Source organism: Varanus komodoensis, unplaced genomic scaffold (assembly GCF_004798865.1).
Source record: "Varanus komodoensis strain SLA01 unplaced genomic scaffold, ASM479886v1 scaffold40, whole genome shotgun sequence".
Taxonomy (NCBI): Eukaryota; Metazoa; Chordata; class Lepidosauria; order Squamata; family Varanidae; genus Varanus; species Varanus komodoensis.
Window position 1 is genome coordinate 13,831 of NW_025335942.1, and position 71,912 is coordinate 85,742.

Here is a 71,912-nt window from a genome sequence, read left to right on the forward strand (position 1 = left end):
ATGACATTCTAAGGGTTGGAGCTTCACAGGAAGGTCTTATCACTTTTCATAGTGAGTAGTTCAGAAAATGCAGTAGTCATAAGGCATATGTTATTTTTCTGTTGCATTCATTTTATTGGTATACAAATTTTAAAGATGCTCAGTGTAAAGGACTTTGGAAAATCGGAGCTGAGCATATTAAATGTCCTATATTCACTGATGTGCAACAATGTGCTGCTGGGAAAATGACCTTTAGAGAGTGATTCTCTTTGATAATAGATCTAGAAACTACAGCAATCATCTATCTTATAGTTGTTCAACAGGTTCCGTAGCCAAAACCTACTTGTGGTGATCATCTTTCAGTGGTAAGGAGCCAGCACTTTGTCTAGTTTTTTTCTAGTTGGAAAAACCAATGAAGCATGGTTTGTGCATGAATCCTTTAATGTCATTTCAAGTTTTGTGATGGTGTCAGTCCTGAATATCTGAAGCCGCCTTGTATTGAGTCAGACCACAAGCCCCAGTAGTCTCTGTCCTGGGTGATATGAGCTATGTAGAGTCTTGGACAGAAAAGCCTTTCCCAATCCTGCTACCTGTGATCTTTTTAAGCTTGAGATGTTGGAGATTAAGCTAAAACCTTCTGCATGCAAAGCATGTCTTTTCCCACTGATTTTTTTCTAACCTTATTAAATCAAATAATCACTAGACAGAGTTTACTACAGTAATATCTGTATGGTCAAGAGATTTAGCTAGATTTTTATCAAAGTAATCTGATTGCAGTGGAAAAGTTCTCTATGCATATGCATGCAATTCTAATGTTCATGACTTAGCAATTGGTCATATTTGCTTTTCCCATCCCTAAGCTTGAGCATAAATCCTCTAAAAACTTATTTCCTGTAGTGCTTCATGGAAGAGTTACTTGCTTGAATTTCTCCATTAAAATATAATGTCCTTAAAAGTTCTCAACTTTGGCTGGATAGTGCTCAATGTGTATAGTTTTCTGTGTCTTACTCTGAAGTCTTAAGTTCAAATATTAGCTCATGTAGTAGTGCTATTGTATGGATTTCACTTTTTAAAATTATTGATCCGAAACTTAAAAGTATGTAACTACTAAGATTATGTCCCCAAGAAAGCCAGTTTCTGGTGTAATTTCAAAGCTCCTGTACAGTAAGCCCCTCGAGAACCCTTCGAACATCAACTGCCTCATTCAACAGAACACTGAATGGCTTTGCTTGTATATCCATTGTGCATGCCGAACGGCTCGCAACATTGCTGTGAATAAGGAATACAAACTCAAGAGGAGCTTAATGTGTGCAGTGGAATGCCATCAAAGAGTCCATCATTATTACTGGCCCTCAAGCAGTTCTTAAAGACTTACCTGATTACTTTTTCCTATTACAGAGTCAGTATTAATTGCCATAGTGTTTATGATGTTGTCTGGTTTTAATTATTTTTCATTTTATTGTTATTTTACCATTGTTTTATGTTTTGTGATTTTAGTTTTTCATGTACATCATCTGTAAAAGATTGATTATAAATCTTTTCAAGAAATTGACTGTGGCATTCTTCCACAGTGCATGTAGAAGTCAAGCATGCTATTAAAATATCTCAGGTTGTAGGGCCCTGGGCAGATGAAAGTTGGACAAAGCTGAGCCAAAGCATAGCACAACTGTGGGAAAAATCTGCTCCTAAACACTGCAGCTCCAGGCATGGAAAAGGGAGGTGTAACTTAACTTCTCAGAGGTGTAACATAAGATCCAGGCACAAGGTCAGCTTAAGGTCAAAGTACAGTGTGAGGTGTGGGGATTATGCTTGACCTTTCACAAAGGTCCAGTAGGAAGGACACGTTTTGGCTTGGCTACCAAGGCCTGCCAAAATATGCAAACACCTGCTTACATTTTACGGTATGTCATTCTTCCTATGAGAATGCTGTGTTTTAAGAAGACTTTCAGCAAGTACCTTTCCTATGATATAGCTGATACAGAAGAAGTAAACATTCACTCTCTTACTCATTTACCAATACACACACATACATTGCTACAATATGATACCCTAATCGTTTATTTTATTAATTAAATATTTGAGCTCATTATTGTTCAGCAGCCAAAGTTATATGGGTGATTTACCACAGTTCATAAAGCAAGACCATAACACAATAAAAACATGCAAATTTTCCAAAAGAAATGTATTTGTGCAACCCCCCCCCCCCCCCCCGGTCAGCAGTGTCACATCTTTGTTTTGAACCAATTGAACTCTGGGCCGTTTTCAAAGGCAAATTGATTCACTGTCCCTGCAGTACGACATGTATCATTACTTGGCTTTCTGGTACTGCCATTCAGCAGTATGTCTCATGCTTGCTCAGCATTATTGGATAGGGGCGACTATATTGAGAGATAGATTGGACTTTCTTGTTAAATCTGAATCACACAAGATCAGTAAACCATGTATGGTTGTAGTAAGAGAAGGAATTTGTAAACATTCTTGCTGCATGAAGAATTAGCATGGTTGCATATTAATACCTGTTACTTTTATACGGAAATTGCTTCTGACTTTGAGTTGTATTGGCAACTTTTGAATTGGCAGCTGCTGTGTCATAGGGAAATGAACAACATACATTTGAATATATAAATAAGTTGTAGTCTTGTTCCATTTTTATATGTGAAATATTTTCAGATCACTCAAATTGGTCAACATCAAACAATAAACCACTTCAGACAAGAGCAAAATCAAACTTCAGTGAACACTACAAGTCAAATTCATATTGACTGTTCAGAAGAGAACTTTTGCATGTGCTCTTACCAAAATGTTCTGTCATGTGTTGCAATAAAAAGTTGTTTGATGATGACGTTCTTGTTTTAATCTGTCTGATGGCGATGCTGTTTTCTCCTGGTTACAAGAAGGCAGATGTGATTACCAACAACCCTTAAAATTCTTCAGAAAACAGTACAAAAATATTTACAATCCAATAGAGGCTCCCAGGGGGATAACTCAGGGCACTTTTCACTTTGACTTCCATGTAGTAGCAAAACTGCCCATGTTAGTAGTATGCTGCCTGCAATAATTAAGACTTCAGTATTTCACATACAGGTACTCGGCCTACCAGCTAACTACTGATACTATGTCTCTTTTATGGCTCCCTTACTTGCCAGTAGTCCTGCTTGTCCTGGACTCTTTTTTAAAAACTTTAGAATAATTGGAAATCGAAGATCATAGAGGTCCCCCACCTTTTGGAATCTAGTACGCACAACTAGAATTTTGAAAGCATGTCATAGACCCTCTCACAAAATGGCTCTCATGGACAGGATACCTGCCCATTTGTAGAATGGTGTGCATGGTGAATATGGCCAGTCACAAAGTACTAATTTCCCAAAAGTCAAACTCATGAGCCTAAAAGAAAAGTAACTTGCCCAAGGTGGACTACATGGAATAAGCCCAAAGCAAAGGTGAGCCAAAACTACTCTTTTGAAGCCAAATAAGGGTGTTTGTGGAGGCTAGTTCTCTTGCACAGCAACATGCCTCCTCCGCCCACAGTTAAAAATGATTTTTAATTGCTTTAAAACTAAAATAACAGGAACCTAGAGACTGCCAGGGAAAATGTCCAGGGGTACATTGGTTCCCAGGCACACCACACTTTAAGATGCCCATAAAGTGTTCCACACTTAAGTAATTGAGGCAAGAGCTAGGAAGGGCTCATTTCAGTGAACGTAGAGCCAGCAGCTGTGGCTGTTTGGATGTGAGAGTGCTCTGGCTGCAGCTGCGATTATGCCATGGATCTCCAGGGTTGATCTGGCTGGCTAGGTGGGTCCATGTGTGTCAGTCCCAAAACTGTACACTAAGTGGAAGAGGATAGCCATCCCAGCTAGGAGTGTGCCACTCTGCAGTCGGAGGCATTTGATGTTTCCAAAGTGCAGCCTGCGTCATGAGCGGAGCCGGCTGGAGCCGGGAGTCAGGCTAGATGGCGCAGGAGGCCCTTTCTGACTCACTCTGTTTCTATGTGTACATGTTTATTTCAGGCCTTGTTTGATGGGTTTTGTTTGTTTTTGCAAATTGACATATTTTCTACTTTAATCTCATAACTGACTTGCCTCTGACCATCGCCTTCCTTTGGCTAATCCTTTAGCTGGCTTTCTCTTGGAAAATATATCGATAGAGTTTGATAAAAGCTGAAATTTTGCAGAGGGGATCTTTAAGTGGCGGAGCATGCCATCCCCTGCTGCATGATGAGTACGGCTCAGTGGCTGCCCCATGCTACTCTGTTAGTAGCTGTTGGGTCACAGAGATACCACTAGGAGTCAGTGCTGACGGCAACCAAAAGTTTTAAAATACGAGACTATGATGTGTGATGCTGCTCTTCCTCCAGTCTCAGCTGAACTAATTTGGAAAGCTGGACGGATTTTTCCCACCTTCCAAGCATCCAGTTATGTACATGTGCTACACAGAAATGTTACACCCGTCTTTTTGGTGGGGGGAGTGGCCGCATCGTGGCTGCAGTGGCAGTGGCAGCTTTGGCCATCTGTCGTTGAGCACAAATCTTGGGCTACTCTGCCTGTCAGTGGAAGGAAATAACCATGTTAGGAAATGGCTTTCCTCATTTAGCAGACCCTGTCAAGTAAAATCTCCATGTGCTGCTGTTGCAGGCAAGAAAACATTCTGACCTGGAAAGAATGTAGACTCTCTAACTCATTTTTCCTAGCACACGACTAGCTTTTTACAGCCTTACTGGATCATAAGAGACTTGCAGTAAGGAAAACAAGTGTTTATCAGGACTGTAACTAAGAGTTACAATCAGCACAATCTTAGGTATCCATAAACTGATTTTTGGGTTGGCTCACATATTCTACCAAAAAAATTAAATGATAAATATAACTCATTGGTTTCTTCCTGGGACTAATGAATCAGAAGCCATAGTCTGCAAGGAGAAAAAGGGAAGACTTTCAACTGGTCTGGCGAACAATGGTTAATATTGGGTAGTGGCTTCTTCTCATGTGACCATAAAAGTGTTGACTTCTGGACAGTGCTTGCTGCCTAACAGCCAGTCACAGTATTTGGAATAAGGTGTGACCTGTTTATTCATAGTTAGCCAATCAAAATAGTACTCTGTGAACTTCATTCAAGACAAGCAGGCTCATAGGATGTGTGTAAATATACCCTGTTCAAGAGAGACTTAACAGGGACTTGCAAAGGAGACTCATAGGCTGGATTTCTTCAAACTCAGAGGAAAATTGACAGAATTTTCTTTGGATTAACTGTTTAAAAACCACTTAGGTATGTCAGAAGGGGAAGACCTTGGACAGAGTCAAAGGTACTGTGATTTTATTTCCTGGATTTTGTTGCTGTTTTTATTAATTTGTATTCTTTGCATAGGAATATTAGCTGATTTTTAGCCTTGAGTTGCCTATAAATAAGTTGCTTGGACTGTTTCACATTTGTGGAAGTAAGCCTAAAGTTTCTTGCATGACAATAGCAATGTAAAGTTTAGTTATTTTTGAGCCAGATGAAATTGGAAACTAGAATCACTTAAGATAATAGTGACATTACATTCTGTGACTTTTAAAAAGTCACTGTCCCACCCTTGCCCTCTATTGATGCTGCCAACGTAAGAGACTTGAAATGTCAGAGACACAAATAACTCTAATGTAGTCTCTTATTGACAGATAACTTATTACTACTAGAAAGGGCACAATGTTCCTATGAGATATGCCTGGGAGAGAATGCTTTCTCCCAGTTACAACTTAAGTCACCATCAGGCTGCAAAACAAAATGTGAAGGGTTGCTGTAAGCCCTTCCCCAACACAGTGTCCTCCAGGTGCATTGGTCTACACCTTGCATTGTGTTGTAGGCCAAAACATTTGGACAACACTAAGTTGAGGAAGCCTGATCTAAAATACATTAAAAGAACTCCTTTTTCTCTTGGGTTATAATTTGCTACTTGTTTGGAACCATTAGCCATCTAGATCAAAGGGCAATATGACAAAGTTAAAGAATACAATTTAAAAATAACAGATTCTTTATCCAGATCTTATTGTCCCATTACGTCTCTCCCACACACACTTAGTTACAAAACTCTGTTCTTCAGTTGAGAGACTAGAAAAATAAACATGTTGCCGTTCCTATCCTAGTTGGTGACTGAAATAAAAACTGAAATACTAGAAGAAAAACTGGGGGAACAAACTTGACATTATAAAGGTAAACCCGTAGCGAACTATGGTTAAGTTCAATAGAAAAGAGATAAATCTTACTTCTAAATTTGAGGCATTTACCCCAAAAAACTTTTTAAAAACCCAAGGTAATATTTTAATATTTTTAAAAAGAAAACATGTCTGTTCAGATTATGATGCAGATTATATTAGAAGTTGAGTGTGATTACAGACAATTGGTTTAAAGGGAGGCAAAGAGCAAGAAGCATATGCTGTTGCTAGATTTGATTGCAACAGCAGCTTGATTGTTGATTGTTAAGGCTCTCTGTTTCTTTCAGATGTTCAGTGCTTTTCTCAAAATTGTAAAAAAAAGTTATCCACAGTGGTAAGGAAGATGAAAATTCCATGTGTTTCTGTCTTTAGTGTGGTTGCATGTTATTCATACATTAAATGGAGAAGTGTTTATTATTTTAATGTGCTTCAGATTAGGAGGGGGTGTTTATAAAGGGCTATATTGATTTTATCAGTATTTATGGTGCACAGACATGGGATAAGATTTTATTGTCACTAGAACTATTAACATTTCAGACAAATGTGTTACTCTCAAGAAAATCTCCAGTTTGTTCCTGTGATTGTAATCCTAAATTCAGACTTGGGAAAACGTGTCCGGTGTGGGAACAAAGAATAGGTAATAGTTTGATAGATCAGACGATAGGCTCTTGATGCTTTTGTGGAGAAGCAGCACTTATTTCTGCAAAGAATATCATGGGGTGGCAATGTGTGACCTGCCTAACTCCGTCCTGACCTTTTTCTGTGGAGTCCAGTAGACTTCCAGTCCTTCTTTCCTTCACTATTTAGATGAAAGTATTAGGGAAAACTATGCAGAAGTTTGGAATTAAGTGGCAGTATGTGGATGCCATCCAGGTCTACCTCCACATTTCCATCCCACCCCAGCATCCTGTCTGCCTCCACTGGCTCAGATTACATGGCATGACAGCAGGCCCATTTGTTTCAACTTGGGTCTGCCCATGCTTGCATATCAAGCAGGTGCACAGGTGAGGGGTACTGAACCCCCATTCTGTGGCTCTACCCTGCAGGCAATTTTCTTTGATCTTGGCTTGCTTGGAGGGGCTTTGGGCGGGGGGGGGGGGCAGAAACAGGAAGAGGTTTGAATAAGAGACTACACAGAGGCAAACTGTAGGAAGAGTCAGTGCTCCTTATGTGTCTTTCTCCTTGGCTCTTAAAATTGGATTCTGCACTTTATGTGATTAGAGCTGAGTCAGCTTTTAAAAAATAGGTTTGCTTCTTTCATGTATAGTTTGTTTATTACATTTAGATTGAATTTCATTGTTTGGCACAGTGGGTTCTGCAGTACAGGTGACTAAGTTGAACCCTGCAAGTATGAATGAAAGAGGGTCATGAGTTTTGTGACCTGAGTTCTGATGGCTGGAAAGTCAGTAATAAGTAGTTTCAACTTCTGCAGCTGTGCTTTCAAATCTAGGTTATGGCAGTGACTAAATCCTGCATGTGTGCGGATGTGTTCATAGATACCATCTTGTGAAAGAGCCATTGTTCTTTCTGGACTTGTATAACTTTATATTGACGGCAACTACCTTAACTTTTCCAGCAAGTCTGAATATATGCTGGAAAGATTACCGAATGCAACCTTCTAATAAAAAAGATCAACTGCTGGTTACAAGGATAACTCTAACCATAGCTTAAATAATGAACAAGACAGGGAGCTTTTAATGAAATCTACACATTTCATTCAATGACTCCCTTCAGTTTTAAGAAAACCCTGCCTTTCTGGGAGCCTTCAAAGGACAGGTAGCTAAGAGGTGGTAGGTAAGGGGCTTGTCAGTAGGTGGGATGAGTCTGCTGTAGCCTTTTAATTTGAGCACTAACTCCAGCCATCCCTTAAAAAGTCAGTTTAGTATTATTCACTAAGAGGGGCCTGGAAGCTCTGTGTATGAGTATGACTGCCCTAGTTTTAAGAATTAATCTTGGCAAAAGCAGTTTCACAGAGAAGCTCTTTTATGCTAATTCCCGTCTTCAGAGTAGTGGTGCCTCATGGTTTGAACGACTCGAGATAAAATGCTTCTATGTTCAAACTGCAAGCGAAGTGAAAAAATTGTAGTTGCAGCAAAAACTTCATCTGTTGTGCATTTTCAGTGCTTTTTTTCCTTTCTTTTTGGTTATATAGGAGGTGTGATCAAAAAATAGGGTGAATGTTTAAATTAAAAAACTTTTACAGTAAAAGACACTGCCAGAAATCCCCCTCAAAATACCTCCCCTCGCTTCAAACACAGTTATCCTATCATTCTTGCCACTTGCTGAAGCTGTTCTGGAAGTCCTCTTTTGTGAGTGTCTTTAGTTGCACTGCCATGGCTGCCTTGATGTCCTGAAGGGGGGACCGTGTGCTGGCATGGGATCCCAGATGGGTTGCAGTGGCAGCTGTAGGCAGCTCCTCATCCTACCACACATGAAGGACCACCATTTCCCCCTCCATTAGAAGGGGGAGAGGAGGAGCCGCTCCTCCATGCTCTGCCTCTGCTCAGTGGGTCACCAGAGCCTCTTTGCCGCCTTCATGAACAATGAGCAAGGCTAGCGTGCAGCCGCGCTCTCAGCACACTCCCTGCATGCTCACAGGCCTGCTCCTTCGCTCCTGCTCATTGTTCATGAAGGCGGCAAAGATTATGCTTGGCTAAAGTGAAAGGCTGTAGCTCAGTGGTATGACAGAACATATATGTGTGAGAGAGTGGGAGAGGGGCATGTAAAGGTCCCAGGTGCAATTTCTACCATCTCAGGTAAGATTGAGAAAGCCTTTTCTCTGAAGCCCTGGGGAGTGACTGGCAGTCACTGTAGACAAATACTGGACTAGATAGGCAGGGGACTGGCTCAGTGTAAGTCAATAGCCTAGGTTGGTATCATACACTAGTATAGCCCCCAAGAAAGCAAAATTTCACCATTCCTAAACCTGTACATTAAAATGGCAATTTAAATTTATAAATAATGGTATGGATCCATTTTTAAATAAATATGCTAAAATAGCAATCAAATAGTATACAAACAGTTAAATAAAAAAGCAATTGTAAAACAAACTAATACATAAATATGTGCTATTACTACCAACTATACTAGGAGCATGAAAGTTATTTTCCAAAAGGAAAGATCTCACAGTGAAGAGGTCTCAAAAAAAAATCTTACTGTCCAAATCTCCTAATCCTCTCCTAAACTTCTTCATATTTTGCCATGTGTTACCAGGGCAGAATCCATCTCCTCCTTGATCAGTAAAGTTGATTACATTTGAATGTAAATCTCTAGATGGTCTTTTAGATACCTAATGTGCTGCGTCAATTTCTCCAAATTCCACACTTTCCCATATCAATCACTCAAATTGGGAATTCTTTCACTTCTCCAGTTTGGGGCAAAAACTTGCCTAGCAAGCTACAAATGAATGGTTCTGCAAATAATAGAAAATCCATTAGTCAGCTTAAAGTAAGGCTTAACATGGATTAAGAATAATTGATTAGTGGTTTTTAAATTTCATTTTCAGTCTCTTCCCAGAAGCATCAAATAAATGGGTATGTCCACCAACTATGAAAGTACAAACCTAAGGTTCCACCCACCCCACCCCACCCCACCCCACTCCTCCCCTCCACCAATGTAATGGACAGTAATTTTGGTTATTCTTGCAAGCATCGCTCAAGTAAAATAACATCTATAAATTAACTTGAACTTTCTCTAATGTAAGCTGAGATTTTATTTATTTTTTATGTTTTATTTTATTTTTCAATTTATATCCTGCCTTTTTCCTACAAAGGGCTCAAGGCAGCTTACATCATTTTCCTCCTCCATCTTATCCCCACAACAACAACCCTGTGAGGTAGGTTGGGCTGCGAGTCTGTGACTGGGCCAAAGTCACCCAGTTGGCTCCCTGGCTGAGCGGGGACTAGAACCCAGATCGTCTGAGTCCCAGTCCCATGCTCTTAACCACTACAGCAAACTGGCTCTCCAGTTTGAATCCAGTGGATGGGTAGACCAAATTTATTTCATACTGAGACTATTTTTAAAACCCTTAAGTTATAATTAGCAGTATCAAGAAGGTATTTATAGTTTTTTTGAAACAATTCCTCTAGATGATGATGATGATGATGATGATGATGATGATGATGATTATTATAACATTTCTATGCCGCCCCCAGGGTATACTTAAGTAGGTAATTTTCAGATTTTGTGAACTCCCTTATAACTTGCTGCTCAACAAATGGAGCTTTTTAGAAGTGACTTACTGAGTGAAGTTACGTATTGGAGATAATAGAATTGCTGTATTTAATTTGTGGCCTAGTTAATCATACATCCTTTGGAAAGAATTATAGCAACTTATGTAAACCAGTGTTTCCAAGCAGCAAATTGAGCTGTTTTGTCTGGATGAAAAAAATGGGATGGATAAAAAAAAAGGTGTAAGTGGTAACATTTGGAGGCATTAAATATTTGCACTATTCCAGATTTTCTAAAGCGTTTTCTAATATATTTATATTAGTAATTGCCAAATAGAAGTTCTTTAAAAATATCCTCAGGATATTCTATTTCTGCTCATTCTGAGTCAAAATCTTTATACAATATTGGAAAAGATGCATTTGCAGTGCATCTTGGTATTAAATGGTATCTGCTACACCTGTTGTAGGAGGGTGATATATAATACTTTCAGTGATTCTTGGCTTTTTTCCTTTAAAATGTAAGAAATTAACATTTTTGTCATTTAAGAAAATATATCTGTGGTACTTTAATTGGTGAGTTTGAAATAGAAATGCAGTTTTAGGAAGAACAGACCTTTTCATGCCTAGGCAAGTTGAGTTCAGACTACTACTGTAATACTTGCCTTATTTTATGCATCATAATTCAGCCCAAGTTATATAAGTTTCTGAGAATAAAACTCTCAAATATTTAGATATATGGCTTTGTGTTAAGATTGTGTCATTATAAAGATATTCTTACAGAAAGCCTCAATTTTACTGAAATTATTTTTTAATTTAAAAGTGCTTATATGCATACTTTTTAGCTTCATAGTTCTTTCATAATTACTGGGGCAACTCTTGATGACTTAACTATAAATAGGGCAATACCATCTGTGAACAAACTAGTTTTATTACCTATATTTTGAATTAGAGCACCACTGATAGTCATGACTAAGTCTATTAACTCAACTAACTTAAGTTCAGTTGATTTTAGCAGGTCTGCATTAAGTATGACTAAGCCTGGATCCATCCCATTAAATTTTATTTCAAACTGATGTTTCAGAGTATGTTTTCTTGATATTTTTGTGGTATTACACAATGAAGCCGAATAGAGCAAGCTTTGCAAATGCCCATCTTAAGAGAAGTCTTAATTTTAAACCCTGTGCACATTTATGTAGCCTTGTGCCTAGGTTTATATACACAAAACATTGTGAAAGTTGTGATGCAAAATGTTACGGTCTTGGGAGACTGAGTGTTGCCCATTAGACTAACATAGCATGACATCATATCCTTTGTGATTTAAAGCCCATTAAAAATGCCTGCTCATTCAGTAACTTTAGATGCCAAAAGTATTCGTAAAATAAGTCATATGTACAAATGGCAGAATGGCGGAAAGCAAGGAAAAAATGGAACGTTAAGCCTGATTACATGGCTGTAATGTTGAATGAATATGCTGTGTGGCATCTCCATTTTGCAGCATGCAAATGTGTGCTTGAATTGAATGACCAAATGGAAGAGGCACATCCTCAAGCAAAGCACTTTGGGCAGTGGTTAGCAATTGCTTTCTTTTGATGGCTCATCTTTATGCCTGTGGACATGGTAGCTCCCTGCCTGTGGAGCTCATTTCTGCCTCATCACTGAATGCTAGGGGGAAATTGGTACTGTTTGGAAACCTAGATTGCTGTTAAGGGATAAGTATTCTCCTGATGGATGGATGGATGGATGGATGGATGGATTGATGGATCTTTTTTAAGGGAAGTCCCTGCTTTAAAGTGAACAGTTTTTCTTTGTGATCTTCCTCTCCCTTTTCAGTTCCATTCAGTGCCTTGGCAAAGTTCTTCATTTCCATAAACTTGCGGTGTTGAGGAGCTTACCAGTGGGAGTAGGAAATAACGAGAGGCAGCACCCTGAAAGTGTACTTTCAGACAGAGAGGCTCTAATGCTAACAAGTATCAGATAGCATTGTGCAGCTATGCTGTCTTTTCCACAGCAAGAAAAAAGATGGAAGAACTGGTGTGAAAACAACTAAGGATTACAAGTGCTGGCAGCAGCTGTACCTGCCATAACATTCTGTGAATGAAGCAGGGCAGTTACGTGGCCAAAGCTCCATCTGGAACATTTACAATCAAAACACAAAGGAGTACTGGGATTTGTAAATTGAAGTCATCTATGTAGTCTTCTGATCCAAGGATCACAGTTCAAATTGTGAAGACCCAACATTTGCAGAAATGGCAAGTGAAGCACAAAAAGAAAAGGTGCCACTTTGTTTCTGGCCGTATTTTAAATTGAGGGCAAGTTGCTATCTAGTGCAAAAGTGATAATGCATTATGAACCTGAACAGTGAACATAGCTTGCATACCGTCTCGATCATGGAGGAGCAGTGCAGTAAATAAGCTTCAGTCTGGTTCTACAGTCAGTAACTGACAGGGCCATTAGAACTGAGTCCATGGTCTATGATTATCTAATTTCACTTATTTCCATGAACAAACATCTGATGCATTGAAAAAAGATGTGACAGTTTCAACTCCTTCCAACTACATTCAAGTTGCAAGGTGGTGGTCAAGTTTTGAAGCATCCCAGTGTGTTTTCAAAAGGATGATGGGAGAAGCTGAGAGTAGGAGGTGCAGACATAACCATCAAACATTACCTAATAACCTTCAGTCTTACATGTAGGAATATTGACATCTCTCTAAATCTCCTGAAAAGAAAGGTCAGGAGTGTTCAAAAAGTGTAGTAGTTTGTGAGAAATAACTGGCATCCCTGGATTGAATAAAACATGACAAGTTATTTCACTAAAGAGTCAGGGTACACTTGTCCCATATAATGCTGGGTGTCTAGCTGCCATCAAGGAATTTTTAAAAACCCCAAAGCTAATTCAGCACTTTTTGTTAAAAAGTGTTCTTTCTTGTATAAGCATTTATAAGCATTCTTATAAATGAATGCTTTTAAAATATTTGTCTGTTATTGGTACATTGAAAAGATTGTATTTTCAGTTCCAGTGAGATCTCAGTTAATGTTTCTTTACTGAATAGGAAATTGCAAATTAAGCATCTTCATTGCTCGGCAAAATGTTCCATATATTTCCTTGACTGTTTTTAATTTGCAGTTACTGTAATTGGCATTGGAGCAGGCATAGTAATATTTTTTCAAGGAATGAAGCAGTCATTTATTTGTAAAGAGGTTTCTAGTCTTCTTTTTGCTGTTTTGCCGTCTCCCATTGCAGGCTCCATTAAAACAAAGGCTGGTCAGTACTGCTAACCTTGGAATGGAAGTAAATCTGACCAATATTTCTTCCAGAAGATTCTAGGGTGTGTCTTTTTGTATGCAAGAAAATACAGCTCATTTTTCTCTTTCATATTTTTGCAACAAATACTCTTCACTGCTTGGTATTTAGTCAAAATAAAGAGGCACTGTCTGAAACACCAGCTACTTTTGGCACTGCTACTCAGAGTAATCATAGTACTTCATGGATTCCATGCAAGGAACCATAGCAACTGATTTTGATCGCCACACAGTATATCTTAGTTTTTTGGTTCAGTTGTTTGAATGTCCTTTGATCTGATTTTTGTAGGTTTACACAGCTACATCTCGCTACTTTTTCCCTTGCTCAAGCAAAGGAACATACAGAGGTAAGATAGTAAGGGGGGCAGTTTCACTACTTCCTCCTATGTGTTCCATTCAGTGTAAAAAGTGAATTCTGCCCACACCCTTATTTTCTAATCAAATGGGCAACCATATGCTTGATAAATACATTCATGTCAGATTTGGCCCATGTACCATGTCCAAGTTAGGGAGGTATATCAATATAAGGACATTAATTAGTTGACAAAAGTATTCCAAATGTAATTGCATGAAACCATTTTCTTAATGGTACAAGAAAACAACTGTAGCAGGATCATAGTCCCTCTTCTGGCCCAACATAGAATCATAGAACCATAGAATAGGAGAGTTGGAAGTGGTCATGAAGGCCATCAGGTCCAACCCCCTGCTGTTGTAGGACATCAGTGTGCTTCCAGTGGAATATGGAGTAAAGATGGTTTCTTTCTGTTCTCAGTATCTGTTATATCTTTGTTTTCACATATTACATGGTTGCCATTGTATTAGTTAAAAATTGATCTTCATTGATCTTCAAGACTCCAAATTTAATCTTTGCTGGTGAGTTGTATAGGTTTGTGTTTGTTCTTTTTCTGGTTGCTTGGTCAGTTTTCTGATAATGTCTTTGTAGTATTTACTTTTGGTTAAAAATGCTTTTTTAAAAATTTGAATCCATTCTATTCAGTCAGTCTACGGAATAATCAATTCAAGTTGTGACAACCCAGATTCAGGCTGGACATCAGGAAAGGCTTCCTCGCTCACTGTCAGAGCAATAGGACAGTGGAACCAGCTGCCTGGAGAGGTGGTGGGCTCTCCCACACTCGAGACATTCAAAAAGAAACCGGTCAGCCATCTGAGTGGGATGGTGTAAAATGGTCTCCTGTAACAGCAGGGGGTTAGACTCAGTGACCTTCGTGGCCCCTTCCAACTCTGCTATTCTATGATTCTATTATAGTTGCAAAGGAAGATAAGTAGGAAGGTTGAAGTTCTTTGATGTTCGTTCAGTAGTTGCTCTAGTCATAACATTGGCATTCTTTGAATGCATGCAGGTCTTTCAGATAAAGTGGGACAGCCCTAAGTCTTGCTTTATTCACAACTTTTTTTTAGCATACTCGCTTTCCACACACTGTTGTTAAGAAATCAGTCATATTTTTTCAGTGTGTAATCTTAAAAATAAAGATTATTAAGGGGCATTTTCTTTCTTTGTTAACCTGCTGCCACCTTAGTAGCAGCTTCTTCCATCCAACCCAAAGAAGCACATCATCTGGCTGAACTTTTGTTATCAGATTTGGTTTTAAAATATCTACCAAGCCATGAGAAAGAACAGCCCCCCTAACAATAAAATGTGTCATGGCAATAAATAAAGGCGTTGGGGATAGGGAGCATGGCCAGGGTGGGAATATCACTGAAGGATTAAACACAGTTTAATTAAATTAAATTAAATTAAATTAAATGGAGTGAGGTGCTGATCATTCACCTCCCAGACCCAAGGGTATTACTTAGAATTGTCAGGAATACGGAAGTGGCATAATAGCTAGCGTCCTGTTTGTGCTTTTATAATCCATAATTTACCACATCGTGCCACTACTTCATCCTAATTAGGATTCAAGCTAGCGCATCCGTACGTATGCTACCGTTTCCACATGATTAGAACATTCTAGCACAGCTTGGGGAGGGGGTTGTTTTGTTTGTTTTTTATATCAGTAACATGAGATGTTACTGACCTTTCTGAGAAAAACACAGTGGTTTATTTTGCCTGGAGCAGATGTCTGGTTACAAACCAACAGCATGAGACCATTAGTCATTTTCGGAGAACCTGATGGAACTGAATCTCCTGGCCGGCGTTTGAGGTTGTGATGGGCTGTGGCATCTGTTTGTCATAACTGCTAGGAGACAGCTTGAGTGTGTGCCTGCTCCTCTCTCCATTAGGCAGCCCAGTGAACAAAGCCAAAAGCTTAAAGTAAAACATCCTTGTTTGGCTCCATTTGCTAAATATTTTCATCAGTTACGGGCAAGTATATCCTCTAAAGCTGGGCAGGATTAGCCTAGAATAGGCATGTAGGAATGTGACTGCAAGTTACCAAAATTGCTGTTTGCAAGAAGGGTAAACTGGACACAGCCAATGTGAGGCAGGACTCCACCTACTTTTGATGCATAAAGCAAAAGGCAGTGTCTAACTTAGGCTGGGATCCAAAGGGTAGTGCATAGCATGCACTGAGGCCATTCAGTTCCATCTCTCCCACCTCAGCCTTCATAAGCTAGGGGAAATCAGCACCTATTTGTGCACCCTTGTTGTTGTTTAGCAAAGTCACGTCCGACCTATCGCTACCCCATGGACAACATTCCTCCATGCTCTCCTGTCCTTCACCATACCCTGGAGTCCACCTAAGCTCACACCAACTGCTTCAGTGACTCCATCTAGCCACCTCATCCTCTGCCATCCCCTTTTTCTTTTGCCATCTATTGTTCCCAGCATTAGGCTCTTCTCCAGGGACTCCTTCCTTCTCATTAGGTGGCCAAAGTATTTGAGTTTCATCTTCAGTATCTGGCCTTCTAAAGAGCAGTCAGGGTTGATCTCCTCTAAGACTGACTGATTTGATCTCCTTGCAGCCCAAGGGACTCGCAGGAGTCTCCTCCAGCACCACAATTCAAAGGCCTCAATTCTTTGGCGCTCAGCCTTCCTTACGGTCCAGCTTTCACAGCCATACAATGCAACTGGGAAAACCGTAGCCTTGACTATATGCACTTTTGTTGGCAGGGAGATGTCTCTGCTTTTTAGTATGCTGTCTAGATTTTCCATATCTTTCCTCCCCAGGAGCAAGCGTCTTTTAATTTCTTGGCTGCAGTCCCCATCTGCGGTGATCTTGGAGCCCAGGAAAATAAAATCTATGACTACCTCCATTTCTTCCCATCTGTTTGCCAGGAAGTGAGAGGACTGGATGTCATGATCTTAGTTTTCTTGATGTTGAGTTTCAAGCCAACTTTTGTGCTCTCCTCCTTCACCTGTATCAAGAGGCTCTTTAGTTCCTCTTCACTTTCTGCCATTAGAGTGATATCATCTGCATATCTGAGGCTGTTGATCTTAATTCCAATTTGTGATTCATCTAGCCCAGCCTTTTGCACAATGTACTCTGCATATAAGTTAAATAGGCAGGGCGACAGTATACAGCCTTGCTGTACTCCTTTCCTAATTTTGAACCAATCAGTAGTTCCATGTCCAGTTCTCACTGTTGCTTCTTGACCCACATACAGGTTTCTCAAGAGACAAATAAGATGGTCTGGTATTCCCATCTCTTTAAGAACTTGCCACAATTTGTTGTGATCCACACAATCAAAGGCTTTAACATAGTCAGTGAAGCAGAAGTAGATGTTTTTCTGGAACTCCTTAGCTTTCTCCATGAACCAGTGTATGTTGGCAATTGATCTCTATTTCCTCCATCTCTTCGAAATCCTGCCTGTAGTTCTGGTAGTTCTCTTGACAAAATTCTACCAGCCTGTGCCCTGCTTCATTTTGTACTCCACGGCCAAACTTGCCTGTTATTCTGGTTATCTTTTGGCTTCCTGCTTTAGCATTCCAGTCCCCCATGATAATATTGACACCATTTTTTGGTGTTAATTCTAGAAGGTGTTAGGCCTTCATAGAACCAGTTAACTTCAGCCTCTTCAGCATCAGTGGTTGGGGCATAGACTTGGACTACTGTGATGTTGAATGGTTTGCTTTGGATTCAAACTGAAATCGTTTTGTCATTTTGGAGATAGTATCTCAGTACTGCTTTTCCTACTCTTTTATTGAGTATGAAGGGTACTCCATTTCTTCTGAGGGATGCTTGCCCACAGTAGTATACCTGATGGTCATCTGAATTAAATTCACCCATTCCTGTCCATTTTAGTTTGCTGATCCCCAAGATGTCAATGTTAAGTCTTATCATCTCATGTTTGACCACGTCCAGCTTACCTTAATTCATAGTTCTTACATTCCAGGTTCCTATGGAGTATAGATCTTTACAGCATCAGACTCTCCTTTCATCACCAGATACATCCACAACTGAGTGCACTTTTGGCTTTGACCCAGCCACTTCATTCTTTCTGGCGCTACTCCTCTGCTCTTCCCCAGTAGCACATTGGACACATTCCAGCCTGAGGGGCTCATCTTCTGGTGTCATCTCTTTGCCTGTTGATACTGTCCATGGGGTTTTCATGGCGAGGATACTGGAGTGGGTTGCCATTTCCTTCTCCAGTGGATCACCTTTTGTCGGAGCTCTCTGCTATGACCTGTCCGTCTTGGGTGCCCCTGCACGGCATAGCTCATAGCTTCATGATCCATGAAGGGGTTATGTACCTTTAAGTACATGAAAAAACATCCTTGACTCCTGACCTTAGAACTGAATACATAGAAACTTTGTGACCTTTCCGGGGGGGGGGGGGGCAGTGGGATGATAAACATCATGTGCTGTGAGGCTTTCATGCACAGTCACCAGTTATGTGACTTAGATGCAGGACAGGCGCCAGGGCAGGGCAGGCAGGTGCAGTGTCACTGCCCAACTCTGCTTGCCATCCAGATATACTCAGAGTGACAAATGTTAGCCAGCATGTTTGAGGAGAGGAAGAGGGTGGGATATCTTAATGCAACGTTTTTAAGCAGGTGGTGCTCTTTACTTTGTATCTCAAGGTCTGCCAGGGAGGGCCTGGGTAAGCAAGAGAGAGAGAGAGAAGGACCCAGTTTTGTTTGGCATTTCATTATAACTGGAGAGAAAGGGGTAAGAAAGTGGGTGGGCCTTTCTAAACCCTATGTTTTATTGCACGTGGTAAGCTGCTGTTGTTTTTAGGGCTAAAAATCTTTGTCAGAATAATGTATGAGCTGGGAAGAAGTGGTGCAGAAAACTTTTCTGATCTTGATTTGCCAAGCGGCAGTGAAAGAATTCAGAACCATCCGTGCTTTTTGACCACTGATTTTGTTCACCTGTTGCCTCTTGTTATCATGAGCTTCCAGGCGTTTCTGCCACACACATAAGAATAGAAGCTGTAAATCTGGGTGGCAAAGTTCTTGTCCTTCCCAGCGCTGACAGACTTATGGAGGAGTTTGGAAAAAAAAAAGGATTGAGTTCAGTTGGAGAGCAAGAAAAACTCTTGTGGAGAAATGTCAAGTACAATTTAAGATGTAGCAGTTGTGTTTGTGGTCTTTAATGATGTTGGCTTTGGGGGCAATTTGTCACTTTGTGTATTTGAGGCAGGGGACTGTGGCCATGGCCTGGTATCCTGATGAAAATGCATGTTTTACATCTTTAGGTGTATGTGCACAAGTGTTTAATCACAGATGAACCCATGAGAATAACAAGGTCAGTGAAGGCTTGGTCTTGCTCAGAGTCTACAGAAACCCTGGGACTCATTTATAGATGGAAGAAGAACAATGCTGTTGAAACACACCAGTCTTGAAGCAAAAAGGTGCTCACTGCCCTGAGACACTGTAAAGGGCAGGATAAATATTGTTTTAAATAAATAAGTGTTGTTAAAAAGTGGGATATTAATCTGAAAGACTTAACAAACAAGACTGCCTGTTGGCAAAAAAGAATCCTTTTTTTTAATTAAAGACTTGAGCAAGGCAGTGAAGTAAAGAAGCTGGTAGCAAATGAAATAGTCAGAGACTGATAGTTAAAACTTTATTCCAAGCAGGAAAAAGCTCAGTTGATCAGGCAGTTTTCATGGGATCTTATTAGAAGTAGTGATAAGAAACAGTCCAAGTTTGCTGGAATGGTGTAAAACTTTATTACTAAACTGAAGCTGTGGGGAGAATTGACTAACTCAATGAAAGCTTACCACTAGGGAGTCCCACCACCCCCAGAGCTGCACACAGAGTGACAAGAGCCCATATACATAGACAACAGACAGCTGACATGACCTTTCCCATACAAAGTGCTTCTACTGTAACTATGCACAGAGCACAAACCAAAAACATTCTCAGAAGTTCTCAACAACAGCAGATTCCTCAACTGCCAAACGTAGCATGTAAAAATTCAGTTGGCTCAGCAGAGCTCTAGACCAAGAGTTCTCGACCTTTTATCTTCATGCCCCCCTCATTTACCTCTGTGACCCTCCTTGTAATCGCTGTTAGATGGAAAAAGGTACTTTACCATCTATACTGTGGCTCCCTAGGAATCTGGCATTTACTATGCCCCTCCCAAGATATGGTATAGCTCCCTGGGGGGCTGTATGGCCCACGTTGAAAGCCACTGCTATAGACAAGAGACAATACAAGGAACGTGTCACTGAGCCACAGGGTTCCACTAAGCTCATTTGTAATTGAGGCACTGCTAGTCACTGAGCTTTCCCATGATGCACCCAGGGCATCATGGCTTAGCTTAAGTCCCAGACCTGATCAGCAGCTCCTGAAAGACAAACATTAAACAAACAACCAAGATGTTCTTGGTTAGCAGATGTATAATTTGGTATACATTGCACAGTTAACACTCACTAAAGCTTCAGAAACCCAGTAGAAATTATGTGTTTCCCTTATTACCCTGATCTAAGGGTAATTTTAGAGAACTATTTCTCTAAGCTTGGTGCGCCAGATACCCCATGAGACATTAGCTCCCATGGTTTCTCAAGCAAAAGATATAGACCTGGGGAAAAGGCCCCTAAGCTTATCCTCCGTGTTTCTCAAACCAGCTCCTAGGAAGGGAGAACAAGCCCATTCGTACTTACATATGCAGCTTAGACTGGCCAGGTAAAAGCATAATGTGAATGTGGATCAGGAAGGAGATATTTGCTGATCTACGCAATCCTCTCCTGGTGCCTTCAAAAAGCCTCTTTGGATGGCACAGGATTTATGCTTTCTTGGTGGGAGAGAGCCCAAGATCTTTAGAATTCCTTAGAGTTGATGGTTGCAAATGGCAGAAATGGTCCCATGCAGAACCTACTTCCTGGGAGGATGTTCTTTACAGCAGGAATGTGACACCTTACCCATAATTTCCAATGTCTCTATCATTAGGCTTGTAAGTCTTCTAATAACTTGCAACATCTGTTCTTCTGCCCTGCCTGTGATAGCCAACCTCTCCTTTTAAGAAATTGTCCATTATTTTCTTTATCGAGCCCATTTGCCTTTTCTTCAACATATTTTCTCCTTCCACTGGCCTTGCCTGTAATACAAAAGCCATTCTTTCTCTCTTCTCGTCTTCCTCTGCATATATAATTCCTGAGGGAACAGACACAACTGATAACATAACTTTGTTAATTGCAACAATTACATAAACTTAAAAAAGATCTCTTCCTAGGGCTTTACAAGTGCATGAGCCAAAGAAAAAGCTTCAAGGGCATTTTGAAAACATCTAGACTTAAAAACATTTAATCAAACTGTCATATAGCAAGAAGCAAAGTATTGTGGGGAATGGTATATTCTTACTCTTATTTTCAAATATATATTAATTCCCAACCTGTAGGTCTAACTTACATTGTACTAATTAAATATGCATTTAATCACATAAGTAGGAAATGAGCAAAGATGATTAAAAGAAATCTAAAACCCTATTTTATATGTAAAATCCAAGTTTCCCCCATGTCAAGAGGACAGAGTAATTTAAGGTACATAACAAATTTCAGATAACAAAATACAGCCATATTTTATTATTCGAGGAGGGAAATCAGCAAGTGAACCGGAAGAAAACGTATTAGGGTGCAGTCCAGTGTCAGTTTTAGACAAGTAAAAAGGCCTACAGCTCTTTAAATAGTCATACAGTTGTACCTTTAGATTGTTGGGCAAGCAGTTGTAGATATATGTAACATTTCTGCATTTTGTTCAATCTGCATTTTGATACTTCAGACTCCAAGGCTATAGATTATATGTTGGGGGGAAATCCAGTGAATTTTGTTCCTGTCTTTCATTTTTCTTCTGATAAACCAACGGTGATAAATACTCGGCGAATAGCATGTCTCAGAAGAATAAAGCATAGGAATATTCTAGTGCATTACCAGTCCTAGGACAAAATGATATCTATAATCTTTTAATGATTATAATACCTCAGATTTGCCAGAAAACCAACAACTAGAATTTTGAGCACAGGATATTTTGGTGACCATTTAATGTTCATTCATATTTTTCAGGTGGGAGGTTACTGATTCCAAATCTGAATACAGAATTAGACTGAACCAGTGTATTGAAGATGCAGTGATGAGTTTCTTCCTATTTCTCCAAGAAATGTCTCACTTTAAAGATCAGAATCCTGGCAAGGTAAAATGAGGCTTGCAATTTATCTGATTTCAATTAATACACTTACTGGTGGTTTCTGTCAGTAGAAGGGGCTTTAATCCAGTGTTGCTCTGACAAAGGCTATGAGCATAACAGAACTTTCTCCCCGTCTTCTGTCCCAACCCTCTGAACTGCCTGAAACTTCAAGTTTTCCAAACCTCCCAGAGCAGATTTTAAGACGCATCGATGGTTGCAAGGTGGGGAGGGGGAGATAGCCCCTTCCTAGTTCTGCTGGCAGAACTGCTTCTGTTTATGGAATGCCATAATTAGATACAACCAGATGTCAGTAAATAAAGATATTAACCTGCAGTCCTGTACCTGCCTACATAAAACTAATTTCCACTGAGTTCAGTGTGCCTTACTTCCAGATAACTGGGTCTCAGTTTTTATTCCTCTAGAAATTACTGGAACAGTTTAGGGCTGCAGGGAAGTGTAAATGGTTTGTGAATTGTTAAGAAATTTAATGGAAGGAAATCTTACAATTTCTTGCCATTTTTATGAGTACCCCTGGTTTGATAGCATGAAGTGCAGTGCAGTTTAGTTGCTGCAGGTGGCCATGTGTGTTCCCTCAGAGATGCCATGTGTTGTCCAAGAAGGATGCTCTAGGGTCCCTTACCATATTTGGAGAGGATGTTGGAGCACGTGGATTGTCCTTGGCTGCACCTTTCCTGAAAGCCATGTGGCAACATTCTCTCCAGCCCGACAAGCACCTTTCCCAGTGTACTTTTCATAATGCAGCTGGGGATGGCAAAATACGGTACAACCAGATCTCACTATGAACTTGCAGTTAGGTCTCCAGTAGGATTGGACAATTACAGAGCCTTAAAATTAATAATGTGGGAAAACCAGCTAAGTATTTGTTTGTTTGGGGAGGGTTGCAACTAGCAGCAGGAATGACCTGACTTCTACTATTGAGCTGCCTTCTACATAATAAATAGGGAAATACCAGTTTCTAGAAGAAGTTGCCTACATGTGGATATGGGATCTAAAATTAGATGACCCTGTTAGCTTTGTCAGAGGTCAAACCTGTCTTGCTTAAGAGTTACACACGCACAGATCTCTCTTGCAGCTAAGGAGTGTCTGAAGTAGGAGTGGCGAGTCAGATACTCTGGACACAGGGGCCACAGAACACAAGCCCCCTACCTCCCAAAACTCTTCAAAAGCTCCTACTACATCTCTGGTATCCCACTTTGCCAGAGTCTTCACAATGTCCAGTACCCTGGCAATGTGAGGCAGGGGTTTTGAGTGGCAGGCGCTGTCCCTATCCCCATGGCCGTATCTTACTGCTGTTATCCTTCTCCACAATTTCATTTAGAGCGGAAGGGAGGGCTCAGCCCCCTCGTTAAGCACCATAGTGATGAAGGATGAGTGCAACTGAGTTACAGAAAAAACTTGGTGCAAGTACACCACCACACAGACAAATCTCTTTTTGTGGAGCAAATAATAAAGAAGAGACAAAGAAACAGAACCACTTTTTTCCCTCCGCATGAGCATCTGCTTATCCAGTTTATACACATTCTGCCGTCTGACATGATGAGCATTTTCCTGTCTCTTCTAATTCTTTTACGGATAATAGTGGCTGATCACTTTAGAACTATTTTATGAATATGGCAACAATGATCTAATTACTACTCATTGCCCTTTTTTTTAACAGTTTTGCCTTCTGGTCTGCAGTGTGTGTACATTCTTCACGATCTTGGGAAGTTACATTCCTGGAGTTGTACTCTCCTACCTTCTATGTAAGTTCCTTCTGATTCTCAAGAAGTGGTTTTCAATGAAGATGCCCAACAAGAGAGCAAAATTATATTTTCCCAGCAGCAAAAAATTGTGATGCAAATGTGCAATTGACAAAGCTGAAGTTGTTTCTGAAGCATAGAAATCTGGCTCACTTGTGTAAAAGAAGCAAGAAGTTAGCATTTATTTCCATTAAAAGCATGCTAATATACTTCCATGGAGCTTTTGGATACAGTAAATGCAGGCTTCTCTGTAATTAAGTCCAATGGGACTTACATCTGAGTAATGCATATGATTGCAGTGCTAGACTGTTTAGGATGGTTCGTGTAATTATACAAAAAAATTCAGCAATCCTTTAAATGGTAATATCCTCAATATGACTGTTTTTATCTTGGAAGATTATTATTATATTGCATTTACATCTTTCCTTTTGTACTTTTGTGCAAAACCCAACACAGCTTACAAAGTTCTCCACTCCATTTTTATCCTCACAACAACCCTTTCGGGTAGGAGGCTGAGGAGCAGCGATTGGCCCAAAGTCACCCAGTGAGCTTCATGGTCAAGTGGGAACTAGAACCTGGCTCTCCCAGGTCCACCACTCTTAGCACCACACCAGCTTTCCAGTGGGAGCTTGAGACTGAAAGGCAAGCTTTCCTAGGGAAATCTAGTGAGCTTTATGGCAGAGGAAGTATTTGAAACGCAGATTTCCTAGTTTGAAGCTCAGTCCCCTAGTCACAGTGCTCTACTACCGCTTTATCCCAGATTCCATAGCAAGGTACTTCAATGCTACCATTTCCACTCGGAAATACTCCCGGTGCTTCATGTAATGGTTAACTTGCATGTACTTTGACTATAAATTCTTTTACATAGAAATCATTTTACATCTTTTAAGAAGTCTTTCTGTTGACTCAAACATATACTACTCGTACCTAGTCATTGTAAAATTATGTAATATGCCTGTTGTTCTCCTTTTCCTTATAGTACTATGTGCCTTCTTATGTCCACTCTTCAAATGCAATGAATTTGGACAGAAGGTGTATAGCAACATGAAGTCATTTTTCCTGAAACTGGACTTCGGTGTTAGGGACTATGTCAACCAAAAACTGAAAGAGAGAGCTGGTAAGCAAGCTGCTGGAAGATATGTTCCCCCATGTAATTACAGTTTCCTTTGTGAATATTAATAGGAAAAATAGGTGCGCTTCTTTTGTCAATCTATTCTTCAATATAAATAGGTATGAAGAAGTATAAGGTAGAAGGGTAAGCTTTCAAAATGAAATAATATTCTGTCTCATAGAAAGTTTACTACTTTTGAGCTGTTAACCACAGTGTACATGAAATTTGATATATAAATAGCATATTATGCACATGTCTTTAATGCAAATTATAAATGGGTCTTTTGCATTGGATTGTTTTTATTCTGCTCTGTTTTAAATTCTTTTAATTGTGGTTTAATGGTTTTTTCTCAGTATTGTTATGAAGTTTTATTAGTGGCTCTAAGTTGCCTTAAGTGCCATTTTTGGTAGAAAGGTGCAGTACAAATCAAATCAAATACTGTGACATTATATTTATATCCAAACTGTTTTGCTCTTACAAGCAACCCAAGGCAGCTTACTAGGTTCTCTTTCTCCCAGTTTAATCCTCACAACAACCCTGTGATGTAGGTTAGTCTGAGAATGAGTTGCTGACCCAAAGTCACTCCATGGTCAAATGGGGACTAGGACCCAGATCTCCAGAGTCCCAGTCCAGCATTCAAACCACCATGCCACACCGACCCTTTTTAAAGAATCAATATGGCAGAAAAAAAAAAGACTAGAAATGCTTGACTGGCTCAGTAGGTGGGGAAGGTTAATTAACTATAATCTTCTTTTGCAGAAATGATAAAAACAAAGCAAACAGAAGATGACAGTGAACTAGACATATCAGCTCTGTGTCCTAAGGTTGGCTGGCTCATATACTAAGTTCTCTGGACTACAAATAAATATTCTGATTGTTCTCTTGCTGTCTGAGAAAAGCTTATTTCCCTAATAATTCCTCACATCACTAAGCATGTGTGCTAAACAGTTCTAAATTCTAAATAGTTTCTGATGACCTGAGCCCATGTATATTTACTCAGAGGCTTGTTTCATTGAGACCAAAGGGAACTTACTCCCAAGTAATTATGCATAAGATTGCAGCCTTGAGTAATTTGAGAAGCATTCTTTCTCTAAACCATTTTTTGGCATGAGATGCTTTTCCTGTTAAAGCTACAGGCCTTGCCATAAAACAGGTCTGGCCTTCAATCTCCCCACCCAGGTAGAAACAGGCCCTTGAATACAGTCTCTAACAGTATGTTCAGGTGGCCATAGGATTTTTCAGATTTCCAGCCACAGGTGGGAAAGTTCCTCAGCACTCCTAGCTGAGGATCCATGCTTGGATTCCCCCACCCCCTTTTGCAGGTAGCATAGAAAGAACCATGCAGTCCGTGCTCCTCCCCTTCTGTATGAGATACCTGCAGTCTTCCCAGTTTGGAGGACTGGGGGGGACCCCATAGGATTGCACAGTCCCTGTTGCTCTTCAGCATCCTGAGTTTTCAGGTGTGAGTGTCAAAAGGCCTGCACAGCCATTAAGGTGCATGCCAGAGTGACTCTAGGATCCCTTTAGCCCTTTCCCTGTGACACGGGGTCCCACCTGCTCTTTACACTTTCTGTTTAAGATCTAAATAAGGGCCAATGTTCGTAATCTTGAACTGTGCTGGGGTAGTTTTGCAGCCCTCCAAATGTTTTGGTCTATACCAGCATTCATCTCTCACCATTAAATATGGTTGATGGAAGTTGTAAGCTAAAACACTGAGAATCATTTCAAATTATCCCTGATGTGTGCAGATGTGTACACCTCAATTGTGTGCTGTACAAATTGTACCAAAAGGGCATGTGCACAGGGGTTCTGACGCAAGTAAACAATAAATGAAATATGTAAATATTGTGCGGTAGCTCAGTGAAGATACGGCAAACCTGATCCCCTGAACATCTACTTTGGGCACCTAAAATTCTAAGGATACTTAATTGGACCTATTTTTACCTATTTACTCATACTTCATTATAGCATGAGAAATATTATTGAAGATCTGTTGCAACACATGTTTAGATTAGGTGCAAGTATAGAGGGCTGAGTTACCCTCAAAGTTCTTGCATTCCTTTTTTGTCATTACTGCTTGTAGATGAACTATTAATTGTAGAAAGTGTTGTGTTCCTAGCTTGTCTAGCAAATGATGAGAATATACACATATCTTCACCATTCTCACAAGTTTTGCTTTTTTAGTTCAAGCAAACGCACATTTAATATGTACTGAAGCAGCTGTATAACTGAGTTTTGAATTGCTGCTGGGATTCCTTTGTTCCTTGTATCTATAGTTAAAAGTTTTACGTTTCCTGAGGATGTAAAGGGATAGCTTCCCAGGTTTTAAACGTGTAGTTACTCAATTTAGTCCACAGTTAAGGAGTGCTGCAATTGATACTTTGGTTTTTCAAAATACAGGTTAGCCCTGCAGTTGTAGCCAAAGAGATGTCTGTATCGGATACTGACATATCAGAGGTATCTTGGACTGACAATGGGACTTTCAATCTATCAGAGGGAAACACTCCGCAGACAGATACATCCGATGGCATGTATTTTTTCAAGTCTTCCAGCATTCTAGCAGTCTAACTGTTCTCATTCTCAAATACATTTAGTTTAGTTTGGATTACATCCCATGTTGGTCCTATTTAGAAAAGACTTATTGAAATAAATGATTTTGCAGTATTTATTTATTTATTTAAAACATTTCTATGCCGCCCCCATCGCAACAAAGCCTCGGGGCAGCTCACAACATACATAAAATACAATCAATAATTTAAAAACTGGTACCATCTCGGCTATATATTAAAATCTATAAATACAATAATAATAAATTAACAGTTAAAATAACTTTTAAATAAAAAGGTCTTCGCCTAGCTCCGAAAAGCAAATGACGGCGCCTGGCGGACCTCTCTGGGGACCGCATTCCATAGGTGGGGTGCCACCGCAGAAAAGGCCCTGCTCTGGGTACTCACCCTCCTAATATCCTTCACAGGGGGTTCCCGGAGAAGGGCATCCGCTGCCGAACGTAGGGGGTGGGCGGGCATATATGGACGCAGACGTTCCTTTAGATAACCAGGACCCAAGCTGTTAAGGGCTTTATAGGTCATAACCAACACCTTGAATTGGGGCCGGGCTTCAATCGGGAGCCAGTGAAGCTGACGGAGAACTGGGGTTATATGAGAACAACACCCAGTCCCCGTCAGCAACCTGGCAGCTCTATTTTGCACCAACTGAAGTATCCAGATCGTCTTCAAGGGCAGCCCCACGTAGAGTGCGTTACAGAAATCTAGTCGGGAAGTTACCAACGTATGGGTCACTGTCGCCAGGCAGTCGTTCTCCAGATAGGGACGCAGCTGATGGATCAGCCGGAGCTGAAGGAAGGCGCTCCTCACCACCGCCATCACCTGAGCTTCTAACAACAGCTCAGGGTTGAGGAGCACTCCCAAGCTGCGAACCCTGTCCCTCAGAGGGAGTGCAACCCTATTTAGGGCAAGGCCTGAGTCCCCCACCCCGAAGCCCGAACCACCCACCAACAGAACCTCCGTCTTATCTGGATTGAGCTTCAGTTTATTGGCCCTTGTCCAGCCCATTACCTCAGCCAGGCATCGGTTCAGCACAGCCACTGCCTCACCTGGATTGGTGAAGAATGAGAGGCAGAGCTGGGTATCGTCAGCGTACTGATGACTCCGCAGCCCACACCTCCTGATGACCTCTCCCAGCGGTTTCATGTAGATGTTTAATAGCAAGGGGGACAAAATGGACCCCTGCGGAACTCCATGGCATAACTGCCATGGTGCAGAGCCATAGTCCCCCAGCACCACCTTCTGGAATCGGCCGTTGAGATAGGAGCGGAACCACTGCAAAGCGGTGCCTCTGACCCCCAATCCCACTAGCCCATCCAGAAGGATACCATGGTCGATCGTATCAAAAGCCGCTGAGAGGTCCAGGAGAACCAACAGGGACGCACTCCCCCTGTCCTTCTCCCTGCACAGGTCATCGTACAGGGCTACCAAGGCAGGTTCAGTACCGTACCCGGGTCTGAAGCCGGACTGAAATGGGTCCAGATAATCAGTTTCATCCAAGAGTGCCTGGATTTGTCCTGCCACCACCCACTCTAGCACCTTGCCCAGGAATGGAATGTTGGCCACCGGTCTATAATTGGCAACCACCCCTGGATCCAGGGATGCCTTCTTTAGACAACATTGGATACAACCTATGTGATGCAAGCCTGGAGCTTCTCCTAAACAGATGTTTTTGTGTTAATGCAAAAGCAAAAAAGCAAAAGCACCCCACCACACCCCTATACTAGGTGTATTCAGAATGAATTTTTCAAAATTACTTTAAATTATTTCCCTTTTCTCAAAATATCTGTTCTGTTTTGTTATATACATCTTCTAACTATACAATAGCAGTGTCCCCTTTTCAGTTTCTCATAAAGATGAAAATAGAATGCAAAACAGGGGAGGGGGGAAGTTTAGGTGTGCTTGATGTTTTGGAGTCACTTAAGATATTAACATGAGTATTTAAAGCCCTAAATAGCTTGTGGCCAGGTATATAAAAGAATGCCTTTTCCCATATGTACCTATCCGGCCCCTTAGATCTGTATCTGAGGGAGCCCCCTCCTCAGGATATAAGGGTGGCAACAAGAAGAACCTTTTTGGGAGTGGCACCACAACTCTGGAATGAGCTTCCGAGAGAGGTTCACCTGATGCCCTCTTTATATTCCTTTCAGTCAAAGATTTTTTTGGTGTTAATCTGTTTTTAAGGGTATTTTAATAGAATGTGATATGCCTTTTATAAAATTATTGGTTCTGCAGAGGTAGGATGTACTTACTTGTTTATTTTTATTTGATTATTATGTTTTATATTGTTTTACATGGTTTTATTATTGTGACCCACCCAGGGAGCCATGCAGCTAATGGGGTGTGCTAGCAATCAAATAATAAATAATAAAATAAGTAGGCATAAACCTAGATGGGGGGTGTCCAGGAAGCTCATGTAAGAAAGGAATAAAATACGTCAAAAGAAATTGAACTACATTGAAATAAGTTGCAGCGTATTGGTTGCCTGTGTATAAACCTTTCCAGATAAAAACCACCTTTAATCCTAACTTGCAACATGGAATCCAGCTGCTTTTTTTTTAAACACTTCTCTAGATCTGTCAATTTTCCTTTTCCTCCCAACTTCAGTCATGGCACTGCTAGTATAACCTGTATTACATAGGTGAATCGCATAATTTCATCAGTTACAATGTGTAACGATTTTCACATTATTCAGTCCTTCTAATTTGACTTATAGACCAACATTTGAGAGTTTGATTACAACTTGAGCAGAAGTGGCTTTTATTGATGGTGCTAAATAAGCCACCTTGAGTTCTTCGTAAGAATAAAGATGATGAGACATTTCTCAAGGAAATTTAGTATTTCTTTAGGAAACTGCAGCAGCTGGTCACAGAAACAAAATTGCAGATGGTTGTTGTGGGGCCTTCTCATTTATAACAGCTTCTTCTGTTAATCATTTAATAGATTTTGATCGACCAAGTGATCACGAGGAAGCTTTTGCAAAAGATCTTGCAGAATTTCCATCTGTAGAAAACGGTGCAGGAACAAATGATGAGGATGATTCGAGCCTTGGCTTGCCTGTCCAGCAAGACAGAAAAAAGGACCATCGCCCTGCAGCAGCAGATCAGGGTACCAGGGAAGCCAAGGAGGGGCACTCTGCAGCAGGCCTCTCCTTGCCTCTGATCAATGACCAGGCCTTCAACTTAGTAAGAGCCATTGCCAGCGATGTTGTTACATCCGTGGTGTCAGCAGCTGTCAGAGACCAGTTGCAGTCTATCCAAGCAGAGCCAAATTTAAATGAAGAGACAGACACAGAGGAAGGAGATGATTTTGAACTTCTTGACCAGTCGGAGCTGGAGCAGATGGAAAGTGAACTGGGGCTTACCAAAAGCCAAGAGGCAGAACCGCAAAAAAAGAAGAAGTCCTCAGGCTTCCTCTCAAACCTGCTTGGGGGCCATTAATGTGGAAACTGGAGGTGCTTAATCATATAGCAAAAACAAAATATAGACAACATGAAATGCAAAAAAAAAAGAAAAAAGATGAGCTGTAGGCTTTATTATTTTAGATGTGCTGTAATGTCCTTCATGCAGAGTGAACTAACTTGTTATAGCTGACTTGATGGTGGTAGTTTTGTTTTTGATAGTGATGACATAGAAGTGAAAAACCTGTCCCATTATTTTGTCTCAAAGGAATTTAAGAGGCAAGAATTTTAAATATACAGATATGTTAAAATTGCCAAATGTAGCTCTCCTTTTGGCTGTAACCAAATCCTCTTCACCTCCAGCCTGTTTACTCTTACTTTTCAAACATTTAGGCAGCAGTGCTTCAGGGAGAGGAAATATCAAGAGGAATCAAGAAGCCATCATATCCTAGTTGCCTACTATGTAGCAGAATATTTCAACCTCAAGAGTAAACAAGTGTCTGGACCCTTTTTTCAAATATCTCTGATGGGCTAATCCAGACACCATCAGAATCAATTGTCATATTTCGTGTTGCCTGTTCTAAGCCCCAGATATTCTTGTGGCTAGGCAGTGTGAGGCATTTTCAATTATGTCCATTCTTACAGGCTTTGGAGCCGGACAAAATGGTGAGATTTCATGCTTCCACATACTGTCTCGTATTAGACCCACAGAGGAAAACAAAAACATTATGTCTGAGATATATATGCCATCTACATGTAGCATTTGTATATGTGGAGTGGGGCTGGATTTAGGGGTGGGGGAACAGGGAAAAATTCACTTTTGAATGGAGTCAGCAGTCTGTTTGCTTCCAGTTCCATCAATGTTATGTTCTTTTGTCCTAGAAAGTAAGTATTTGATTACCTTTAAAATCAGACTTGCTGTATTCAATTCTGCAAGAACTACAGCTGCAGAATATTCCTGGAATATAAGTAGAGGGTCTTGCCATAAAACCCTCCTAACTTTAACACCCCAAATATTCTGTGGCTGACCTTGGGTCACCTTTAACATAACTCTTCTAAGTTTTGTGGTTTGGGTTTACCTTTAAAATTGGTGGTAACAGGCAGTGCCTTATCAAGGTAGACCAAAGTTAAAAGAATTACTAGTTCTAATAGTATGGTATAAAAAGCCATCAGAACTGAGGGACCAGATATGCTATTTTGACTAATCTCAAGCTGTTTAACATTTTAACTGGCATTCTAACAGGTAGAAATTACTGTTCTGTGACCTGTCAAAAGGACAGCCCCAGTGTATAGGGTGGTTCTCCTCTTCTGGCATAGCTGCTGCATTCGCTAGGCAACATGTATAGCAAATACCACTGCACAATACACTGACTTGGGAAGAATGTGATGCTAGTAGTTCAGTGTCAGTTCTTCTCATCCTTCCTTCCCTATCCAAAGTGTTTAATAAGACCCTGTACAGAGAAGACCAAGCAACCCGGTGTCTGCTCTCACTCCAAAGTAGCTGGGTCAGTTGTCCCTATACCTTTTGGCAGGATGAAAATGTCACCACACTCCAGCTGCACCAACTAAAACAGTTGTCCTCAATCACAAAGAGTGCAAAAAGGATCTGGAAATTTGCAAAATACTACAGACTCAGATAGACACTTGCTTACCACGGATTGTGCTTGTGGCTCTATGAGGCATAGAAACCATGTTTTCCTTTGATCAAGCTGGTGCCTCGATACTTTAGCCTAGAGTCACATTGGGTGGAAGTGGATTCAAGATCCCGCAAATCAGAGGGACTTCAGCATGATCCTAAACGCATCAGTACTCTGGAGTAAGACCTGCTGAGGTCAGGAGGACTTGCTGCATAGCAAGTGTGATTAGCATTGCAACCTCTTCCAGGAAAAAACAGGACTTAATACAGGATTCTGAGTTATCACTACTTAAACATGCTTCCACAAATATACTAGTTTTCTCAGATTTTTTAAAGGGATATGGGAAAACACTTCCACCTTACAGTGTACAATTCTTCTTAAACAGAGGTACACTAAGGAGAAGCTCATACCTGTTACTAAGCACATGCTTCCTTTTCATGAAGGTACAGCTAATACAACTTTATCCATCATAAGGACAAGGCCATAATCCTAAATACACCCACTTGAGAGTAAATTCCATTAAATTCAATGGATTTATATCCAAGCAAGGATGGACTCGTTTGCACTGTTAAAGGGTTGAGGCTACTTGAAGGGAGAGCAGAAAGGAGCTAAAAGAAGATACGTGAGTAAACTGGTAGAGCATCTTCCCAGCTCATACCAGTTGTGTTGTAAATTGTAACTCTGTGCACTTTATTGTTTTGTTTAAGAAATGCTTCAGGGATTTCCAAATAATCAGATATAGTGGGACTCTTCTAAGGAATGAAGTTCCATTCATTACCAAAAGCAGCTGAAATGTCTGCTTGAGACTTCTTGTAAACAATTCTCTTTCTGGTATCAAGATAAGGTACAATCCTAAGAGTATAACATAAAAACCTCGGTTCTGAAAATATTTGTGTAGCTGCACTGATTTCCCACCTCCCCCTACCTCCAGAATTTTACACAGAAAAAAAGATGTGTTAGATTTGGAGGTTGGCTTTTAATGGTTCTAACATACAGGCTGGGATCCAAAGAATTACACAAAGAACATCCAAGGATTTGGCACATGGTTTAAACATGTGCTTACTCATGAGAAATAGTAAATATAAGGATGTCCAAATTCTATAAAATGACAGTTTACTTAATTCTCTCCAGGGTCTTTTTGCAACTCAGAATTGTAATATAAGAATTACCCCTTGGAACCTCACAGCTGAACTGATAAACAGTTAAGGCTGAATTGCTAAGTGTACTGTTTAGGAAGCATCTATGTTTACATGCAGTGAAACATCCTCCTGAGGGAACAAGAGGCTGAATCCTAAGCATACATACTTGAAAGTAAATTGCATTGAAAGCAGGAGGAGTTGTTTGCAAATCAACATGGACAGAATTGGCTTTAAATGCTTAGCTTGCAGTGCCTGCTTTTAGAAACAACAGACTGGAATTTACTTTTAACAAATGAAAGGTTAAGAATGACAGTGTTCAAATTATCTCTGGATGGCCCATCCTGGTGTTTAACCTATTTAATATCTCTATCTATCCTTCAAACTTTTCCATATATCTCCTTCATGGAAGCACGGGCATATCATCTCTCATAAGAACTGAACAAAGGAACTTCTTGAAGAACTATAATAGTGTGGATTTGGGGCTAGTGTTTGTTACATAACCACTTGCAAGATGACTTACAAGGGTGGTGGTCTTCTGGTGGTATATCACCAACATTAAATGTAACAGCGCTTAAAATCCCTGCTAATAATTCTAGTATTTAGTGATGTCTATACTGCAGACAGAAGTTAATATCGAACTACTTCTGGCAGTCCCTTTAACCTCTCCTATACTTTCCACCTAGAGCATAAATTCAGCCAACATATACTGAAGTCTACATGTTACAGAATTTGGTATCTTCCCCCCACCCCAACTCCAAGCCCCCCCCCAAAATCTGTAAAAATCAGCTGCTTCTGTATAACAAAGTTCAAATGTAAAGTACGTTACAGATCAACATTTCCTTAGAATAAGTACTTGCAGAGATGTTGAGGATGGTCATGAAAGACTGAGTATTTCATTTGAGTCTCCGTTCGGTCTAAATGGGTGTTGCATTGTTGTGGGGTACAGCTTAATAGTTGTGTCTAGCAGAACCATTAAATAAAAAGAGCATGTGAAAGCACTTTTGCCCATTGAACTCAATAGACAAGAGTTAGGTATGTGTTTGGCTTTGATTGGAATCCTTTAATTAATTAATTATACAAATTGAATATCAACTTTTATATAGAAATCTTTTTGGAACACACAGTTAAAGATTAAATAGTGGAGGTAGATTCTAATGAGTAAAATGTACATTTTGTTCTTTATGTGTGTGGTTTGATTCTCATGACTATTTAAGCCACACATATTTACAGGTATGTCTTTACAAATTTACTTTTATTAAAGAAGCAGTGCAGCATTTTGGGCACCATCTATCCACATAACCAGAAACTGGAATTTTACAAAAGTCTTAAATAATTTTAAGTATTTTGCAGCACTTTACCTAGCATGATTACTGTTTTACAAACATGGAACTATTATTATTATTTTCATTATTATTATAAAAGTGGTTTGAACCATTTAATGTCTGTGTTTTTTCTTTCTGTGTTAGTTGTCTACATGTTAATAGTAAATTCATTGTCAACTTTATTTTGATTTTCTAATCTATATGAACCACTGTAACAGCCTGGAGGATCATATTAAATAAAACATTTAATCTTAAATTATCCTCCCTGATACTTTCAAAGGTTTGATAGATAAGTGCTTTTGGATTTAATCTGCAATGCTTTCTGTTGTATAGAATGGGGAGTACAACTGGGAGATTAAGGGATGAGTGGACGGACAGAAGGTAGTCTGGGAACTACCAATAGATATCTGGGTAATTTCTAGCAGAACAGCAAGCATTTCAAACCCCCAATTGCCTGGCACTGGGTACAATAAAATTACCTTTTCCACCTAAATCAGACTGCTGACCTGAAGAAAGTTGAAGTAACCAGGAATGGTCCCCTGTATGAAAGGACTGTGGACTCAGTTCATTTCTAGCACTGAATACAAATTTCCAAGTTCTGAATGTGCTCAGAGGCACCTCCTTCTTTCATTCTAAGTGTGCGCTTTTCAACCTGGCACTTGCTGTGCAGATTGTGGGGTTCCTGTTAAAAACAGCTTTGAACTTTGCCCATCCTTTGGACAGTCAATTTAAATAACAGTAAAACACAAGTGCTGAAAAATCTGGCCTTGGTTACAGTAAGAAAATAAATCCTTATGTTTTAAAGAATCAGAAATAAGCATGTGAAGTATATAAAAAGTCACTTTCTAACTGTTCACTCAAAATCTGATCTGCAGTTAAAAGGTAGCTGAAAAACAGCCAATCTATATATGTAAACTTGCATTCTATTTGCACCATGGCTGAGGAATCTCAAATTGGCACCTCCAGTGGCACCCATAAAGGGACTCCTTTTAGTATATATACATGGATTTTTATATAGCCATAGTAATAAATACTTAAGAAATCCACACAACTTTTAGCAGTTTCTGCAACAAATATTTGGTCTGCTTCATCCTTTTCTCTGTTTCCTTTTCTCTGTTTCAAAATCACAGTGCATTCAAAGCCCCTCTTCATCAGATATAAGTTTAACTGCAGAATTAGATGACTCTTATTTAAATGCATGTTGGAATAGTGATAAGAATAAGTACCAGGTAACTTAGAAATAGGACAGGAACACCTTCCTCCTTGTGACTTCACAGACTCACTGCAGTGCATGATCTTCACTAGATTATTTAGTAGGACGGTGGGGAGGGGACCCGCCTGCCTCTCAAAATTCATTAATTTGCTTGGAAAACAGGTTACATCAACTCCCAAGGTTTGGACTGGCATCATGTTTTGGTTCATATCTGCCAACACTTCAGATGACTTTCCTGTTAACTATAATGGGAAATCAACAGATGTGAGTAACTGCAAAACTGCATGGGCAGAGCAGACCACTACAGAGGAGATGCCTAATTTCAGAAAAATAGCTGTAGAGATCAGGCAGTAGCATTAAAGATCAGTAATAGTGCTGCTCCTGAAAGAGCCTGGATCCCGCCAGAAACTAACCTGAAGTCCCCATTAAATGGAATCCCAAAGTAAGGTTTCGGCAAATCTCGAGAACCTGGAAGGATCATACAAGAGAATATTCCCTGAAATAATTGGGCCCCACATGATTTGATAAAGCAGCATCTTGAATGAGGCTGAATAACACGTTGGCCATCAGTGCCGTGCCTCAAACTTGGTGATATATGTGAACAGTCCATTCCTGCCAATAGATGAGGGCTACCACCCTACTCTGGCATCTTCAAGCTGCCTACCAGGCCAGTTGTTCATGGCATAGATCATCCATTACAGTATGTTGTAATGAAATTTGTTGACAAATTTCTTCGTGGTCTCTGTGCATCACACACGGGCTTCTGTACCTGTGCCAGGGCTGGATTGGGAAAACCTCCAACAGCTCAGCATGCCGGAGTAGGTGGGAGACCCTCCCCTTCCGATTCCCAGGTATAGGATATAAGGGAGGGGTTCCCACCCACTCCCTCAGTTCCTTTCTGACTACACATCACACAGATTGGGAATTCTTCACTCCTTGTGCCTTTGCATCTGTTAAGCCCCTTCATGGTTATTTCTGCTTCTCCTTGTGTCTTCTCTTAGCTGTTCCTTTGTTCACTCTTTCTAAAGAATAAGAGAAACTCTTCTCACCAAAAATATATACTTTCCTACCAGCTTTCCTATCACCCTTCCTCTCTTCTCTCTTGTTGCCTCCCTGACTGTGCAATGGCGTCCAGGGCATTTCACGGCTGCTCCTTGTGTGAGGTCTGTCTGCCGTCGAGACGAACAGCCTCAGTGCCTCCTCTGCCTCGGCGAGGGGCAGTCAAGACTTGACCCCACTGCCAGGCTTTTAAAAAGCAAACATGCTGGCAGCAGGCAGACTGGCTTAAACCCTGCTGCTGGAAGAGGGCCCTCCACATGGCTGATTTGTCTAGGCAGGACATGGAGGAGCCTTCTGCTTCTGAAGATGCCAAGACCACGAGGCCAGGAAGGAGGACCAAGAAGATGACTGCCATGACCACGAAAATGGCCACCACCGCAACCAAGACTAGGGCCACCACCCCTCCCAAAAAGAGGTGCCACACTTTGGCCACCATTTCTCAAGCCCACAGCAGTCAGCCACCAACCCTGCAACCAGGCGACCCGCTGACCGAAGCCACTACCAATCACTGGGCCACCACCCTCGCCCTTGGTCCAGGGAGACCTCCCCTGCATACAGTTGACCTCCTGGCAGAGCACCCCAACTCCACCTCCTGTCCAAGCACCCCATAACCCCACTCTCACTGCACGATGCAGGCCCCAGGGGCCACAGGAACTTTCCCACTCTCCCTGCTTGACTGGGACCATGACATCCCATGGTCTCTGGCCTCCACCTACCTAGACAAGCTGTCGGAGCACTCCGGCTGCTCAGTTGAGCCCCTCTCTGCTATCATCACCCGCCATGAGAACCACCGAGAGGGCAAGTGAGACTCAACACCACCAGAAACCCTGACACCAACCAGTGCTGGGCCAAGCCAAGCACCCAGCAGCGCCACTACTGTGACGACAACCAACCCTGAGACTGCTGACTCCACTCAACACCAAACAAGCGCTGACGCCATGGTTTGATGCTGGCCAACCATCGACTTCACTGCCCACCACTGAGACTCTGACACCAAGTCCCCCTGTAGCGCAGGGTCTGGGCAGGATCAATACCTCTCTCTTGTTCTCTTTCCTTTGGCTTCCAGGGACTCATGATGGTCTTCAAGGCAACTGAGGGACTGGGCAGGAACCCCTCACTTATATACCCAGGAACCGGAAGGGGAGGGTCTCCCACCCACTCTGGCAAGCTCCGCTGTTAAGTTTTTCCTCATCTAAGCCTTGCGCAGGTGCAGAAGCCCATATGTGAGTGCACAGATGACCGTTCAAAGAACAACAGTTACAGGTAAGCAATCTGCCAATCACCACATATTATAAAGATGGAATTACGGAACCAAATTTACGGACTCCTGAGCTTGAAAGGTGAGATGGAAATCCATTTCATGGAACTTGCAATGCCGGAGTCCCATGCCTAATTTGACCTTTCTTTGCAATTTCTTTATTTATTTTTGGATTTGTTGGAAAGCCACCCATTAGCATTGTGCTCGCTGGGTGGCCAAATTATGAAGAGGAGGGAGCTGTAATGGTCACGCTAACCACACTTACTGTTTTTGTTTACCTAACAACTCCAATACTGCTTGCTTGTATCGGAGCGAGCAATAGAAGGATCAAGACCCGTTTCTTAAGTGTCCTACTTGCCCGAGCGACATCTTGAGCTGGTTGTTTCCCCACACATGAAAGCTGAGGATTCAGTCTCACATTCAGCCTGCTTCAACAGGCACGAGAACTTTCTTTCCAGACTAGGTGCAAAGGAGGTATTGCAAGGGCAGAAGGTCATCCAAGTCTTAATCGGTCATTGTGGACCTACAGTAGTGCTTTTTTTTGGCACCTTTTTTCGACAGATTTTCCAAGTTTTAAAAATAACTTTTGAAATTTGCTGTTTGGTCCACGTGGATTTGAATCGCTGTCGAGCATAGCAGGTCGGCGACAAAATCATTAAAATGGCGGGGCTGCTTGTGTGTCGAATCCGATGCATGCACACTTCGTCCGCACTGGTTGTGATGGCGCTGCTCGGCTTGTGGCGCTGCTCGGCTTGTGATTGGTCTTGTGATCGTGCGCCGAATGCTTACTGCGGGCGGCGACCATTATGTTTCGTTACACAACTGACGAGTGTGGGTGTACAGTGATTGACTACATGCGAAAGGTAAATAATTTTATGAGTTCCGGCACCATTTTTCTTACAAAAAAAGCACTGGTACCACTGCATCCTAACAGCGCCTTGGTTAGAGGGCAGTACCCAGCTGAACACAATTAGCAGGAGTGCCCAGGGGAGACTTAGGCTGCCAAAGGGTGGTCTAGATTTGGAATCCTGCAAAATCCCAGCTGTCCTAACACGATGCCTATCTACTCTTTGCCTGCCAAAGTGTTCTGAGTCTTAAATAATTCTAGACTTGGAAATTTAGCTTAATATTTGGATTATTGTATCATACTTAATGCGTTTTTCTTTCAGTGTTGCATATCTGAAATGCCTGTGAGATTTATGCCCTGCTGCACCATGGCTTGCTCCCTCTGGCGTTTTTTAAAAGACTGATCCACACGTGTTCTGCATTCACACAAACGCGCAAGACGCGAATACGATGAACCTGTATTTGGAAAGGAGTATGTTTGTGTGGGCCCACGAGCTACCACTCGCTTCACCTGCTACGACAGGTGGACTCTCCGCTGAAAACCCGGGTTTGCTCCCACGTCATACGCGAAACCCTTTGATCTGGAAGAGGCGCAGGATCGCCTGCAGGATCTTGGGCACGTGGCTTCTCCGTATTCTCCTTCGATCTCCCCCAAGCGGCAGGAAAGAAGATTCCGCCTGCTCGCGAGCGATCCTGGGCGGGCTCGCCAGGGGAACGTCTCACCGGGACAGCACGGTGACCTCGCACGGAAGACTCGAGAGGTGAGGACGCAGAACGCCGAGCGCTCGGTAACGGCCGCCGCCGGCGCGCCGCGTCTCCGGGGCCGCAGAGGGCGCGCCGCGCCGCGCGAGGGCGGAGAGGAAACCGGAACAGCGGAGGGACGCGCCGCCTGCGTCTCCTTCGCGGAAGGGCGGCTGCCGGCGCCGCTCTGAGGGGCGGCCTTCTCGCGGGGCGGGCGAGGCGGGCCTGGCGCGGAGAGACCGGCGCTGCGTGGAGCGTTCGCGTTTCGCGGCCGTCCCGCCGCCGCGTTCGAGGGCCGATTCCCCGGGCTGTCCTCTTCCCCGCCGGCGTCTCCCCTGCCGGGTCATGAGCGGCGAGTCGCCCTCCGCTGCGGCTCCGGGTAGGTTTTGCAGGCTGAAAAGGGGGAAAGGAAAGACAAAAGCGGGTGGAAAGGACCGGGAGGGGGACGAGCAGTTTCCTGGGTTCCGCCATAGGCTCTGTCTGTGTGCTGACGGCAAGAAATTGACACGTGTTCGTTTTGAACCATACATAGGCATTTCGGACATAGCCCCGGAGGAATAAAACCAGTAATGGGCTGCTTCAGAACATTCGGCTAAAACAAAGTCCTGCCAGCGCATTTCTGGAACACTTCCTGATCTTCTCCCCCACCCCGACCTAATATTTGAACAAAACTCCCCCTAACTGTGGGCCAAGCTACACAGAGTGCTCATTGCGTAGGCCTAGCCTGGTAGTTTTCTTTACTCCAGTGTCACTGCGTACTGTCTCGAGTCGGATCCAGGCCAGCACTTCAACCCATTTTGCCCTGAAATGCGTCCCCCAACATGCACGCACGTGTGGCCGAAACCGCACCATTTTGTTTTTTCTTTAGTGGTGTGGCTTTTTCTTTGATTTTTGTATTGCACAGTAAGAATTACACAGTAAGGATTAATTAAGAATGCACAGATATGTATGCATGGGTATGTAAAAGGAAAAAAAGGGAAAAGGTCTCCATTGAAAACTGCAGGTGAGAGCAACACAAAAATCCATGCAATACAAAAAATAATCTTGCACGTAAAAATCTGTCACACTGGGGCAGCGTTTCCAGGGTAGCCTTCTTACTAGACTGCCTTGGAAAATCATGATTTTGTGTGGGAAGAGCATCTAATCACGTGAGGCCTCACTTTCAGTCTAAAATGTGTGGGGGGTTTAAGTATTGTCTTGTTAGGTATGTATTAATATATGCCATAATGGCTGTATTCAAGTGTTTCTTTGCAGCTTGTTACTGATACTATAGGAAATGTGGACTCGATTTTATTGTGCTAGTTCATGGACAAGCAGCCTGTTTGGGCCACAGGCACTTTGAGCAATTTGAGAACTGTTCTGGGTGCAACCTTTAATTGCAGCTTGTTAAATGATTCTTTTAAACCCACAGTTCTCAGCAACAGAAACCAATTTCAGAGCAATTTCAGCTATTGATTAGAAAATGGGGGGGGGGCTTGGAAGTGGGTGGGGTGGAACAACTTGGCAGGCATAAAGGAAGGAGTCTGGCATGAATTGGTGCTCAATTCCACATCAGTGTTAGCTAATGTGTGGCAGTAATTCCTGAGTTGATTTACTACTTTTTCTACCTCTTCTGTGTTCATGGTGACTAGAGGAAATATAGGCATTTGTTGGTTCACAATTTGATCCACCGATCAGACCAAAGGTCTGTCTAGTCCAGGACTCGGTGGCAAACCAGCTGCCCTCATGATCCCTCAAGCTGGATGGGTGCAAAACCTCCAGTCACTAGCTTTGTATTATGGCCAGCCACAAGTCTGACAAAACTGCTTCTTTTGTGTTCCTATTTTGTGGTCCTGGGTAAGCAGCAGAGCAAGATGTTTATGAAACCACTAGGCTGAAAACAACAGAATGAAAATTAATGGGGACAAATGCTGAGTTTTGCACCTAGAAAGGAAACTAAATGCATCATTACCAGACAGAAGATACTTAGCTCAATAGAAGGTTTTTAGAATTATTGTAGGTCACAAGCTAAATATGAGTCAACAGTGTGATACTGAGGCAAAATAGGCAAATGCATTTTTATCTATCTATCTATTTATTTATTTATTACAGGCTTTTATTTCCCATCCTATTGCCACGCGCTCAGGATGGCTTACAAAACGGTTTTGAGCTGCATTAATAGAAATATTACATCCAAATCAAGCAAGAAGAGATCTTGACCTTCCTCTTTGTGGCAGCCTTAGATGTGCTTCTAGAGGGAGATCATGTCCCCCCTCAGTCTTCTCTTCTCAAGGCTGAACATGCGCAGTTCTCTCAGTGTCTCCTCATAGAGCAGTGTTTCTCTGTTTTTTGTTTATTTAGTTTTATTTTATTTTATTTTAGCTTTTCTACCCCGTCCCCCACTAGTGTCTTGGGATGGCTTATGATAAAGGAGTAGAATAAAACAAAACACTACAGCATCCAACAATTGAAATACTAAAAACCCCTAACCCTAAAAGCATTAAAATGATGAGAAAATAAAAAGGGTTTCACCTGACACCGAAAAGAATATAATGTTAGCACCAGGCAAACCTCTCTGGGGGGCATATTCCATAGTCAGGGCTCCTCCACAGAGAAGGCCCTCTTCTGGGTAGCCGCCCTCCTAATCTCCTTCAAGGAGGGCTCCCGGAGCAGGACCTCCACCTCAGATCTCAAGGGGCAGGGGGGCACATAGGGAAGAAAGCGTTCTTTCAGGTATTCCAGACCCAAGCCGTTTAGGGCTTTATAGGTCATCACCAGCACCTTAAATTGGGCTCAATTGGCAACCAGTGTAACCAATAGAGGACCGGAGTGATATGTGAATACCTGCCTTCCTCTGGACCCTTGCTAATTTTTCTGCATCTTTATTAAATCTTGGTGCCCAGAACAGGACACAATGTTCCAGATGGGGTCTGACTAGTGAGGAGTATAGAGGAACTACTACTTCTTGTGATTTGGAAGTAATACTTCTATTAATGCATCCCAAAATAGCATTTGCCGTTGTGGCAACTACATTGCATTGTTGGCTCATATTTAGCCTGTTGTCCACAATTACTTCAAGGTCCTTTTCACTTTTCTTGAGCCATCATGTATCGATGCATTTCTTTTACCTAGGTGAAGGACTTGGCACTTGTCCTTGCAGAATCTCATTCTGTTGCTTTCAGCTCAGCATTTAAGTTTATCAAGATCACCCTGGATCTTCATTCTGTCTTTTAGGGTGTTCGCTATTCCACCAGTTTTGTATCATCTGCAAATATTGTTCTTTGCACTTTCTCATCTAAATAACAAAGATGTTGAAGAGCACTGGCCTAGGACTGAACCCTGGGGCACCCCACTAGTTACCTTCCTCCAGTTTGAGAAGGTGCCATTGATGAGCACTCTGTGTGTCCACTTTAGCAGCCAATTTCCACCTAATGGTTTTTCTATCTAGTCCAGTTTTTGCTAGTAATTTGAAGTACTAGATGTTCTCTACTCAGCACGGGTTAGACCTCATCTTGAGTGCTGCATCCAGTTCTGGGCACCCCAGTTTACGAAAGATGCAGACAAGCTGGAAAGGGTTCAGAGGAAGGTAAACAGGAAGATTCAGGGACTGGAAACAAAGCCCTACAAGGAGACATTGAACAAATCAGGCATGATAAGCCTTGAGAAGGAAAGGTTGCAGGGAGATCATGATAGCACCGTGCAAATACTTGACAGATTGTCACATAGAGGAGGACCAGGATCTCTTTTTGGTCATCGCAAAGTGCAGGGCATGAAAACATAGACTCAAGTTACAGGAAGCCTGATTCCAGCTGAACAGCAGGAAAACCTTCCTGACTGTTAGCATAATACAAAGAAACAATGGGCCATGGAACCAATGACCTAGGGAGGTCCTGGTCTCTCCCATACTGGAGGTATTCAAGATGTGCCTGGACAGCCATTTGACTGGGATGCTTTAACTTGTAGTCCTGCACTGAACGGGGTTGGACCCGATAGCTTTTTTCGCACCTTCCAACTCAACTATTCTATAATTCTTCAAAACCCTTGATAGACTGCCTGTAACTGGATGGCACTCAGCTTGAAAGTCATAGTGTGCAGAACTTGCTGCTTTCGCCAGATGATGGGACCTGGAAGTTCTTGCCTGTATTCTGCCATATGCATTCCCTTTTTGTATTAATTGGAAACGTAAAGTCTGCAGCAGCAGAGATCCATAAGATATAAGTGCCTTTGGGGGAAGAGTGCTTCTTTCTGTCAGCTGTTTCTTCAATGAAATAAGGGATCTCTAGGGTGCTTAGCTGAGCATTACTTTTTGCTCTTGGGAAGCTCCTGTTACTGTTTTGGCTTGTTCTTCCTTTGCAGCCATGGCCTCATACACCTGCATCACTTGCCGAGTGGCTTTCAAAGATGCTGATGTTCAGCGTGCGCACTACAAGACTGATTGGCACAGGTACAACCTGAAGCGGAAAGTTGCAGAGATGCCACCAGTGACTGCCGAGAACTTCCAGGAGCGAGTTCTGGCTCATAGAGCAGGGGTGGAGGAACAGAACAAGGCCACGGCTACATACTGCACAGCTTGCAGCAAGAGATTTTCCAATTTCAATGCATATGAGAACCACCTGAAGTCGAAGAAGCACTTGGACCTTGAAAAGAAAGCTGTCCAAGCTGTCAGCAGGAAGGTGGAACTCATGAATGAGAAGAACTTGGAGAAAGGCCTTGCACAAGAAAATGACAAAGATGCCATGAATGCTGCTATCCAGCAAGCCATCAAAGCTCAGCCATCCTCGTCTCCAAAGAAGACTCCAGTGTTGCCTGGGAATGCCACTGATTCCCTGGTTGCTGAAGAAAGTAGCAACACATTACGGAGCAGGGAGCGCGCAGAGAAATCCCCCCGACTACAGTGGTTTGAAGAACAGGCCAAGAAGCTGGCCAAGCAGCAGTCTGAGGATGAAGGGGAGGATGAAGATATGGACGAAGGTAAACGGGGGAGGGTACTTTATGTCAGCAGCAGGATGTATAGCATGTGGATATTTTAGCAGGAACATCCAGGAATGGGGAGAGGAGACCATACACAGCAGCTGGTTTGAGGCACTGGAGGCCAGTGTACGTGTCACAGCCAGACTTCAGTGTTTAATTGGGTGCTTGATTGGTTTGACGGATAAACCCCATTGAATGGTGGGACTTACAACCTGAGTAAACATGCATAGGATTACACTGCACACAAACTTTGCAATTGACTTAATCAGGTAGCTTTAAAAATCATTTTTAGTGCAAGAACTTAAGAGGCAAACCTCCTAAGTGGCATTTTTAAATCCTTCATAAGGATACGTGCCATTCCTTGGAAGTTGGCTGCTGTGGCATGATGCTCGTGTTTCTGAATACTTGTTGCTCCAGAACTGTTCGTGTTATTGACCGAACCTCATGCAAGGAATCGACTTGAATATTTCAGCTGGGTGAGAAATTTGGCTGCTTGCATGACCTGCTTGGTTGCGTTCCCATGCCAGGGCCAGCTGCCTGACTGGTGCCATGGGGTGGTCGGTACTGAAGTCCATTCTGTGGAGCACCTGTACTGCATAGACTGGGGTTTGGCCACAGTGCATAGATGTGATGCACGATGTGAAATGGATTTCCCCTCGCTTTCCTCTTCAGAGAAGGTGATTAGTGGGGCATGGCAGGGAGCCCAGGGGAACTGAGCTTCCTGAGCGCTGAAGCCAAATGTCCACGACCCCAGCTGAGATTGTTCAAGTGTTTGATTTGGGCCAGTGGAGCAGCCCGTCCCATGCTGAGACCAGTCAAGCGAAGGAGGAACCGCTGCTAATGACCAGGGCACCAGCCTGCTGGTTGTCTGGAATGGTTAATGTGCACCTTCTTGGTGACACGGAAAGACTGATCTTACTTTTTGCATTGATTTGGTTTGACAGACTGGGAGGATCTGGACTCAGATGAAGATGTAGGATCTGAAGAAGGAGAGGAGGAAGGAATTTCAGATGAAGCCAAAGGGGCTGCATCTGCGAAAGATTGTCTCAGCGCTGATGCGATCCCAGTAACGGACTGCCTCTTCTGTTCCCACCATTCCAGCACTCTCATGAAGAATGTGGGCCACATGACAAAGGTCCACAGTTTCTTTATCCCAGACATAGAATACCTTGTAGATCTCAGAGGGCTGATTAAGTACTTAGGTAAGTCTGTGGGATATTCCTCACTCTTCACCAGATAAAGCTCTGTTGTTGATTTTAAAGAAGCCAGTTTAACACTCATGGTCTGATTCTCATTATGCATTAGCAATTCCTGTATTGTTTTTTAAACTGCAACCTCCAGATAGTTGTTCCCAGCTGTTTATAGCAGTCTGCTGCAACCTGGTGCTCTCAAAGAGCTTTGGACTGCAACTCATAAGATGCCTCTGTATTGACTATCCTGGCTTGAGCTGATGGGAGCCAAAGACCAAACTATTATCTATTTGGAAATACTTCCCTGGGGGGTAGAGCTCAAATTATTAAGCTGAATTTAAGTAAGGTGTAGATTTCAAAGGACATTACTAGATGGACATCTTTAAAGTTAAGTCTGTGGAGTAGGGTAAATGCACTTAAAATGCACCTAGAATTGTCTGTCTGTTTCATTTTTATACTGCCTAAATAACTGAGGCACTCTGGGTGGTTAACAAAAGCCAAAAATGCACAAACAAGAAAAAATGGAGAAGAGGCATAGCTATACCTCTTTAGCTATACCTTTAGCAGCGGTACAAGGTAAAATGCAATATTAGAACTAAAAGTTAACTGTTAACAGGCACTGAAAAGAATGTAAATAGTCTTTAAGGAGCTCATTCCATAGGCAGAATGCCACAACCAAAAAGGCCCTTCTCCCATTAGCCACCCTCCTTACTTCCATCTCCTAGAGAAGGACCTGAAGATGACCTCAGGGTCCGAGTAGGCACATATGGGACAAGGTGTTCTTTCAGATCACCTGGACTCAAGCTGTAAAGGGCTTTGTATGTGAGTACTAATACTTTGAATCAGGCCTGGACTTGAGGGGGCAGCCAGTGTAGCTGGAGGAGGGTTTTCGAGCCATTGAAGTCTGTGTTTTGTATGTTGATCATCTATGAATCCCCAGCAAATATTTTCAAAAACTTAGCACTTGGTTTTGTTTGTGATGAATCAGGCAACTTCTTCAAATGTGAGACTAGTATAAGGCATGTTTCTTAAGGGTTATCAACCAGTTGCAGGTGAGAACTGGATTTGATACACTGAACACCAGCCAAATACAAGAGCCAGTGAGATGTAACAGTTCCATTGTTGGACTGGAGACCCAGGAGAGCTGAGTTCTAAGCCTCACTCAGTCTGAGTGACTTTGGGCCAGTCACTGACTCTAAGCCTAACCTACCTCACAGGTTGTGAGGATAAGATTGAGAGGAGGAGGAGAATTAAGTAAGCCTTGAGTTCCTTGAAGGTACAAAGCTGGGTATTAATTCATTAAGGAGTTTGTGGAAAGTGAAGGGCTTTAAGGGTGGCCTTCATATTTAAGGAAAGGCACCAGTGAAGAAGAGGGTGGGAAATGAAGATTCTTGACAGCAGAAGCAGCTGTTCATATGTGTATGTACCTCGTTTGATATTTCATTACTTGATCATTTCAAACTGGATAAAAGCGTGGCTCAGTGGTACATTTGTTAACCAGTCACTAGTGTTCTGGTTTCCAAACCATGGAGTTTGATACAGGCTGTAGTGCTAACTGGAAATTTTGTTGGTTGCAGGCTGCAGAGGAAAGAAGAGTACCTTATACTAGTTTACCTTCGTGAACACACAGTTCTTTGATCACTTTCTATTGGATAAGTATATAGGATTAACAGGTTTCCAAATGAAGTCCAGTGACTTCCTTAGTAACCTTACCTGTGTTTGCCTTGGTTTTTTTTCCTGTGGGGTAGACTTTAGAATACAAAATATAGTGAAACAACTAAATATTTTGAGTTGATACAGGATCAAACCTCTTTTACCCCTGGCAATTTTACAGGAGGGAAGGTCGGAGTTGGGAAGATCTGCCTGTGGTGCAATGAGAAGGGGAAATCCTTTTACACTACAGAAGCAGTACAAGCGCATATGAACGACAAAAGCCACTGTAAACTCTTCACAGAGGGAGATGCTGCCCTGGAGTTTGCGGATTTCTATGATTTCAGGTGAGAAATGGCAGCTGCCAGTCATGCTGTTGGCTAGGAGCCATGAGTGGGGTGGTTAGACTTTGGCCCAGGTTGCCTGCATGGCATGGGAGCTGTTTTTGCATGGCCTGGCACTGTGCCACCCTGGAAAAAGTCTGCAGCCAGGCCCCTGATGGGTAAGCAATATTGCATGGCTGCTTCCTGTGGTGGTGCCAGTGGAGGAACTGTAGCTCTTTTTTCCATGGTTGAAGTGCACGAGCCCCCTTCCCCTTCCCCTAGGAAGCTTTCAGAAATGCATTCTGCAGGTGATCTGAAATAGAAAGGGACCAGCCAGGTGTTTTCATGCTCCCTTTTCCTGCATTTGGTGCCTTCCTGATTTTAATCCTCCCATTTCTGAAATGGTAGAGTCCTAAGATTATTACATGGCAATTATGCATATGAAGGCCAGCTTTAAGGCATGTTGGGAAATTTTATTAGTTACTCAGTGTATATTCCTGAACGCTGTATTCGTTTCTTGATACAGTCAGTTATCCTAATTGTATAGAAAGATTATAGAAGATTGTGAAATACCACTTTTGAGAGAGTTTTCCCCTTGGAGTTGTTGACCAAATGGTCCATGTCCTGGTGTGTGAATGCCCAAAATACACAACAGGGCAAGGTTTTCTTTTAAAGGATTTATTCTCGAAAGTAACCAGCTGCCAACAAATCGTTCCAGAGGGTGCACCTGAGCAGTCCTCAGTTGGCCCTTTTGTGCATTGGTCATTAAAGGGTTACACATGACACAGTTAACCCTTTTCAGTAGGTTACAGAGGCAAAAGGCTACAATGGTGTGATCTTCCCCACTTGCATAGCAAAGAAGATGCTGCATGGGAGCAGGGAGGATGGGGTCGGATTGCACAGCAGAGGAGGCGCTGGGCTGGGCTGGGCTGGGGTGAACTGCCCTTTGAGCTGCCGTTGCCTGTCAAGTGCCAACGAGCTTTCTCTGGAATGGTGCCTGGCGAGTGTCGGTTACATTTCAAGGATGCGCATGTGCTGATTTCTAGAAAAGAGGGTTTTTTTCTCAGGCCTGTCAAGGATTGCATGGTTTAACCAATGAAAGTTCTACCTACTGATCTGTACATCAGTTTTTGACTCTTTAAATGTGTGTGCTGTTTGGGACTGACCTGCTAGGGTTTCCCTTTAAACATAGCTGTACTCTTATTTCTCAGTTTTTCCTAATGCAAACTGGTTCTGTTACTGGTTCATAGGAGCACGTACCCTGACTATCAAGCAGAAGAGGGTGTGGAGATGTCTGATGAACGGCCGCTGGAGAAAAACCTAGAGTATGATGAAGAATCTATGGAGCTGATTTTACCTTCAGGCAAGTACACTGAAATCATCCTTCCCTGTCGCTCTGCAGTTGTGGGGAGATAGCAGGGCTAGTCCACACAGCTGGCTTCTCGATAACTGCCTGGGTGCCGTGGAGGTAATACCCTCCTGCCTTTCCTCTGAACCTTTGTGCTTTTATACTGCAAATGGTGGGACATATCTTGATCTGGGCATTAGTCACTGTGCAGATCTTCACCCCCTGAGGCATGTTGCTTGGCCTGCAGTTTGTCATACCAGAGACAAGCTTGGCATGTGTATGGAAGGAACAGAGTGGGAACGTTCTCTTAGAGTGGGAAGGTTAACAGTTGCTTTGTTTCAGGATCCCTGCCCCATGCCCCCATTCCCCCCTTAGAGGGAAAAGCTAATTTGCTAGAAAAGCTCACTGTTGGCAAATGCCATTGTCATCGCTTGCTCCAAAAGCAGGGCACCTCCTCCAAAAATATCTTAACCCCACACTCGGCACATTATTGTCCTCCTGTCCAGAAGTTGCAAAGGCCTTGCAGTCTGATCCCAGCATGACCCTAAGCAGTGGTAGTAGTGTGAAGGGAAAACTTAGGATTGCTTCCTTCTTTGATTTAGGAATTTGCATTGCAGCATGATAAACAGAATGAAGCCAGGAGACTGATAATTAACTCTATTGGGTGTGTGGATACAGAATTGTTTTATGCAGTTGCAAGGATTTTGTTCCGAGTTTCCTTGACTCATTAGGAAACAATCCTGTTGTGATGATTTTAAGCCCCCAAACCTGAAGACAGAAACTCATCCTGGTTCAAAATGGTTTATGTTCCTTTTGGTGCTGGAAAGTCTTTTCCCTTTTAATGGTTAGATTTTAGTTTCTGTTTTAATTTTTACACCGTACCTCTAAGAGTGATCAAGCTGCCGTGACTATAATAATAATATAATATTTTAATATTGTATCAATGTATTGGATTTTATAATGTATTTATTATTGCATTTTGATTTTGTAAACTACCCAGGGAGTCTTTTTGCTGATGGGTGGTATTAAAATAAAAGAAAATAATCCTTTGTAGAGGGGGAAGAAGAGTAGCTTTTTCTTTTCTTCATGCCCCCACAATTTCCCCCTGCAGTTTTGCCTGTTTGACTTTTTGTTCGTCTAGTGACAGCATCTTGGAGGGGGAGGGAAGGAGGCTGGCGGGGCCACAGGATAGCTCATCGCCCACCTCTTTTCCTCCCTCTGAAGTTGCACTCCAAGTCTCTGGGAGTCTGTGCTGCTCCTTCTGTAGTGGCTGGGAGAGAGGCCGAGTTGTGGTTCCCTTCTCTGAGGCTGGTCGGCCATCAAATCTGGCAGTCCAGGGTATCCTGTCACTCACTCTTCAGAGGTAGTCTAGGCACCCTAAGATTGCTCCCTAAAACAGGAGGGGGGTTATAAACTTTCACTAGCACTGCTGTCCACCCAAAGCTATGTGACAAACATGGGCCACAGATGAAATCACAGACAGCTGTGTTCTGGAAATTTTGAGAACAAGGTGAAAGGTCCCTGAAGGCAATTAATTAATTATTTTCAAAAGAACAGCCCGTTTCCCAAGATCTGTATCTTATAGCTGTTGTTTGGTACCTTATTCCTGAAAGTAGAGATCTGAAATGTAGGAAATGACTTGAGTGTCTGAAAATGCTTAAAATCAAGGCAGAAGGTGCACTTGAACGCCCAAGCCATTAGATGGTGCTACAGTTCTTCACAGAGCTAACATTCCAGCAGCCAGACCCACCGCCTGCTTGCTTACGTGGGGATGCTGGAGGTTGTCTCCATGATAAATATTGATTCAGGTTGCTCTTCAGAGTCCTTGGCGCATTTATATGGCCACGGATCGCCGTGCTCCTTCTTAGAATTCCGCGGTGTCAGAGCTGGGTCACAGTGTGCCTGCAGTGGGTAGGGCAGCCAGTTGTCTAAAAGGCCATGCAGCAGTGTAGGTATTTAACTTCCCTCCATTTTGGACTTGGGGGGTGGGGGGGAGACTGCTAATTGCCCAGATGCTCTCTTCCCCCACTTTTGGTTTGCTTCTGTCTTGGATGGATTGTGTCTCAGCTGGTTCTCTGGGTTTTTCCCCAAAAGCTACCCCAGATCATCTCGCGATGCATCTGGTGGGGGACTCAGGTTCAGCCCCCACTGCCACCCGGGGCCACCAAAATTCAGTGGTGGCAGCAAAAACAATCAGTGTTTTGCCACTGAGATTTGGCAGCAAACTGCTACAAAGACTCAGAAGAGCTTACTTTCGTCCATTTTTATTCCCTGTAGCAGTTTCCTGCCAAAATGTTAGTGATGAAACTATTGGGGTTTTTTGCTGATGGCACACTGGCAGGTACAAGACTGGCCCCAGCGTAGTCTGGGAGGGTGAAGATTGGTCCCTGGCCACCTGAAGATGGCTGCTATTAGCCTCCCACAAGCAACCTGGAGCCCTCTGTATTTTTTGGCCATGATGGCTGGGGTTGATTGATTGAGTTGCATTATATCCTGCCTTTTGCTTGCAAATAACTCAAAGGGGCTTATGTCATTCTGCTCCTGCTGCTCTCAGTCTTATCCTCAAAACAACAACCCTGTGAAGTAGGTTGGGCTGAGAGTGTGTGACTGGCACAAAGTCACCCAGCTGGCTCCATGGCTGAGCGGGGACTAGAACTCTCGAGATCGCCTTTGTTCCAGTCCCACACACTTAACAGCTGCAACACACTGGATCTCTGATGGGAGTTGTAGTTCAAAACATGGAAAGTACCAAGTTGCCTACGCTCGCTCTCAGCTATATGCGCTAATCTTCTCAGAATATTGTAGCTGAACAGTGAGAAAGGAGTTTAACTAGGAAAGACCTTGAGGAATACCTTCGTTAACTTTTTGATGCAGTGACTAAAACTTGTTTTTGTAAATCTAAGTTGACCAACTCTAAACCTGGCAGGATTTTGTTGATGACACGACAAGCGAACACACTGCCTCAGGCTTTTCTTCTCTGTGCTGTTAGCCAAAGTGAGGCACTAACGGATTGGGTCGGCCCTTTTCTCTTATTGACAACTAGTCATGGTTGTATATTAATTTCTGCACTATCGGAGGAGGTAGGCCTGTGCCTGCCTGTTGCTGGAGAACGCCAGCAGGCCGGCCTCAGTGCTCTTGCAGCGCACATGTGGGCTTCCCCGGGGCAGCTGGTCAGCCACTGTGTGGCTGAAACGCTGGACTAGATGGACTCTTGACGCGATCTATCATGGTTGTCACTGTCGTATGTCAGTTGTTAGTATACTGCTTATCCCTCCCTGTGGATAAAATCCCAGGTTTTCTTTCTCAGACCCTTAAATAGGTGCACAGCAAAGAAGATTCTTGCAAGAACGTTCTCTTGCTCAAGGCAGCAATTGTTTTCAGTCTTCAAAAAAATCTCAGTTCATTTACAGATGAGTCTAATTATGTTTGCTGTGCTTCTGAAAATGAAAGTGTGTGAGGGGAACTTGCACAAGCTATTAAAAGGAGCAAGGAGCTTAACTTCAGAGATGGCAGACGGCCATTAGCCCAAAAGTCTTCAGGACTGAATGTCTGAGAATTGTGTATCAGACTCGTACTACAAATGTGTGCAGATCAGTGTTGATCCAATTCTCTGGAGTGCTGTTCATTTCCCGCTTTATTGTGGGTTGGGGGTATTCATAGATAGTTGCTGGATGGTCCAGGATTAAAGGCTGAGAACCTCTGCTCCACCACTTCTTAACCTGAGTTGCAAGCCTCCATATTCTCCAAGCTGGTGTCTTCCAGATGTTTTAGACTACAGCTTCCATTAAGGCAAGCCAGCAAGGTCGATGGTTGGAGATTAGGGTAGTTTATGCAGTCAGCTTTATGCAGTCAGTTATATGCAAACATCTGGAAGGCACCACTCAGGGAAGCGTGTTATCCACTGTGCAGTTGGCTTGAAACTTCTGCCTTACATGAAGCTTGGCTGTCATACCCTTAAGAAGATCCTCGACTTCACAGGCTTGTAACAAGATGGCATAGGCATTATAATATTCTCATTTCCCAGTTTGTCTGAAAACAAAAACAAACAGCTATACTATTTTCTCTTTTGCTTTAATTCTCCAAATTCTCCTTTTTTTTTTTTTTTTTTTTTTTTTAACCAAGGTGCCAGGATTGGTCACCGTTCCTTGATGCGATACTACAAGCAACACTTTGGTTCCTCACGTGCTGTAACTGTCTCTAAAAATAAGCAGGCAGTGGGCAGAGTGTTGCAGCAATATAAAGCCCTAGGCTGGACAAGCAGTACAGGTGAGCAAGCAGAATTCATATGGCAACGCTGTCAGTAGCTCACGCCCCTTTTGCTAGTTGAAGCAGTGTCTAAAATACGTCTAGTTGGAGCAGTGTCTAAAATATGTTTTCTAAAAACATATTTCCTGGAAGGAACTGATTATAGTAACTGACTGGTGCCGGCAAATCAGTTCTCTCTTTTCACAGTAGGTAGTATCAACTTTTCAAAGAACTGATGACTCGTAAGTTCAATCTTTTAGCAGCTGTCCAGTGCTGCCAATCCTAAAAGTTCAAGTAGGTATTCCACCCCCAGTTCTCCTGAACTCTTTATATAGAGAGTGCAGTATCTGTTCAGGAATTTCTAGAGGCATCTGGCCATTGCTGGAAACAGAAGTCTGGATTGGATCCATGGTCTCATTCAACCAGGCAGTTTCTGACCATCAGTTTGCAGGAGCAAAAGGGTGGACTGCCTTGTGGTGGGATAATTGTTAAATGTTTAAGTTTCCTGGGGCACAGATTTAATGCCTTTCCCAGTGCAGCAGCTGCATCTTCTGTAAGGACCCCATGCAGGGATTGTGGCAGGCGTGTGCCTTCCTCCTAAATGTCCATCGGCCGGCTGGTTGGCTTTCAGAGTTGGCTTTCTCCATTCCTGCAGGAGCAGCGCTGGCCCGTGAGCGTGACATGCAGTACCTCCAGAGAATGAAAGCGAAATGGATGCTGAAGACCGGCATGCAGAATAATGCTACAAAGCAAATGCACTTCCGCGCGCAGGTCATGTTCTGAGAGTGCCTGGAGAGGCCCGGCAAGGGCCAGCGCTTCCTTTACCGCTTGGCAACAGAATGGAAGAGTCAGTGGCTGAAGACGGGGGCGCTGACAAGGAGGCTGGTGGCCTGTGGGCAGCCGCACACACGCGGCTCTTTCAAATGCTTCCCCAGGGAGATTTTCTAGTCCAGCAGAATTTTGCCTGTCAGATCTCAGATCAGTAAAGGTTATTGCGTACAAAGTGGGCATCGCTGTTTAGTCGCTGTACCAACTCCCAAATGTTTATACTGTGCAGCTGGAATTGGGTTGATCCTTTTTTTGGTTGCTTTAAGGTAATTTTTATGCCACTACAAGGCGTTTAAAGTGCTTCATATATATATTGACCTCATTAAATCATTCAGCAGCACCATTTAGGTGAGTCTGCATTGTCTTAGATGGTTTCTTTTTTTTTTGGTTGTGGGATGGAGGCTGGAGAAGAACCTGAAACCAAGAACTTTTCTATTTCACATCCATCTGCAACCCTACACCAAGTATGTGAGGGAGAATCCTCAGCAGATCAATGGAGAATCAAGATAATACAACCTTGAGTGACTGGATTTGCCTGAATTCTGCTAAGATCTGGCCCCTGAATTCAGACCCAGCAGTAGTGTTAACACTCCCTGTAATGATTTAGAGTGTTATGAGTGTGTTCCTTTAAAAGCTGGCAAGTTTCAGAAGGGCGCAAGGGGGATAAAAGGGGGCGATGAGTGAGTGAGGTGATTGGTTGGTGACTGTGTATGGGCAGAGCTTGGAAGTGTGTGAAGAGAGGACGATGGATACTATCCGTCTGTCAGCAGGTACAGTCAGTTGGAGCCAGCCAGGGTCTGCAGGATCGGCAGGGGCAGCCTCCTTTGAGGGTCCCAGAGAGCGCTGTGGAAGGCACTTGAGAGTCATATGGACAAGGAATTCTTGGCAGACATAGTAGTGACCAGGAAGAGTCAAACCCTGACATTGTCAGGTCTTGTAAGGGTGTGTGAGAGAAGCTGACGGAGACCTGCACGCAGGAGAGGAAGGTGGATCTGTGTGTGAGGAGCGTTTGAGAAGGGAAAGAGTGAGGTACCTCAGGCATGATTATACATTGTTCTACTCTCTAAGGTTACAGAACATCTTGAAGCCATTCCACTTCATATACATATAAAGTTTTATTTTATTCATGGTTAACTCAGAGTTACAGGCTGTTTGAATATCAGCATCTCATCCTCAAGACCACATAGTCCAGCCTGGATACAATATTGAGGGGGAGGTTAATTAATGGGATTGGAATTAAATTTCTGGTGGCAGCATTACATACACAGAGAAAGAGAGGGAAATATCAAGAAAATGAAAGACACACCATGTCCAAACAAGTTACAGAAGTGTACTCATGACACTTCCCATCTTGCTTGCCAAGCCCTGCCTGTTGCACATGTTGACCGAATGGTCCATGTCCTGGTGTGTGTATGTCCAAAATACACAACAGGGCAAGGTTTTCTTTTAAAGGATTTATTCTCGAAAGTAACCAGCTGCCGACAAATCGTTCTAGAGGGTGCACCTGAGCAGTCCTCAGTTGGCCCTTTTGTGCATTGGTCATTAAAGGGTTACACATGACACAGTTAACACTTTCCAGTAGGTTACAGGGGGCAAAAAGCTACAATGGTGTGATCTTCCCCACTTGCATAGCAAAGAAGATGCTGCATGGAGCAGGGAGGATGGGGTCGGATTGCACAGCAGAGGAGGCGCTGGGCTGGGGTGAACTGCCCTTTGAGCTGCCGTTGCCTGTCAAGTGCCAATGAGCTTTCTCTGGAACGGCGCCTGGCGAGTGTCGGTTACATTTCAAGGATACACATGTGCTGATTTCTAGAAAAGGGAGGTTTTTTCCGTCGGGCCTGTTTGTTGGTCAAGGATTGCATGATGATACCTGTGTATATACCTATTGATGTGTACATCCCACTGGGATGTTGAGAAGGGTGCATGTTATTGGCAGCCACATGGAAACGTTTTGGTATCCATCGACCGCATGACCACAACTGTTCATGGGTTGCCATGCAGTGGCATCCTCGGTGAAACGAGATGGACAGAGCTGCCTCGTTCTGCCCTACTGACCAAGTCGGTTCTCTGTGTGTGCCTCCCGGCACTGCAGCAGCTCTGCTGTGGCTACAAGTTTGTGCTAAGTGTGCTTTCCTTGCACCATTGCTTGGCGCCGTGTGCTGTGCTATCCTAACACTGCAGCAGACTGTGAGTGTGTGTGTGGAGGGGGGGAGTTTGACTTGGCTCTGTTCAGGTGACTCACTTCGTAGACCTTCCATTGACCACGCCTCAGATTTCTCACTTGAAAACCTTTAATAACACCATTGAACAGAAACTGACATCTTAGTTGGAGGAACATTTTTCAAGAGATAAACCAGTCTGATTTCATAACAAGTGACCTTTCTCATTGCAGTGCCACTTTGCATACAATTAACATTTATCGCACTCAAACTGTGCATCTCCAGAGGATGAAAACAAGGAGAATGCAAATTAATAACAGATGAGGCTGCTTGAGCACTGTGTAATAAGGCCTTGTTCATCTTTTTTAGCACAAGAGTTTATATTCATTTGCAGTGGAACTCTGCTGCAGGGTAAGTTTTAGAACTGGGATAAGGAATGCATGGCTTTCGAGATGCTGGAAAGGAACTCCTCTAATAACTCGATATTGGTGAGACTGGCTGGGGCTGATGGGAATAGCAGTCCAACATCCTCTGGAAGGCTATGTTCTCTGTGTTTTAGAATATTTTTATAGTTTCCTATGCAAAAAACGTGAATTAAGAGAGGTACTAAAAATATATTATCCATTGCCACTTCCTTCCTGTCCCTTCCCACCTGTTCCAAAATATAGAATGAAATGAATTTAATGAATTCATAAATGAAAATAATCTGAAGCACTCTTCCTTTTTTGTAGTAATGTTGGTGTGCAAAAGATGAAGTTCTTACCTGTTATGCCAGTCTAGTGTGAGATGCTTAAGTGGCCTGCCTGTTCCAAAGACTGGTGAACCAGCCAGTGGTGGGTAAAGGTGAGCTTGAGATGAAAGGAAAGACTATTGCCACGCCACTAGAGGTTCTGCGTCAGGTTTTGTTGGTAGAAAAGGTGTGAAGAGGCTCTACAACACCTTGAGGAAAGCAAGTGCCTCTTGCTCCTGACCATCACTATACCTGCTCTTGGTACTCTCGCAGAGATTCCTCCAACTACTTCCAATAATGCCCCAAATTCATTTAGAACATAAGCAGAGCCATGTTTTATCAGAGCAAGGCTCCATCTTGTCCAGCTTGCTGTCCATCCAGTAGCCAACCAGCTGCCTTTGGTGAGGGTCTTGGTCAAAAGCCTTTTGGAAGTCTATTGGATCATGTCTACTGGATCACCCTGTCTTCATGTTCATGGACACAGTTCTAAAAGGTTAGCTGCACAGAATTTACTCAGAAATTAGCCCAGCAGCTGAAGAGTGGAAAAGTAAGTTGGCTGACTATGCAGTGATAGCAAAACTAACTATCTAAAGAGAACTGATCAAATAATTTAATGATAAATGGAAATTTTACTATATGCAGTTCAATCAATACAGAACAAAATGAAGCTTGTAAAATGTTGCTGCTGATTTATAATTGACTCAAAGTGATCGGAAAATTTATTGGTTTAGAGGATTATAATTCTCTTTTTTGTGAGCTCCAACAAAGTACTGATGGACAGAAAGAAAATAATGGTGGGAGGGGGGAATTTGCTAGGTTATGATTTTATATGTTATACTTGTGTAAGATCCCTTGACATTCTTATTTCTCCTTTACATTGTCTTTTCTGTACTCTATTTCTTTTAAGAAAACAACAAATCCTTCTCTCTCTCTCTCTGAGAGTTTTGTTGTTTTCTTAAAAGAAATTTGTGTGTGTGTGTGTGTGTGTGCTTGCTCAGATTGTGTGGTCCTCAAAGAGCCTCTGCAGGCAGAAATACGTTGTGGAAGATAATTCTTCACTGATGAAGAGGTTGGATAATTCCCAGTAAGGACTTGAGAGGAGCCCTGTTGGATAAGACATAAGGTCCGGCATGCTGTTCCAACAGTAGATGCCTCCAGGAACCTTGCAAGCTCCTGCAGCTGAACGTTGTGCAAGACGTGCAGAGCAGTGCTGGCTTCTGGTTTTTCAGGGCCCTTGAACAGAGCACCCGCAATGCAACTTTTCCCTCGGCAAGTCTGGATTTATTTATAGAGCCTTGGCCACCAGGCTCTGTAACTCCTCTCTTTTCTTACCACGGTATCATTTGTTTGCCCAAAAGGCAGTTCATGAATGAGTGGACAGTGTCCTCCACCCTTCCTCCTTTACCCCACCACCATTGTCCAGGTCAGAGCGGACAGGCAGATGGCAATGGGAAACAAGGGATCCTCTTGTCAGTGGATCCCTGCTGGGGTGAGGGTCCTCGGTGAGAGCCCAACCATGTCTCCACCAGGCTCCAGCGGTTAGGTCAAATTTAGCACCAGAATTAGAAAGCAATTTAGTATTGCAAGCATGCAGAAAATAATGCTTTGACCAGGAAGCATTTTCAACCATGTAAGAAGCCTTGTCAGAGATGGAAACACAGGTAACCGGCCTACTCTTCATATTGCCGTATCAGCCTATTGCCTGCTAGATTACCTTCAGCAGGAGTGGCGTCTCCACCTACTGCTGCTTCAGCATTCACGATCTCGGAGAAATGTAATATTATTCCTGCAGCTGAGCAGTATTTAAGAGCCATTCAGCCCGTGACCTTAACGTCTGACTTCCCGTCCACAGGGAAATTAGCTGGGTTGCCTCTTTCCTTGCAGCATTCTCTACCTCTCCATAAATAATAGCATGTAACCGGTGGCTCATGTAATGTGATCAGTGAGTCAGCAATTACGCTTTTGCTTTTCTTTTCTTTTTTTGGCTAGAGCCCATCAGCTCTTATCTACACTAGCAACTTAAATTTTCAGGGGCTGATTGCTCATTGACTACTGAGAGCTCCTGCAGCCTCCATGAGAGAAGGTAAAAAAATACTCCACAGCTCCGTACAAAGGTCGAGGAACCCGTTAGTGCATTTCCACACTAGGGGCAATGGTGGAATTTGGGGCTCAGCAAAGCAGCCTTACTAAGAAGGTGCTAGAATGGAATGTATTCTGCTCTTGCCCTGGCAATGTAGACTTTGATGCCTTTGTTGGGGGACCATGGGAAGGGCTGCAGAGATGAGCACTTTCCCTTTGAACACTTGCATCAGCTGTGGGTTGTGCAGCGCTCTGCAGTCATCACCGATCCAGCCACCTTGCACCCAAGGTAGAGGGCCTAAGCACCAGGACCTGAAGGCTAGCTTCTCTGCAGGCAAGTCAGTGTAGGGTCTTTAGAGTCCTTTTCTGTCTTGTTCCCTGCCCCTCAGCCAAAGGCCCACACTATGCCAGCCCTAGAACCTATAAAGGTCAGTGCAGGTGAGAGGAAAGGAGTCCCTGCCACGCACACACCTTTCATCTGGCCACGAACCAGGCAGCCCACAGCAAGCTGTTGGGACTTGGGATCTGGCTCTACAGCTGCCACAGAATTGCACCACCACCTTGCTGTGTTGGAGACACATTAAAAAATCAGGCTCATCATCTGAAAGGGTGTGTGTAACAATAAGGACTAGATAATGAAGATTAACAGGGAAGAAAAGACCAAGAAATGTGGTGCGGCTTCAGCTGCTCTTAATGATAGAGATAACTGGGGATAAGAAAACAAGGCAAACAGAACTGGCACTATGAAAAGACAAGGCGTGAGATAGAAGAAAGCATCTTTGGCTTGGTGGCTGGGGAAGAGAGGAGGAGAGATCAAAAGGGGAATAAAATGTAAGTACTTTCAAAGAAAGGAGAAAACATGAATGTGATATTAACCAGACACAGGGATGGGCAAAACCAGCAACTTCCCTAGTTATTCCACTTGGTTTGTTACCAAAACACATTTCTTTCATTAATCATTTGTATAAAGTGCTGTCATTTTTCTTACTTACAGTTGCATTTCTTGGGATTTTAAGATATAATTGTTTTTCTTTTCTTTTTGCTGCTGTTTCTGGCAGTGGAACTAATTCTGGTATCTGCATTTAGTTTGTCACTGGCTTATCCGCCCCCCCCCCCGCCCCCTTGCAAGATTCCAAGGCCATTTTCCCTCCGCTGCCCTGCACTGATGTAACTTTCAAGTCACTCTAGGAAAATACAGTGGTGGCTACCAGGAAATGCCCCCTCCCCATCTCCAAATGCCTGAGGAATATCTATAAACAGGATAACAAAAATGAAAAAGCTCATTTAAATTGCTTCGTGGCAAATGAAAATTGAATCAAATGGATGCTGTTTGGCTCAATGTTTCGTTTGCTATGAAATGACTGTACTTCCTCAATTGTGCATTATTTTGCAGGTGCTAAGGAAACATATATTTAATACTCAAAGCTTCCTATATGAAGTCAAATAACCCATCAGCATCACCTGATTTCTCTTAACTGTTATTATTCAGTATCAAGTGAATTTGTCCACTTAGACCAAAGTCCTAGCCATGCTTAGGCAGAAGAAGTATTACAACTCCCAGGATTTGTAGCAAACATGGCTGGCTGGGAAATGTTAGGATTTGTAGAACTTGCTCCCGTCTAAGCATGCCTAGGATTCCACCCTTAATCAACTACCTTCTGGGGTATAACACACACTCACTAAGGTATGACTTAAGCTCACCTATGTGTAATGCCTGCAAAACAGCAGCAAAGTACTACATACTGCAAAGGCTTTCAATAAAAATACCGTTGATAAATTAGCTAGCAAAAGTCTACGAACACTAGAATACAGGCAGTCCCCAGCTTACATTCCTGAGAATGTCTTTAAGTGGGATTTGTGTGGAAGTCCAATCATGTAGGTACAGGTTGTATTTAGCATGAGTAAGCCAAATATTTGTCTTAATATACATGTATGTTTTACCTTTCTATGCATATAAAACACTTACGAAACACTTCTGTATACACTAAAACATCTTAAACATGTTGCAGTACGTACTGTAATGCAAGTTACAGAAGGCAACAACACAAGTAACACACATGACCCAAAGTCACACTGGCTTGGGTACACTCGAGCTGATGAACAACCTATGCCATGGAACACTCATAAGCGGAACAAACTAGCTCCTGCATTTGTTACTATGAAACTTTTGTCTTTAACTCAAATGTTCAATTTGTAAATGAACTGTTTGTCTTTACTCAAATTAATAGGCTTTATGGCAGTTCAAATACAGATGTCTGTAACTTGGATGTTCATTACCCAGAGACAGACTGAATCCGCATAATTAAAATCCCTATTTCCTGTTTTCCCACTTCTTCAAGTGTTGTCAGGGTGTCATAGTGAACATACTGAGCCTCTGAAAGAAAGTGTCACATTTAATGCTGAAATGCATATTCAGACTGTTCTCTACACTCCCTCGAGTTTGTGATGACTCAAACAGAAAAAATAACACACACATTAAACATTGCTTTGAAATAGTGCACAATCCCATAGGGCTCTGAAGAGTTTGCTTGTTAAAAGAATGAGAGCAAGAGAACAGTATTATCATCTGCTATATTGCTTGGAAGAAGGTTTCAGTGATGGGGAACATTTTTAAAAAATGTATTAAGTCTTCCTACATGGATAATAGATTGAATCAATCATATTTGTCATAGACTGCTTTCCTGAACTGAAGGTATTTCTGAATTGGAAAACAGCCAAGACTTTCTAAAATGCAGTCTCATCTTGGCTTGCTTCTAGAAAGACACACTTATTCAGACAAATAATGCACCTTAAAGGTGGAACATTAAACCGACCCTTTGGAAAGGATCACCAAGTGTTGCTGGGTTGCCCTTAATATTAGGAGTTTATCGAGTTATTAAACCTGTTTACCAGTTTGGCTGGTGGCCTAGCTAGCTGGTGGCCTGGTCCCTGTCTGGACCAGGATGTCCTGGTGTCAGTAATCTATGATTTAGTAGTCTCTAATTACTGCAATGTGGGGCTGACCTTGAAGACTGTTTATAAGCCGCAGCTTGTGCTAAATGCAGCAGCTAGATTAATTAACTGGGACCAGAGATCTGATGAGATCGGTTGTGGCCTGCTTGCATTAGCTGCCATGATGCATCCAATCTTGATTCAAGGGAAAAGATTTTAACTGGTGCGGTTTGTTGTGGCATGACTGCAAAACTAACAGAGTGCCTCTCCCAATGTCAGTCTACCCACCCACTGCAATCAACAGACAAGCCCTGCCCCTAAAGAAGGAGAAGGCCTCCTCAGTAGCAGCCCCTCCCGACTGTGGAATGATCTCCCCACTGAGGACCAACTTTTTCTTCCTTTGGGTACCAGGCTAAGGCAGCCCTCTGGGCCGCGGCATTGCATTTAATGACCACCATGATATTTAACAGTTTGAAGGGGGTACCCATTTCAAGTGTTGTTATTCTTTAGGGGAGGACCCCCCCCAAAATCCCCCCTCCAAAATCCCCCCCCCAGGAATTATCTTCTTGAGAGCTGGTTTCTTATAGTACAGTAGTGTACCCTGCATTTGAGAGTGATTTGCCAGTGGGTGAATCATGACCTATCCTGAGCACTGTTTTCCCCTTTTCCTGTGGAAGGAGCCAGAATGAAAAAACCCTGCAGATTGCGGGGGGGGGGGGGGGGGACAGGCAACACTTTCTATATTCTAAAGTATAAAACTTATACCTTTTATTTGGGCAACACCAACATATATTAGGGGTGAAGTAACTATGAACACCATGCTATCTCCTTTGCTGAACTGATAGATCCTCTAGAGCAAAATGTGCCCATTTAGATATATAATGAACTGGAATTAATCAGAACTCCTGCTCTGGGAATGCATTCTCTGATAGCACTATTAAAATGTGCAATTGCCAATGGAAGCTTGAGATTATGTATTCAGACATTCCCCATCCTGATTATCACAGATGGGGTTAAATGAAATTAATTCAAACAACTTTGTTCCTTTGAGCATTGGAAAACATGGGGAAAATTAATAGTTTTAAACTGAACACCCTACTCAATTTTGCCTATATCAGTAGCAGCATGCCACTGTCAATTTTTCCAAAAAGTGTTGATAAAATTAATAAAACATTCTAGAACTTCTTCAAGGTAACTGAGCAAAAGAGGAAGGATTCAGTTTTATCTTAATCCATACGGCAATGCTTTCATCCTGGTTCACACTAAATTTACTCATTGACTATAACTGAATCTAAGTATATGGACTCATATATAGCCTTAGAACCAAGAGGCCTTGTGAAACAAACAGGAAAAACAGCAACTCTAAGAGCAGCCAGGCAAAATTGGAAAGAATTATGCTGTCAAATCCAGCTTGAGGTCCATGTTTGTATCAACCTGATTTTGCAAGCATCTTACCTCAAAGATTCTTCAGATAAGCTGTATGACAATATATGGAATTTTTGTTATAAAGCAGCATGTAAATAATGTAAGTAAGTAAGTAAAGCATCCGTTCAGGCTTTGCCAAACAGATGCTAGATTCAGCCCCAATCTTGAAAACAATAGTCTTCCAGAACTAGGAAACTAAAATTGTGCTTTCACTGGAGTAGTCTGCTAAGTGGTAGGGACTGCTTTCAGCTGAGTTTTCAGCCTGTTGTGCTCTTTATTTTTAAAATATGCAGCTCAAAATCATTGAAAATTTGCATTTGTTAAATAAATTAACATTGCTGTAATGTTGTTCTACTGTTTAGAAAGATGACGGTTTTACTAATGATCAAAGGTGACATAGATTTTCCTGAATCTATTCCCACAGGGCAAATATAGTTGCATGTAAATCAGGGGTGTTGGTTCAATGTCAGAAGGCTGCAAATCAAGTGTAGAAAAATTCTAGCCTGTGATCTCACTTCCATCAATCATGTTATGTTGTGCAAACAATGGGAAACATTACTTACAGGAGACTGGAACAAATTTCAGGAAGGACTTGCATTTTGATAGACAAGGCTATTAAAGTCATTTAGAACACAATTAGCTGGTTCTAAAAACAACAACAAAGGAACAGATAAATAAACACAGCTATAGATTAGTGTTGATGGATACATGCAAATATTTCCTCAACATCATAAGGAATGTGATTGCTTTGGGGCAAGTGTCTATATATTATGTCAGTTAAAGCATCAGCACAAAGCCATTTCAGGAGGTTTTAATGATCAATAGATGACTTAATGAATGTGGAGCTGCAGGCTATTAACCCAAAGTATAACCTCAATTAGCTGTGAGAGAAGGCAGCAACAGAGTAATATAGTTTGAAACTGAGGTATGTGCATGAATATGGGGAATCGCTACATCCCATGAGTCCAGAGCAGTACAGTTTCTTGTTCAACTCTGTTGTTCAATTTTCTCCAAGAAGCAAAGAACAGCCATCATACATGAATCGTGTAACTTATGTATCCTAGTATGGCAGTAATATGAGTGCTTCTGCTTGCCCTTCATGAAGAATTCAGTAGCCTCTGAGGGTAGGCGAATAAAATAATTAAAATGCATATAGTAGCATGCCATTACTGGAGTCAGATGATCAATGCAGCCCACTGGGTTGTAGCACATGCCTGCCACCATTTTGAATATGCAGTCTGTAGCCTGTGAGTGCTGTGGCTTATCTCTCATGCAAACCCATGTGTTATGCAACAGTTATCCAAGGTTTGTTTAACCCTTGCATAACCCACACTGTCTGAGTTGGCAGGAACACCAAGATATAATGCGTGGCTGCTGTGTGTTGCATAATGAAAATAGCTGCTGCTATTTGCTGCAGGCCACTGGGACTTAAATAAGCCAGCTTCAGCTGTGGCTGTGATGAGACCCCACAGGGTGATTTGGGGTAGGTAGGATGAATCTGATGAAACCAGCTGCGCTGCTATTGACTTGCTTCATCACCATTCTAATAGGATCTTCATTACCTTTGAAGGGAGACAGAAGCATGCAGGAATCTACAGATAATAGATTTCCCAAATTTCCTTTAACAAATCCCCTTTCAGTGACTGCAAAATGGACAAAACAATCAGTCCTGCCTACCTACTGGAGGAAAAAGCAGTGGGTTTGAGCAGCACGGACTTCATAATCCGTCTCAGCCAGTGGGAGGTGATTTGCTCTGTCTTGGAAATGTATAACTTTAAAGAGGTTTTTAGAACAAAGTATTTTACATAAGTGTGTGATTCAAGTTTTATGAACTGGATTCAAGCAATTTATACTAAACAATACACTACGATTTTAATTAATGGAGTGCTGACAGCTTTCAGATAGAAAAGGGAACATACAAGGGATGACCTTTATTGCCTCTTTCGTTTATTCTGTATTGAAATTTTAGCAATAATAATACGACAAGACCCAGAAACTAAAGGTTTAAAAGTAGATGGAGAAGAATACAAAATGTAATGCTATGCTGATGACATAGTCTTACCCATTTTAAACCCAAATCAGTCTATACAGTATATCTTACAGTATATAAGAGAAGATTGAGGGGAGATATAATAGCACTATATAAGTACCTCAAAGGTTGTCACAAAGAGGAAGAGCAAGATTTCTTCTCATCCATTCCAGTGTGCTGGACATGGAATAACAGACTTAAGTTAAAAGAAAGCAGATTTAGTCTAGACATCAGGAAGAATTTCCTCACTATCAGAGCATTATGACAATGGAATCCATTCCTTGGGGAAGTTATGGGCCCTCCCTCACTGGAGACATTCAAAAGGCATTTGAGCAGTCAACTGAATGGGTTGGTGCGACGTGGTGTCCTGCAACATCAGGGCGCTGGACCTGATGGCCCTCTGCCCCCTTCCAGCTCTGCTATGCTATGATTTAATTCTAATGGATCAAATTGAAAATTTTAGATTTCACTCAGGCTGTACATCAATAAGAAGAAAATGAAAATTATATTAAAGCATGCAATGAAATAGATAGGATAGAGGAAAGTATAAAAAGACTTCAGGATGTGAAATAACTTCAACTCCGATCAAATATTTAGAGATAAACATAATGGGCCATAATGACAAATTATTTCAAAATAAATATAAAACAATGTGGATGAAGATTCAAAAAGATCCTCAAAATGGATATAATTAAAAGTAATGTGGTTGGGAAGAATTTCAGTTATACAAATTAATGTACTACCCAATTTGGCTTTTCAGGTAATACCAATTTCAATACTGGGAAAAACTCTCCAAGAGTGACAAAGACAATTGCATGCTTTTATCTGGAAAGGTATAAAGCCATGGATTAGATTTAAAATTCTTCAATATAAAAAAAGAGAGGAGGTCTTGCAGTACCTAAATTAAAGCTGTATTATTATGTAGCCAGCTTGGTTGGATTTCAGACTGGATTATGAATGTTAATGATTGGTTAGTGCAACTAGAAATAGCAGACCTTGAAGAAGGAATACACAATTATTTATGGGCCAAAGAGTCAGTTAAGGCCTTGACATCTAACAGTAGTTATGTACTAAGTCATGGCTTGATAAAAATTTGGTACTCTATAAGAAGAAAAATTAGCCCTCCCATGTATCTTCTGATGTTCCTGTCTGAAGCATATGAAAAGTATTTAAGGAAAAACAATGATCTTATAACCTATGGGGATATTATTGATCAACAAGGACAAGTTAAGCCATGGCAACAACTAAAAGATGAAGGGAAAAAAAATAGAATGGCTTGTTAATTACCAATTGGTTTCAAATTGAAAGAGGAAATCCAATCAGGGAAAGGTACTGTAAGAGACCTGAAAGAATTTGAAAAGCCAGTTATGCAATGAGAGTATCATTTGTTAGGAACATTTTATGAATACTTACTCCAGTTTGACACTGAAACTCAGCAAATTAAGATATGTATGATAATTTGGACACAGAGCCTTGGAGAAGAAATATTGTCCCACCAATGGGAAGCTTTATGGAAGAAAGACATTAAATTCACAGCCAGTCAAGCGCTAAGAGAAAATTGGTATATTTTTTCAGTGGTACATTACCCCAAAAGATATAGAAAAAAATGGACAAGAATTATAATAGAAAATGTTGGAAATATAAAAAAGGAGATGGGACTTTCCACCATACGTGGTGGACCTGTGATAAAATTAAACGATTTTGGAAGCTGACACATGTGGAAATACAAAAAGTCTTTAAAATTAACTTTCCTGTGAGTACTAAGAATATGCTTTTGAATATAATGCCAGGGACTTTTCCAGATAATATGTCAGGATTATTTAAATATATGGCAGCTGCAACAAGGATTATATAGAAACATGGAAACAGCAAGTCAGAAGGGGTCTCCCAGGCCATCTAGTCTGACCCCTGGCTCCAGCCAGCTCCGCTCATGGCATGTAATTACAATTGCTTCTAAATGGAAAACAGCAGAAAATCCAACAATTGAAGACTGTAAAAATAAGTAGGCAGAGTACGCAGTGATGACAAAATTAACTTATTATATAAACAGAAGACCAATGGAAGAATTTAATGATAAAAGAAAATCCTATTATATGTAGTTTAATATAGAACAAAAGGAAACTTGTTAAAGTATGTTGATGATTGATTCAAAGTGATTGGAATATTTATTGCTTTAGAGATTTATAATTACTGTTTTTGTGAGCTTCAAAGTACCACCAGAGAAAGAGACATAAATTTTTGGCTTCTTTGGAAATCTGCAGGTTATGAATGTATGTTATTTTTGTGTAAGTTCCCTTATTTTTCTTTTACATGTTTCTTCCTTTCTGTACTTTATTTCTTGTAAGAAAACAATAAAAAATTAAAAATATTTCACATAGGAAAGAAAACTGCATACTAACTAGTGGAGAACTGCTTAATGAAACAATCCTGCTATAAATGCGATATGAGATATAGGAGAAATCCCTATCATAGCAGTAGAAAGCATGCAATTGCCTTTACTTGTAGAAGGATAAATATGAAATCATGGGTAGCAGTACATAATTTCTACCAATAATGAGTTGATTATGTGTTAAAAAGAGTTGTATTTTCAAGGATCAATTAAGAGCATACTAAAATATTGTTCTTTTCTGCTGAAGGCAAATGTCATGTTTAGCTTCTTGCAAATATTTAAAAATATATGTGTATTTTTCATCACTCAGATGGAGTACAAACACTGTAAATAATAATAATAACATTCTAAGGAGTGGTTTATTATTTCACATGGTGCTTGTGGCAGAAGTCATTTTGTAGGAAGATTTATGCTTGCTACAGGAATCATGGAAGTCTCAGTCATTCTGTGATAGGGAGAAAAGATTTGCATCCATAAAAGATAATTTAATAGAAGTGCCACATAGCTATTAGTTGGGAGAGAAAGGACAAATTATGTGTAGAATTCCATACCAAAGTAGTGAAGAATAGTGAAAAGAAGTGAAGACCCAAAATATCTTGCCTCCACGGTAAATACCCTCTCCATGGCAAGGTAAATTTTCCTGTAAACTCTGATGAGCTTTAGTAGAAATACATGTCACCAAAGGCTGAAGGATGTGTGGCAAAACTCTTTGCTCTTTTCCAGAAGTGGAAAATTTTGAGGCAAACTAGTATGATAGTAATCCCAGAGGCAATCCTCTTCATCCTATGAGCAAGGAATATTGTGAATGTGCATTATTTTAATACAAGGCAAGAGAAAGAGGTGTTCATATGCATGTTGAGGATGGAAGTAGCAGGTTTATGGGTAGATAAAAGCTCCCCAAATATGATTTCATAATATGTAAATATTACAGCTAAATGAAGTATGAATAAGTAATTTGCACCCACACAGACTTTTCTGGAATATAGTCCACTCCTGTTGCTCCTGTGTATAGTTCATACTTTTCACCAACCAATATATTAAGCTGTGATGTTGCAACACTTGGTGGTAAATAATTTTCCATTTCCATTTTCAATAAACATGAAAAGAATGTGCACATGCAAATCCATCAGAATTCATAGATCATACCCTTTACTTCCTGTGTACTTTTTCAAAGATTCCATCCCATAAGTCCTTAAAAAAATCACCGATTTCCAGTGATTCCTTCTTCAGTAAAAAATCTTAACTAAGCAAAGTTTAGTTTCGCATTAAGAATAAAAGAAAGAAACCAATTTAACAGCTAGTCTCAGTCGAACAGACATCAGCTTCCTGCATTATAGATTTAGAAATTGACGCAGAAACCAGCAATTTAGAGTTATCCGTTTATTTCCTGCACAGAAAGTCTAGAACTTTTGCTGGCACTCTGCCAAAGGAGATAAGTCCAGCTGCAGCAATCTACTGTGCTGTTTGTTATATAATCCAGTTTTATTTTGCATCTGTGATCACACACACTCTCTTGGTTAAAGTCTATTTTTTACGTGTGATTAAATAATGAACTTGATAGGTCTTCAAGCAAGTAAATGAAAGATGAAAAGGGAAAATAGGCCAGGACATTATTTTAAAAAATAGTAAAAAAAAAGAAATCATTCCAATATCTATGCTGGGGAAAGGCGTGGAGAGTAAGGTGTCTATCCCTTGCTCCATCCCTCTCCCTCTCCCTCTCCACCACCACCACATTACAACCAGACCGCCTAAACAGCAAATGAATTGTGAGCTACTGGACACTGAAACTTATTGAGTGCTTGCATCAGATCAAGTATGTACAAGCTAGGAGGTCCGTGTAATTGTGCCCCTGCCCTGTGCTGTCATAATCCATGGAAAGCACCATATTCCCCTTTGCCTTGCAGCTATCACTTAGTATGCACCCTCAACCAGCATGGGTAGGAACAAACCAGGAATCACCCAGTAATTCCTCCAGTGCATCCCCTGAAAACAGGCTGTCTTATGTCAGTTTCATACATATTTTAAGCAAGAATAACCTGGACAAATGCTGTTTCAGTTTGTGGTAGTTGGATCATCTGCTAGAAGGCATAGAGGGACCCACCATTGCTCCATGAGAATCTTTCAGGTTCCCGGTATGACCACAATGATGACTTTATTATATTTCATTGTGCATTTGTAATTTTAGAATTATGTTTTGCACTGTATTGTTTTTATATGAGTTGTTTGCCTCTCTGGACTCACAGCAAGAAAGGGAGAGAAAAATAAAAACACAATGGAGAAGGATAACCACTGGAGGCAGGATGCCAGAGACACCACAAACTCAAAATTTATTTACAGGTAAATTTTACATGGATGCAGACCATCATGCCTTACTTTGAAGGAACCAGAAAGTGCCCATATAAGGCAATCTCAAGGAAACATCCACTACATTATTACTCAGAGGTTTGTGAGTAACTAAAGCAGGGATAGAGAATAGTTTGGGATGGGTGAGCTGGCATCACACCTCCAACATCAACCATTTCTAAGATGTCAAACTGGATCTTATTCTGATGCTCTTTGGTACTCTTTGATATTGTTCTGGTCTGCAACACTTGCTGGCTGTCAACAAATTTGGAAACCACAAAGAATTATACGAACATTACACATACATATTTTTTTTCCTTTAGGCTAGAATAACAGACAGGAAATCCCTTGAATTTTCAAGTAGTTCCATTTATTCTCAATAAGATTTTACAAACTGTTAAAGTAGTGGTTCATTACATGATACAAAAGATTGCCAATTCTGTATTTTGACATTTCTTTTTCTTTTTTTTTTACTTCCTTCCCTGTATTCTTTAAAAAACATTCAGTTTCTTCTTTCATTGATTTATGGTAGATGTTCATACTCCAGCAAAATACATGTATTGATTATTTTCTGTGAAGAAATCCAAGATTTATGTGGTGATTTTCATTGCAGAATTGCCTTTCAATTATCTACTTATCTATTTCAGTTGTATTTCATAATTCTGGCAGCATCCACACCTTAATTTTCATTTTGCTTTATTTGTTGAACTTACATACAATTATTTAAAAAGTAATCTATAGAAGTGAAATGCCAAACTGTAGGACTGAAATAATTCCCCCTCAAGTACATGATACTCTTCCATTCAAGCAGACCAGTCTTCCAATGACTAGTAGGAGATCTCCAAGATCCCAGGGAAAAATTAGATGTGACAATGTATGAATGCCTTATGCTTTTAAAATGTAAATAGCAGCCAGAAACATCTGGGTAAGTAGCATCAGAAATGTCTGTGGTAACAATTGTGTGGGTTAATCCTTTCCTAGACTGTGGTTCCAACAATGCCTCCACCAACTGCCATTTGTATTAGAAAGGAAGTCTGCATTGCCCCTTCCACCTTATTCAATGTAATTACTGTAGTCACATCA

At 41.8% G+C, this 71,912-nt stretch overlaps 2 protein-coding genes across 3 annotated transcripts; both read left to right on the top strand.

Annotated features, from left to right (window-relative positions):
• Positions 1-5,104: 5,104 nt before the first annotated feature.
• Positions 5,105-35,349, top strand: RETREG1 (reticulophagy regulator 1). Its single transcript, XM_044442870.1, has 7 exons — positions 5,105-5,278; positions 22,040-22,166; positions 23,839-23,923; positions 24,900-25,037; positions 25,791-25,855; positions 27,432-27,558; positions 30,539-35,349. Exons 1-7 carry the CDS (start codon positions 5,244-5,246, stop codon positions 31,033-31,035), a joined length of 1,074 nt encoding a protein of 357 aa, XP_044298805.1. The 5' UTR covers positions 5,105-5,243; the 3' UTR covers positions 31,036-35,349.
• A 4,836-nt stretch (positions 35,350-40,185) lies between these two features.
• On the top strand, positions 40,186-55,087 carry ZNF622 (zinc finger protein 622). Of its 2 annotated transcripts, none has more exons than XM_044442943.1 (7): positions 40,186-40,230; positions 44,546-45,160; positions 46,105-46,362; positions 48,185-48,347; positions 49,574-49,686; positions 53,794-53,937; positions 54,572-55,087. In XM_044442943.1, exons 2-7 carry the CDS (start codon positions 44,548-44,550, stop codon positions 54,697-54,699), a joined length of 1,419 nt encoding a protein of 472 aa, XP_044298878.1. In that variant the 5' UTR covers positions 40,186-40,230; positions 44,546-44,547; the 3' UTR covers positions 54,700-55,087. The 2 variants fall into 2 exon arrangements, with proteins under 2 accessions (XP_044298878.1, XP_044298877.1); XM_044442942.1 differs by lacking the exon at positions 40,186-40,230 and adding an exon at positions 40,445-40,589.
• The last annotated feature ends 16,825 nt before the right edge of the window (positions 55,088-71,912 follow it).

What these genes read in the sequence shown, in the direction of transcription:
- RETREG1 (XM_044442870.1), top strand. Translation starts at nt 5,244, where the DNA reads ATGTCAGAAGGGGAAGACCTTGGACAGAGTCAAAG. An exon ending in AAGATCAGAATCCTGGCAAG is followed by an intron (nt 22,167 to 23,838) that starts GTAAAATGAGGC and finishes TTTTTTTAACAG; the next exon opens with TTTTGCCTTCTGGTCTGCAG. An exon ending in TATCAGCTCTGTGTCCTAAG is followed by an intron (nt 25,856 to 27,431) that starts GTTGGCTGGCTC and finishes TTCAAAATACAG; the next exon opens with GTTAGCCCTGCAGTTGTAGC.
- ZNF622 (XM_044442942.1), top strand. Translation starts at nt 40,556, where the DNA reads ATGAGCGGCGAGTCGCCCTCCGCTGCGGCTCCGG. An exon ending in GGATGAAGATATGGACGAAG is followed by an intron (nt 45,161 to 46,104) that starts GTAAACGGGGGA and finishes TTGGTTTGACAG; the next exon opens with ACTGGGAGGATCTGGACTCA. An exon ending in AGGCTGGACAAGCAGTACAG is followed by an intron (nt 53,938 to 54,571) that starts GTGAGCAAGCAG and finishes CCATTCCTGCAG; the next exon opens with GAGCAGCGCTGGCCCGTGAG.